At 37.5% G+C, this 72,089-nt stretch overlaps 2 protein-coding genes across 2 annotated transcripts; both read left to right on the forward strand.

Moving 5' to 3' along the window:
- The first annotated feature begins 39,247 nt into the window (after positions 1–39,247).
- On the forward strand, positions 39,248–43,235 carry LOC131856309 (TMV resistance protein N-like). Its single transcript, XM_059207924.1, has 3 exons — positions 39,248–40,118; positions 40,245–40,563; positions 42,243–43,235. Exons 1-3 carry the CDS (start codon positions 39,415–39,417, stop codon positions 43,020–43,022), a joined length of 1,803 nt encoding a protein of 600 aa, XP_059063907.1. The 5' UTR covers positions 39,248–39,414; the 3' UTR covers positions 43,023–43,235.
- Positions 42,970–45,532, forward strand: LOC131062403 (disease resistance protein RPV1). Its single transcript, XM_059207923.1, has 4 exons — positions 42,970–43,018; positions 43,152–43,490; positions 43,585–44,865; positions 44,949–45,532. Exons 2-4 carry the CDS (start codon positions 43,236–43,238, stop codon positions 45,384–45,386), a joined length of 1,974 nt encoding a protein of 657 aa, XP_059063906.1. The 5' UTR covers positions 42,970–43,018; positions 43,152–43,235; the 3' UTR covers positions 45,387–45,532.
- The last annotated feature ends 26,557 nt before the right edge of the window (positions 45,533–72,089 follow it).

Here is a 72,089-nt window from a genome sequence, read left to right on the forward strand (position 1 = left end):
TGGAGGTGTTATGTTATTGAAAGAAGGTAAAGAGTAAGGTGGCGGGACACTATGATAGTTAGTCATAGGAGATGATTGGACAGGAGGAACACTACAAGGAGGAATGGAATGATTGAATGAATTACCCCCTTGCGTCATGTTCATTTGTGGAGATGTAATAGGGACACTCATTGAAGGAATGAATGAAGAAGTCGGATTAAATGAAGGAAGAGGGTTAATTGAAGAAGAGGGATTGCCCCCATGACTAGTGATCATAGGAGGAATGTCTTGTATAGAAGTAGTCATTATGTTTGATGTAAAGGTAGGTATGCTAGCAATAGAAGTTGTCAAAGGAATAGAATGATTAACTTGTGTAGGAGGTTGTGTATAACCTAAAGTTTTGGCACAACTCTTCATAGGCATCACATTCGAATCCACAATGTGTGCAATACCACGCAGAATATCAATTCCATTCTTATCACTCTGAATCATACGTTTTAGATCCTCAATTAAAGGAAGAGCTTGACTATCGGGGTATTCTTGAGACATCCAATGTCGAAAATCGTCAAATTGATTATCCAATTTCGAAAGTTGTTCTACAGAAACCTCATGGAGAGCTTCTTCATCATTAGGAGGATTAGAGGAATTACCCATGTCCTCATTAAAAAGGCTATTCAAATTAGGTTCCATCTCCTCAGTAGTTAAACCTCAGAAAGACTTAATTCTACGACTTCGTCTAACGGGAATAGTGTAAGTAGGGCTTATTGTGGTAAAACTCATGCACTAGAAAGAGAGAGAAGATTTTGATTTTTAGAGGTAGCAATTTTCAGTAAAACCAGCCAATCTTCTAGATTTAAGCTGTTAAATGCAATCACGACAGTCTCCCGAAATTTCGGAAAAAATGTCCGGGACCGTGGCGCTCGGAGTGCACACGGTCCTTGCAACTTTTTTTGAAATTTGCAGGGATGAAAGTTATGATGATTTTAAAGCTAATTTGAAAAAATTGAGTGATTTTACGATTTGTAGATAGGCCAAATTAAAGTTGCAATCTCAAAATTGAACCCTATCAAGATTGTCGAAAAATGCAAAATTTGAATTTTGAAAAAGAGAGGGAAACTGAAATTTTGAATTTTATGATTTTAGAGGGAATGTCAAAAGCAATGCAAGTTTTGAAATTTAAAAATTTGACTCAATTTCACGCAAAATTCAATTTTGAAAGCGGAAATCAAAGTTGTTGTAATTAAGCACTTAATTTCAAAAGTCACAAATTGCAAGAATTTGAATGAAGCACTGAAATTTCGAATGAATGCAAACACACTTTTCAGATTTAGGACAGTAAGAACACAATCTTGACACAAAATTTCAATTTCAACAATTTTTGAATGATTAGAAGCCTTAATCCAAGCAATCACAAGACCAACTTTGACTGTAATTTTGAAAGTGTTATAATTGATAAAATCAGCCAAAATTCTGGATTTTAGCAGGAAAATACAGTAAGATCTTGCTCCTGAAATTTCAGAAAAAATGTCGGGGACGATGGCGCTCGGAGTGCACACGGTCCTCGCAACTTTTTTCCAAATTTTCAGGGATGAAAGATATTGTGATTTTATTGCGGAATCCAAAGTTACAGCTGATTTGGAGATGTTTTGATCAGTGAAATTGTCGGACAAAGGTTGAATCAAGAGGGTTTCAAAAATTAGGGTTTTGACACTTAACCACTTAATTTTCAAAATTAAAGCACAAATATGAATTGATAATTTGTAATAGAAGGGTAGATCTGAAACAAGCATTAACAATTAAATATTTCACAAGTTCAATTACTAAAAAGAAATTTTAGGGTTTTTATGCAATTAACCTCTAAAATTTGCAAAAGATCAAACATGGAAATGTAATCAAGGAATTCAATTTTCAAATCTAACCATGAATAATTAGAAAGGATGTTCACGTCGGGTTCACCAAAATGTAAAGCGGAAAATCGATCGAACCCTAGTTGCTCTCCCCTCTTCCAACTCCAAGGAGAGAGAAGGGAGGTCCCTAGGGTTGATGGTTTTCACTTGGGAGACTTTACATTCAAAAGAGGGGTTGAAACCCACAAGATCCAATCCCACACAATGCAAGATTGGATGCTAAATGAGTTTCAAGGGTTAAGACAACAAGGCTACCCTCTTTTGTAAAGAATGTTGATAGAAGAATTAAGCTAGGAATGCATAGAAAGTGAGAAAGATTCGCTTATAAACTGAGATAGGGATATAGGATGAAGCTGCGGACCTGGAATTAGCAGTAAAATGTCGATATGGCGCTGTCCTGCAAATTTGAGCAAAAGTTGACAGGACGATGGCGCCCGGCGTGCACACGGTCCTCCGAAAAATCCGTGAAACGAAGGGGGATCTGTTCGTCTCTGCACAAGGATTCCAGATCTTCAATTTCAGCAGCGTACCTGCAACCTACACACAGAAAAGCGAAGACGATTGGGGGGTTAGGGATTAGGGGTTTGCCTTTAGGTCAAACCCCAGTTTTGGAATTAACCAAGTAATGAGAAATGCTGTAAATGTAAATGTTTGTAATGTAAAACAAGTACTAATACCTTGTTGTAAGGATGTTTGTATCCTTATGTGCGAAGGTATAGATGTTGTTGTTTGTCGTATGTTGTATGTTGTAGTATGTGATCTCCTCTTCAATGGTTGAATCCTTGTCTTGAATGCAACACTTAGCCTTGAATGGAGACTTAGAATGATCAATTGCTTGAAGGAATGCTTGAATGCTTGAATGCTTGAATGTTTGAATGTTTGAATGTCGCTTTCCACCTTTTTCCCATTCATCCAAATGAGAGAGGAAAATGTAGTTTATATACTTGTCAATTAGGGCTGATAGACTGATTTTCCCGACCTTAGGCCGACTAGGAAAGATAATTTTCCAATTTGCAAACAAAAAGACCCGAAGTCCCATAGGAGACTGGGCCTAAAATAGGGTCAGGGACCAGGGCGCTGGGCGCTCTGGTCCCACCTCCCGGGGCAGCAGGGTGCAAAGGAGGTTCAGGCCAGGGTGCAAGAAAATGCAGTTTTTAGTGTCAAAAATAGGTTTCGGGGTCTCCATTCAGGTTCTGTGTTGCGTCGCCATCCTGAAGACCGAAATGCAGTCGAAATTGCAAGTGTCACAATTTTAGGACGCTACAATTAGTCAACAAATTCATAACTCAATATTCCTACAACATTCAACATGATATCACCATGCTAGATGTTTGTAACACCAAGCAGAAAACAATGAAACATTCATGGTATTCCTTCAATGCTGGTGACGTATGGTTTCGAGATATCCTCATGATGTGCCCGAAAAGGAAAAGATGGAAATTTTCATCGACAACTTGAATAGTGAGATGAGTTACATACTCAAACTTCAATGCATACCATCTTTTTCCAAATTGATTGAAAATGACATCCAAGCAAAGGAAGCATGTGTCAAGAAAGGAACATTGAAATTCTTCAAAGAAGGAACAAATTCATCCAACTACAACAACCAAAACAAAAACAACTTAGACAAATCAATATTCTAGACCAGAAACAAAAACACTGGAAATGAAGGAGGAAACGATCCTAATGATACAAAGTCCAAGCAACCATTGTTGGCTTTATCAGGAAATCCTCAAGCTACAAAGAATCCAAAAGGTGCTAACCAAGGTACTAACACTTATGCACCAACTACCGATTAAGATCGTCTCAACACAAACAACACCAACAATACCCAAAGTAATAACACCAATCGAGGACCTAATACAAACTCATGAGGTAACACCAACAACTTTACAAAACGTGTCTACACACCATTAGGATAATCATTGGAGTCAGCATTCAGAGAACTCCTGGCAAACAAAATTATCTCCTTACCAGCAATCAACAACTTTGAACCACAAATCAAACCACCCTGGTTGAATGACTCACACTTTTGTGATTTTCATCAAAACAAAGGTCATCAAACAAATGATTGCATGAGATTGAAAAACATTGTTCAAGACATGATTGATAGAGGTGATTTAACAGTCGGTGGTCTCAAGACAAATGGTGACCATGGGGCATTTAAGAATCTTCTTCCAAACTACAACAAGGATGGAGCTTCAACGTCAAACGATACATGTGGAGCTCGCATCAATCACATATACAATAACACCATCAATCATTTATCAGCTAAGGACAATAAAGTAAACATCATTACAATAAAAGACAAGTGTGAACATGAATCCATCAATGTAACCACTAGAGCTAAAAAATATGTCTTGAAGGGGCATACGTCAACAACAAACACCATACCCAAAATTCAATATGATCTAGTCAGTCAACTGCACAAAACTCTGACTCAAATATCTATACTGTAGTTGTTGAAACTTTTGCCGAAACACAAAGACATCTTGGAACAAGCCCTATTGGAAACGAATGTACCTCAAGATCTAGATGCTGAGAAATTCCAAGCCATGGTGGCTCACATGACAAGGCCTCATAACCTTACCTTTTTTGGGCATGATAATATCTCATTAAGCCATCCTCACAATACTCCACTCCACATTGAAGTCTTGGTCTACAAGCATCGAGTCAAAAGAGTATTAATAGATGGGGGACCTGGACTCAATATGTGTACCTTGAAACTTATCCGTGCATTAGGCTTCTCTGGGCAATCTATTGATCCACGCAAAAAGATCACTATCAAAGCATATGATGATGAAGAAAGATTATCCAAAGGAACAGTAATGTTGCCAATTCAAGTAGAACCAATACAAAAGGACACTATGTGCCAAGTCTTAGACATAGACCTCACATATAATATCTTATTGGGTCGACCTTGGATACATGAAATGCAAGCAATACCTTATACTTATCACCAATGTGTTAAGTTCCCCTCCAATGGACAGGAGATTTCTATATCAGTAGATCATAACCCTTTTCAACATTGTAATGCTATGGGGGCAGCCCAAGACAACTTGGTCCCACATAATAGAGAAAAACAAAGTTCTTCAACACCAAATGTTCAACAAGAAAAGTCTAAATCACTATCTATGGATTTCAAGTAGAAAAAGAAAATCAAAGAGAAAGCCATGGGAGAATACCCTTTGGAACCTTTGTGTTTAGCCAATTTACCAGCATCGCCTAAATCTCATGTATTACCTACAACATCAACACATCAAGCAACACAGGCCATCACCAAGTTTGATGGCAAATTTATTCAACTAGGCACTCTAGCACATGAATCAAAGGAAAAGGGCATCCTTAGTTGGCTAGACAAGGACGAGGAAGAAGACAGAGCAACTACTATGGAAGTAGCTATACCAACACACCTGTATGGAAAAGGCTACTTGATCATGAAACAAATGGGATACAATGGCAAAGGACCTATCGGCAAACGTCAGGAAGGCGTCACAAAACCATTAGATCCTCCTTCACAATTTTGTAAAGACAAAACAAGATTGGGCTATGAACACACTCTACCACCAAGGAAGACACCAAGCAAATACCAAAAACCTTAGTGGAAGGCAAAGAATAAATACAAGGAGGACTCATGGCTAGAGGCACTATTTGAATCAGCAGAGACAATACACAAGGAACGTGAATACCACGAAAGAAACTAACATCAAAAGAAGGAAGCACCTACTGCAGAAGTACATCATGTTCAAGAACCAATGTCCAACAAAGAAGAATCACCTCCTGATAACATCATTCCTCCCTGAGAAGAGACAGTCTATGAGAAAATGCAAAGAGTGGAAGCCGGATTGGACACAAAATCAGAGAAAAATATCAGACTCGTATCAATCATCAAGGACCTGTTTTCACCCTACAACATACCAGTCCACACCACTACAAGAATCTGGGATAATACCTCTGAGACTGATTCAAATGAATATGAATGGGGTAGCTGTTCTAATGTTACTGAAGATATTGCTACAAATGACAGTCATACACCAATTTCTCAAAAAGAACAAGGCACAAAACCTAGACTACTTGAATTTGGTCCATAAAATATCTATGACAGTAAGGAAAACGAGCAGCGATATTACGAGCAAGTCTACACAGAAGATGATACCATCGAAGACCTCGACAAAATCATTAACTTATTAAATTCTCAGTCAACCACGATGATACCTCCATCCTGACACTTACAGCAACTGAACTTGACCCACCCAATGACTCTTTACCACTTATCTTTCCTGACCTCATAGACTGGGACGAACCTAAAAATCATGACATACCAATTTTCCCAAATGATGAATCCATTATCCACTACTTATGTATTGTCAACCTAGAAATAGACTCTACCAATGAACAAAGTAACGACATTTGCAATCAGGGGAGTGCCAAGTCTCTCAGTCGCAAAAATGAACGAAATAAAGGATCTACTACTGAAAACCAGTCAATGGCAGCACTAGATCACAAAAAAGTAAAAATAAAGGATGCATCTGAGGGTGAAAACCTTTTTAAGGCACCTAAAGATGGGCGAATTGACACTCTTCCTGAATATTATTAGGAGCAATCACCTATATTGATTGAGCCCACTCAATCAATCAACATTGGTACAACAAAGGTAGCCAAAAACATACACCTTACAGAATCTTTGACAGAGGAAGAAAGATCAGAGTTTGTCCAATTTTTCAAGGAAAAGAAAATAAACTTTGCTTGGTCATATGCAAATATGCTCGGGATTGATCCATATCTAATCATGCATCACTTGTCCATTGCTCCAGGAGTTAATCCTGTCAAACAAAAATTGAGAAAGATGAATCCACATGTAGCACTCATGGTCAAAGCTGAGCTAAAGAAACTATTAGACGTCGGATTTATTCGACCTATCGACTATGCTGAATGGATTTCCAATATCGTGCCAGTTTCTAAACTAGATGGCAACATCAGGATATGCACCGATTTTAGAGATGTCAATAAAGCCTATCCAAAGGATGACTTTTCTTTATCCAGTATCGACATAATTGTAGACCTCACACCAAGCCATGCAATGCTATCACTAATGGACGGTTTTTCACGCTATAATCAAATCAAGATAGCCCCAGAGGATCAAGATCGAACAACGTTTACCTGTCCTTGGGGAATGTACTGTTGGAATGCCATGCCATTTGGCTTAAAGAATGCAGGGGCAACTTATCAATGAGCAATGACAACAATCTTTCATGACATGATGCATACCTTCATGGAGGACTATGTGGATGATTTACTAGCTAAATCATTTACCCGAGCAAAACATCTAAGCATCTTAGAAAAGATTTTTGACAGATTGGAAAAATTTCAGGTCAGGCTCAACCCTAAGAAGTGTGTCTTTGGGGTTACATCAGGTAAGTTACTAGGCCATATAGTCTCAGAAAAGGGCATTGAAGTGGATCCAGCAAAGGTACAAGCCATAATGGAGATGTCGCCACCTAAGAACATTAGCCAACTCAGACCTCTACAAGGATGGCTCCAGTCAATCAGGCGATTCATTGCCCAAATAGCAGATAAAAGTCTACCATTCAATCATTTGCTACATAAAAATGTACTATTCAGATGGGAAGCCAAATGTGTAGAATCATTCTATCAAATCAAGAAATACCTTATGAACCCACCAGTTCTGGTACCACCAATAACAGGGAAGCCACTCATTCTCTACATATCAATAACAGATATATCACTGGGGGCATTATTAGCACAAGAAGATCAACAAGGAAAGGAACGAGCTATCTATTACATCAGTAGGACATTAAACGAATATGAACTCAACTATACATTCACTGAGAAGGCTTGTCTAACAGTGGTATTTGCTTCTCAAAAGTTTCGACACTGCATGCTAGCTCACACAATTAAGCTAGTAGCAAAAATTGATCCTCAAAAATATTTGCTTAGCAAAGAAGCTCTTACAGGCAGATTGGCTGAATGGGTCATGATTCTCAATGAATTTGATATCCACTACACAGAGCAATGAGCTATCAAAGGACAAGGAATTGCACATCGACTAGCTGAAGCACCGCTACCTAGAAAACAACCAATGGAGATCGAATTTCCGGACAGGGATGTTCTTGCTAATTCCACCAAACAATGGACCCTATACTTTGATGGATCCTATACTCAACATGGCTTAGGTGCTAGCATTCTGTTCATCACTCCTGATAGAGACACCATACCAAGATCATATAGACTAATGTTTCCATGCACAAATAACATTGCTGAATATGAGGCATTGGTTAGCATCAAGATGGCTGTAGAATGGAGAATCATAGATTTAAAAGTCTATGAAGATTCATAACTAGTCATCAATCAGATCAACAATGACTATCAGATGAAGGATGACAAACTGCTACCATACAAACGAATGATGGATGATTTCCAACAATATTTTATACACATCACCTTTGAGAAAATACCAAGGTTGGACAATAGAGTAGCCGATGCAATGGCTACTATCACTTCACTACTACAAATTGCAGAGCAATAGAGTCTTTACGAGTTTCTGGTTGAGCAACTGTTCTCCCCAGCCTATGACCATTCCGAATCCCATGTTATCTATGCCTTGACCGGTTTTGACTCTCCATTATACGACTATCTTAAAAACAATATCCTACCCATTGACCTATCTTGAAACCAAAAACGCAAATTTATCGGGCAAGCCGCCCGTTATACTCTCACTGTTGATACTCTGTACCATCGAAGTCTAGATGGTACTCTTCTTCGTTGCCTTGATCGTCATGAATCTGACTCCGCTTTAAAAGAGCTTCACGAAGGTATCTATGGCACACATTCAAGTGGCCCTACTCTTGCTAAAAAAATTCTAAGAATGGGATATTACTGGCCGACAATGGAAAAGGACTCTTATCATTTTGCAAAGAAATGTCCTAAATGCCAAATAAAAAATAAAAAAAAAAATCCTCAAAAAAAAGTATCAAAAATCAAGAAAAAGCAAATAAAAAGGTACAATAAAAACAACTGGTGAAAACTTGTCATAAACGCTATTGTGAGAAGATAGCTCCCTTATCTATCTATACTCTCAAACTTTTATATCCATAGTCAAGCATTATCGGCCATTGCCCGACCTTTTATAGCATTATCCAAGACATACTTAGCGTAGTCACTGTCCTTACTTATCCACATATCCTTTCATCGTATCCAACCATAGCTTGGTAACCACTGTACATATCCACATTAAGAGGAAAACTCAACTAGGGGCAACATTGATCAAAATTTCATCTTCAATCAAAACTTGCAGCAAACTCAGAGCATCATATCCAGTAAACAAATCAACAAATCACAAGAACAAACATTGGTCACTTAAAACGGTTCACAACACATGATGGATGATTTTCTGAAGTATCAAATGTTAACATCTTGCATGAAGTTTTGACTATTTTTGCCCTTAAATTTTTTGAACTATTGGATCCTCTATATTTTCTCAACGATGCATCAAGCTAGAGAAAGTCATGGGGACTCCAATATTTTTTTAGTTTTCTGTCTATGAGGCGATCACTTGTACTGTGCAAATACTTGTCTCGAGACATGATTCAAAGCATATCACTGAAGACATGATTCCACTTTGCACATACATATGGTTTAATCTTGTCTGTTTATACACAAGCCGCACTCAGGTCGTCCTGGATCAATTATACCTTGATGCTTGTGCTATCTTGCAAAATAGAAAATCATGTAAATTTTTCTCAGGTCATTATGGTTCAAATATACCATTATGCTTGTATGAATTTTCAACATATCCCAACAAATCAATGCTCAATGATGATAACTACAAATAAAGAAAAACATGTGACTATACATGGATGACAAACACAGAATGAGGATGCTCAAATTAGTTGCATATCATTTTACAATTAGTTGCATATCATATCATACATCTCATTTTCAAGATACATCTCATAGCATATCATTATCATACATCTCATTTTCAAGATACATCTCACAACATATAATTATCATACATCCCATTTTTAAGATACATCTCACAACATCATGCATTAACACATCATATTCATCACATATCAAATCACATACGTATGAGCATTGCATCATCATCATAGAAACATCAAAATCATATAGAAAGCATCATCCATAACACATCACATGAAGATCAAGAAAAATGGTGTCCTATATATATCTCAAAAATGATCAAATGTACAAAATATGTCATGTATGTGCCAAATACAACAAAATAATCAAAATATAATGGAGACAACGTCTCTCGGGTATGACTATCTCTTGAGGGTGACGGTCTCGTAGCAGATGTCCCAGCACTGGGATCCCAAGGTGGATCCTAACGAGCAGGCCTTGTCACGCCTCTGTTCTCTGTCCTTGACCCAGTCTGCCTAGATCGACTGGATCTCGAAGCTGTGAAACTTGGAACTTGGTGCTCCCTGGGCACCGCATCCTTATAATGCCTCTGGTATCACTCCCCCTCCTTGACTCTCAAAGCCAACTCTCTCAGGGTGTCTCTCATCGAGCCACACGCCGCCGCTCTCTCCAAAGTCTCTGCTCGAGCCTCGGCTTGACCCAACCACTCCAAAACTGTATCTCGCTTAGTAGTCAGCTGAGTAATTTTCCGTTGATGTGCTAGTAACTGTGTCTACAAATGCTGCACTGATAACTACAAAGACTTAATCTGTGCGTCCTCCCGGTGCATCAGAATCTGCATCTGGATGGGTACCTATGAAGTGGTACTCCCTATCCCTCCCCCTGTCCTCAGTGCTGGTGGGGGTAAAACATCTGACCTCCTCCTCTGGGCTGGTTGTCTAAACCCATTTGTCCCTCCCACCGCTGCTATCACCTCTCCTACCCTCTCCTCACCCCTAGCTCCAATAGCTAAACCTCCCCTCCCTCTATCCACCACAGCTTGCCACACCGCTTTCTCCACCCGAATCCCTCTATCACCACCATCCCCACCCCTATCTCCTCTCCTCCCTCGATCTCCACCTCTGTCTCCTCTCCTCCCTCCATCTCCTCTCCCTCTATCCCCTCCTTGACCTCCATCTCCACCATCATCACCTTCACCATCCCCACCTCCCTCATCCATCTCCTCTCCATCCTCTCCCTATCTCCCTAGCCTCTCGGGCTGCTCATCCTCATCCTCATCAAAAGTGGGAATCATATCTGCTGGATCTAATATCCTAGGCACTGCATGTGTCGCAAACAGTGTGGCAAACTCATCGGTCATCCCTGCATCCACTACCCCATAGGCATAGTCCCATATTTGGCCAGCTAGATGAAAGAACTGCTCAACCACCACTGCGCTATCAATAGTAGGCCCCCACTGTGGTACATCCTACCTCCGTCGAGCATACAAACATGCTCCCTGTGGAACCCCCTGTTGTCGTCCATACTACCGCAACACTTGGTTGTGCATGAATCTCTCAATCACAAAGGGCATCCGCCCTATCAGAAATCGGGACATCTACACATAGGGCATCTCCATCCCATCCTCTAACCATACCTCACAATCCATATACGGTCTCTAGATGACCGTATCAATATCATCTAGCACTTACCTCTAATGCTCTAGTTTTCCTAACTTACGCTGGACAACCATCCCTCTATAACCATATGCATAAGCACACCCAACAGACCTATCTCTGTCTACAAGTGGCCTCCTCCCACGCCCATATCTATAGTAGTGTAACCCCAATTGATAGACTGTTGTATCCCAAGTAAACCACCTAATGCAGATCCCTGTATAAGTGGGCCAACATAGCAGACCCCCATGCGAATCGGCGACCCTCTGTCACCATGTCCTCCAAAACCAACCCCCATCCTACTGCTAGTCATCTAGTCCTACAAGGTTATGTTATGGAACTCTAAAAAATTCTCTCTCAGTTTAGGTAGACTCAGATCCAATTGCTTGTGGTGACACTTTCTCGGTTACGACAAAAAGCGTCAGATGAGTTCAATGAAAGTTGCACAATGCCCCATCTTTCAATCCGCTCATCATGACACTGAACCATCAGCTCGTACGCGTCAAGGTGGTCGGGTTTAGACTAGGAATTCCTTTGTTTTTCTCTCCAACTCGTCTGATCGTTGCAAGTCACACCCTAGTAGCGAAATTGCTTAAGTGCTCAAGTTGCTCAAAGTTGTCAATATTTGGCATCATGTTTCTCAATGCTCGTTAATCATAAGAATGAGTCATCTAATTCTATGGGGTCATGTTATGGCACTCTAAAAAAGCCTCTCTCGATTTAGGTAGACTCGGATCCGGTTGCTCGTGGCGACACTTTCTCAGTTGCGACAAAAAGCGTCAGATGAGTTCAATGAAAAGTTGCACAATGCCCCATCTTTCAATCCGCTCATCGCGGCACCAAACCATCAACTCATACACATTAGGGGGGTGGGTTTATGCTAGGAATGCCTTCGTTTTTCTCTCTAACTCGTCTGATCGTTGTGGGTCACACCCTAGCAGCAAAATCGCTTAAGTGCATGGATTAGATGAATAGAAGTGTATGGGCTATGCAATTTTTTTAGAATGGGTATTGATACAATGGTGTCTTACATTGTCTAATTTTGGTTCTTTCTATGTTTCCTTTATATAGTCTTATTTCGATTATAACTATTGAATTTGTGTTGATCTCCATAAGCTTGTGTCTTGGATTACAAACACATATTTAGGTTCAAAGCTTAAGTAACAATAAAGTTTGTGTAATTATTCATTTAATCATTTGTACTGCAATTATGGATAACCATGATAAATGATTTACATTAACCAAAAAGCTACAAATCCATACAACATTGTATACCATTAAAACTATCAAATATATCCAATACAGACAAATAGGCTTGCCAAAATCCATATGGGCATAGAATTTCACGTATTCATAAAAAAAACATATGTTCAAAATTTCTTTAAAGGCATACAACATAATATCCAATAAAGTAAAATAGGGGCTTGCCAAAAGCCATATCGACATAGAATGTCACATATTCGTAAGGGTAAGTGCACAAAGATGGTGGTCAAAAAAGTGGACACACCGAAAAAAAACATGAAAAACAACAAAATGCGCATGAGGTATTTCAAATTTAAAGAACCCCGTATGTGTTTAGGCTCATTTTGTCAAGCCTAAGTAAAGATAAACCGCGTATGTGGTTTAAAAACTAAAACCCCATACGGGGTTTAGAAACTCAAAACCCTGTACGCGGTTTTAGTTTGTAAAGCACGTACGCATTTGTCTGTCAATAAAATGCAATTCACTTAGCATTCCATTAGGTTTTTCGGTAGGATATATACATAAAATATAACATTTAAGTATAAGTGGAATTTAGGTATATTGTCAGGATGTTTAAGAGTGGTTCCAGATCTCTAAGAGTTATAATGCAGATTCTAGTGTTTTGAGTATTCTTATAAATTTCAAACTTAGTCAACTTTCAGTAATCAGCATGCTCATATCAACATTGCTCATATCAACATTATCTCTCTCGTCTCTTCCCTACATTCCCCCTCTCTCTTCCTTAACCCCTACCTTTTTGTCTCTTAGGCATCTCCCTCTCTACTTTCTTCCCTCTCTCAGGTATCTCTCTCTCTACTTTTTTCCCTCTCTCGAGTATCTCTGCCTCTCTTTCTCATCTCCCTCACCCTCTTTCTTTCTTTCATCTATCCCTCTCTTTCTCTCCCTCTCTCAAATATCTCTATCGCTCACTCTCTCCCCCTCTCTTCAATGTCTCTCTCTCATTCTCTCCCTCTCCCTCCCACTCCCTTTCTCTTCCTTTGTCAAGTATTTATTTCCCTCTAACTCTCTTTCTCTCTCCCCTCTCGCTCCATTTCTCTTTCTCTCGTCTCTCTCCTCTCTATCAAGTCTCTGGCTATCAACCTTTATCTATCTCTCTCTCTCTCCTCTTCTATCAAGTATCTCTCTCTCTCTCAAGTCTCTCTTCCTCTCTGCCACTATCTCTCTATCTCACTCTCCTCCTCTATCAAGTGTATCTCTTTCCCACTCTCTCCCTACCTCCCCCCCCCTCTCTCTCTATTTATCTCTGAAGTCTTTCCCTCTCATCCTCTATCTCTCTATCTCACTCTCCCCTTCTCTTAGTTGTATCTCTCTCTCATTCTCTCCCTCTCCCCTCGCCCTCCCTCTCTCCCTTTCTCATTACCTCTCTTTCTCACACACTCTCTCTCTCTCCCTCTCTTCGCACCTCTCTCTCTCTAATCTCTTGTACTCTCCTTCCATCCCTTCCTCCCTCTCACCCAAAATCTCTCTATCTCTCACCCTCTCTTTCTCTCTCTCTCACCTTCCCTCCCTCCACCTCTTAGGTCTCTCTTTCTCTCCCAATTCCTCTATCCACTTCTTAGATCTCTTTATATCTCCCCCTCTCTTAGTTCTCTCTCTCTCTCTCTCTCTGACTCCCCTTCTCTCTGTCACTCTCTATCTCTATCTCTCCCTCTATTTCCCTCTATTTCCCCCTCTCTCTCCATCTCTCTCTCCCCCTCCCTCTCTCTCTCTCCATGCATATGGTATCCTAGGGATCCATGCATGTGTCATAAGGCGTCATAGAACACCATATGACCCATAATGACACATAAGAGGTCATATGAAGTCCTAAGGGATCATAGGACACCATATGACCCCTTAGCACACCATATGACCCATAATGACACCAAATGGTGTCCTATGGGGTCATAGAACACTATATGACCTCTTAGGACACCATACGACCCATAACGACACCATGTGCAGTCCTAAGGGGTCAAATGGTGTCCTAAGGGGTCGTAGGAGACCATATGACCCCTTAGGACACCATATGATCCCTAACGACACCATATGGTGGCCTAAGGGGTTATAAGGTGTCCTAGGGGTCATAGGACACTATAAGACACATAACAACACCATATAGTGTCCTAAGGGGTCATAGGACACCATATGACCCTTAGAACCCAATATGACCCCTAACAACATCTAAGGGGTCATAGGACACTATATGATCCCTTAGCACACCATAGGACCTATAACGACACCAAATAGTGTCCTAAGGGGTCATAGAACACCATATGGTGTTTTTATGGGTTGTATGGTGTCCTAAGGGGTCATATGGCATCCTATGACCCCTAAAATATTGGTAAGACCAATGGTAGTTTTTTTCACAGAGAGAGAGAGAGAGAGAGAGAGAGAGAGAGAGAGAGAGACCTTGTACGTGCTTGAGAGGGGGAGAGAGGGAGACAATACACATACATACAAGACATATGTGTGTGTATATATATACTTAATATATTATATATTATTATATACATATATATACATATATATATATATATTATATATATTATATATGTATATACAATATCATATTATACGCACTCCCAAAATTTAAACAAACATAGCGCGTACGTGCATAATTTATAGTAAAAATAGCGCTTACACGCAATTTATAGTAAAAATAGCGCTTACACCCAATTTATAGTAAAAATAGCGCTTACACACAATTTATAGTAAAAATAGTGCGTACATGCAATTTATAGTAAAAATAGCGCGTACGCGCTTTTTATAGTTAAGATAGAGCATACATGCTTCTTACACCATAAGTACCCCATACGCACTTTTTATACCATCAGTACCCCATACGCGCTTTTAACTATTTAGGCTTGGAAATAGGCCTAGATGACAAAGTTACAGTTTGGAAGTTTGATTTCCCTCCATTTCCCTCCTTTTTGATGTGTTTTATTTTATCAACTTGGTTTCTCGACTTTGTCATCATCAGGTTTACACTTCATCAAGTGGGTATTTCTAAAATTTCCACCATGTTTTCACCCATCTTCTGAGCTTTCTAACCATATAATTTTTTAAAAATTTGAACAACAATAACATATTATTATTGAATTTATTTTACCAGTGTCTCCATAGTTCTCACAAACATATGTGCACCATTATTTTAATAACTTTTGATATACTTATCCAAATTTTTAAAAATATATATTATTGTAGTGCACTTGATTCTTTACAATTTAAAAAAAAAAATTATATTTTCAATTTTTTAGTGCAACTTATGCTTCACGCACGAACATGTACCTTATTTTCAGGATGTGCTCAATTGGAAAAATCATTAAAAAAAAATATTCAACAAAAAATTACAAAAAAATACACATCTTCTAGTGTTCACTCTTCACTACCTTTCTACTAAAGGATTTGTACAAATACTAAATCTAACTATGACTTTTTTGATGCGCACGTTAGACACTATGTTATGTTTTTCTAAAAAAATCAGGGTCTATTTTTTATGCACGAAGGATCTGACCCCCTTAATCTTATCCAATTTTGAAAAAGTTTAGTAGTTTGAAAACTAGATTCAAGGCACTACAATATTTGTTCTTTGATTATCTTCATATCTTGAGTGGATGAATTTCAAATTTTGCCTCCAAGTTCAGGTTCACCTGATTTAAGAAAAAAAAAGTGTCCACTTATGCCCCTCTTTTTGACCACCATCTTTGTGCACTTACCCGTAATACAAAACATATGTTCAAAATTGTCATATAGGCATACAACATGGTATCCAATAAAGTCAAATAGGAGCTTGTCAAGATCCATAGGGACATGGAATGTCACATATTCGTAATACAAAACATATGTTCAAAATTGACATATAGGCATACAACATAGGACCCTATTCTACTCATTTCCCTCTAGGCGAAGGAAATAGATCACGAGATATCTTTGCCTATTGAGGGGATGGAGATGTATGTGATGCAGGTGTCTTTCGAGTACGTCCACTCAACCTCCTCTCCAGACTTTTTTGTAACTCAGCCTGATACAATGAAAATAATGATGTTAGCATATACAAAAATTGAATTTTAGAATGAAATATAATAGTGTATATGGTGAAAATGGATAACAATAATAACAGAATTGAAAGGCTAAATGAATTCAACCACCAAACCCTAGCCTAACAACAACAAAGATCCACCATAACATATGAAGATTACCTAAGACAATGCAAATCAAATGAAATCACAAAGATTATACCATCACATGTCCAATAGGGTTTTGATCTCCATTCTTCCTATCTCCATTGATCTTGCTTGATATATTTGCTCTCAGATTTTTATGTGCACAAGAGCTCAACAAAGAACAAAATGTGGTTGCAAGTAGGATCGTAGTGTAGCCAAGTCCTCAAGATTGTCGATTAGGGTTTGATAATGAAGAAAGCATCTCCTTATATAGAAGACACTATAAGAAATGGAGGGATAAGATTGAGAGGTGTAAAAAGGAGGTCGGCTAGGATTAGAGGGTAGGTAGAAGAAATAATAAAATAATGAAAGAGGTAGGTAGTGTAGGAATTAAGAGATGAATGACATGTGTCATAGGTAGAAAAGGTTAATGAATTAATTAAATAAATAAATATTTATTTAATTAATAGAAGAATTAAGCTTAGATAATTAAATAAATAAAATATTTATTTAATTAGACATGACAATTTTGGGTGTCTACATTTTGCCCCTCTTTGAGACAATGCGGCTTGTCGCGTTGTTTCAAAGAAGATAAGATGAATTGATACAGAGTTGCCCCAAGATGGGAATGATATGCTCCCTCGAGAGATTGGATGAAAATGTCTGAAAAGATTGCAGACAATCTCTCGATAAGAAAGACGGGATAGAATGGACTGACTGAATAAAGTGACAAAGTCATGGGATAATGAAGACTGACTCGGGAAACGAGGGCAAGGGCTAGGGTTGGCTATAAGATAGACCACGGGCAAAAGAAATCCTCATTTTCATCCACACATCCACGAGAGCAGAGTGCAAAGCAAGAAAAGAGCAGCAGCAGTCAGCAGCGATGGCAATGGCTCATAGATTCGACCGTGTTCGCCGATTCCAGAGACCAGCAGAGGCAGGAGAGCCGGTAAGTACCACAAAACCTTCTCGTACTTCAATGCATTTATTGTTGTCATTAATGCATACTAGGTAATGTAATAAATGCATGTTTATGTTAGGAAAAAACATTTGTGTCCAAAAAATGTGAATTTGTGTCTTCTAGGTCAAATCGGCAGTTCTGTGATAAACATACGCTGTCGATTGGATAAGCTGCTGAAGGATACACTCAAACAGGTCCTCTAGGGAAGACTAGGATAGATCAAGGCACTGTGTGGTGAATAGTGAGTATCGAGATAGAGTACTTTGTGATGAACAGGGAGTACTTAAAGTATAAGCAGCACTTTGTGATAAACAGTGAGTGCAAATGTGAGGAGCACTTTGTGATGAACAGGAAGTGCAAAACACGTAGTACTTTGTGATGAACAGGGAGTACCACTAGGATAGAAGCAACACTTTGTGATGAACAGTGAGTGTCACTGGGATAGATAGCAACACTTTGTGATGAACAGGGAATGTCACTAGGATAGAATGCCATATGCATTTAGATAAAAAGTAGCATGTTGTGATAAACAGTGAATGCCACTATGACTAACATGATTGATTTGCTTGACTGCAGGAGTATGTGCCTATGCTGGAGTCACGGGAGAGATTCCCATCGACTCAGAGATTGTGACCTGAGCTGACAGCCAAGGAGCGAGTTGCTATTGAGGAGATGGGCTTGAGACATGTGCTATATGTGCCTGAGTTTCGGGCAAACATGGGATTACTGACTGCACTGGCTGAGAGATGGCACTCAGAGACGTGTACGTTTCATTTGCCGATGGGTGAGATGATCGTCACCTTGGAGGATGTATACAAGATTCTACGGATACCGATCGTTGGGGATGTAATCCCATACGATCGAGATGGAGATAGGGAGGCACTAACACAAGTATTTCAGGACCCAGGACTAGAGATGAGGGCAGGACACGTGGCGTGGGACACTATGACAACCATAGGGCTAGAACTGCCGGCAGTCGCAGGAGGAGCGATTAGTGGGTTCTTGTGTCCAGATAGGGCGACACGGGGGTTAGCTGTGGGTTGGGGAGGAGCACTGGAGACACTGGTGACACAACACACCAGATATGCCTAGGGACCGTGTGCTGGCACACCTCTACTACGAGCTGCATCAGTTCGTATATCATGGATCAGTAGGACTGGGCTGCGGGTTGACACTACTACAGGTATGGGCTTATGAGCATCTGCCGGTGATGAAGTCGATACACTTCAGAGGGAGGGGACATGGACGCAGTTTTGTGCACCTATATGATATGATCACGTTGCAGCCACAGATTGGCAGGTTGGAGCACTGGCGGCGAGTGATAGACGAGATTGATGTAGTCATCTGGAGGCCATATCTAGGATGCGAGGAGTGGGAGGATGATGCAGTTGAGCTTCCATACACCTTCCGTAGTAGGTATCTGATTGAGCGGATGCCCTATGTGCTGGAGAGGCAGCTAGTGGATAGGGTTTGCAGGCAGTATGGCAGGATCTAGAGGATGCCACGGGGCTCGAGCATGTATGCACAGACAGTGAGAGATCAGGTACAGTTTGGGCCTCTATTGTCATATGATCAAGCAGTGACACAGCTAGAAGAGATGGTGCCCCTACCCTGGGACATGTGGCCAGAGGTTGACGATGCCGGCATGGATGCCGATTATACAACATACTGGGCAGAGCATCCCTTCCCACGCTTGACAGATCCGAGGGAGTAATTTGAGGGAGATGATGGTGGGGATGATGATGATGGTGGAGGTGATGGGGGCAGAGGCCGACAGAGGCAGAGGGGAGTAGTTAGAGAGAGGAGGGTTGCACCTCAGAGGGAGGGAGCAAAGGAGAGACAGGCTCGGGTGGTGAGGGGTCACGGTGGATTGCCGCTACAGGTACCAGCAGCACAGGGTCCCAGACAGGTACAAAGATAGGTATAGGGACATGGATAGGTATAGGGATAGGTGCAGGCACCCGTACAGGGGGAGCCACAGGCAGAGGCGGAGGGGGCTGACGCAGAGGAGGATGAGCTGATTGAGCTCAGAGAGATCTGCCAGGGTCAGGCAGATGAGATTCAGGACCTGGAGAGGGAGAGGGATCGGCTTAGGAGACAGCTCCGAGATACTGAGTGGGAGAGAGACCAGGCTATTCAGCGCTATACAGAGGCTGAGACAACACTAAGGGCTGGGAGACAGGCAGCAGAGGACACAGGGGCAGGATATGCTTATGTCCTGCAAGCAGGGGAGGAGATTGCCTACTGGCGGGACCTCTATTATGGTGCAGTGCCAGCAGATCAACGGGCGAGGAGCTTCCATAGACCATCGCGGACAACGACAGCTACGGGAGGGAGTCGGAGGAGGTAGGCATCTAGTGGTGGGGTCATGGGTCCTCCACCACCACCAGATAGAGGAGACAGGAGGGATGATTCTGGGGCGGGTCCTTCAGGGGCTCAAATTCCGTCGAGGCCAGGTGGCTCCGAGGGAGGGAGTTCATCATAGCCTTAGAGGGCTCCCTATGTATCAGTTTTTGTACCATTTTTGTATGATGATGTAGACACCTATGGGTGATTGTAGCCATATGATTTTGACATCATTGTATCATGACACTTTATATATATATATATATATGAGATGATTCATCTTTGTGGCAGCTATATGCATGTGTTCCTATGTGATGAGATGTTCTTATGTGATGCTTATGATATGGATGCAAATATGTATATGATGCAATGCAATATATTTTTGTTCTTTTATGTTTTATATGTGTATGCATGAGGCAAAGGTGAATGTATGTAATACAGATGAATATGATAATGCAAATGTAAATTGTGCTAACATGTGTTATGTGCAGGATGTGATGCAATTGTGGTATCTATATGTATGTATGAAATGCTTATATGTGGTAATGCAAGTGCAAACTACATGAAATGCAAATATTTTTGGTGTGTCATTATACTCAGTCATTTGATAGTAGGCTACATGGACTCAAGAAGGACGATGGAAGTCAATCAAGAAAGGGGATGGAAGATAGAAGATATGAACGTGAAAGAGCTTCTTGTGCGTTATCATCATTGAGCTTTATTATGGCAAGTAGGTTATGACAATCGAGGCATATGTTCAACCCAGAAAGTCATTGTACCTGTTTGCATGGAGATAAGATAGTCACAAACAAGGAATGCCCCAGTTCATACTAGACTCATAGTGTCCTCATATCCTTGGACAAGTCATAGCATTACTAAGAGACAATCCACAGAGAGAAAATATGAATAGGTGACGATACCCCATCCTCGCCTTTCTAGTCAAAGACATCCTGAAGATAGAATCTCTAGTTAGAGACATCCTGGAAAAGCTAAAAGACATGTCACCAAAAGATAAAATCAAAAGAAAACCAAGACTCGACACCAACATCCACTGTAGTCCTTAAGTTTAGTGTCTCTTGTCACTTGTATAAGTCTTATTTGATTGTGGTCACAATGTTTACTTTCACAGAAAGGATAGATAGCACTGAACCATATGTTGTCTGAGTCTGTTGAAAGATTTGATTTGTTGAAGCCCATTGTTGCTACTGTCTCATCTGAAACTGACTGAATCCATGAAGCTGATACTTTATTGCGGAGAAGATGAAACTTTATTGTGGCTGGCGATGCAGATGTTGCTTTATTGTGGATTGTGCGTGGATAGACTAAAGGAAGCTGGAAGAAACTGTACTCCTCGAAACATGTGATGTTCTTAGTTCCACACCCATCACTAGACATAGGATTTGCCGTAGCCACAGATAGGATCTGATTTATTATGGATGGAAAGGGAGGTTTATTATGAATGGCTAACCAATCTTGGGTAGATCAATAACAAGCCATGATGGGAATGGGTAAGTTTATTATGGATGAATAGGTTGTGAGTGTGTGCAAAGTGAAGTGATGAAAGTGGATCCTGAAGGAGGGAGGAGCAATGTCTCTACGCATGGCGCTGGTGACCCAGTTTTCACCATGGTACTTGCCTAGGGCACCACCAAAGTGGTTTTCACCATTGGACGAAATTATTTCTCTTTACTTTTTTCGATTTTTCAATTTTTTTTGTGTCACAAGGCGCCTGTTTGCCAAGTTTTCACCAAGTAACGATTTTTTTTGTTTTTAAAATTTTTTTTGTATTTTTGTATTTTTGTATTTTTTTGTATTTATTTTTGAAATTTTTGATTTGTTTTGTATTTTTGAATTAGGATATTCCGAAGAGCTATGTGTAGAACCTGCAAAGGTGCATGTTGTTGATAGGATCCTCCAAAGGTTCACCTTCTGTAGTTGAGAGCTGATATGCCTCAAATCCATATACCGTTGTAATGATGTAAGGACCAAGCCAATTTGGTTCGAACTTGCCCTTCTTCTCTCTATCTTGTTGATTTTTGGGGTTTTCTCTGAGAACCAAATCACCTACCTCAAATGTGCGAGGCTTGACTTTATGATTGTAACTGCAACGTTCTTTGACTGAATGATGTGTATCTTGAGTGATTGTCTTCCTTGATGAAAGAACTGAGATAGAATTACTAGTGTGTGGACTACACATGCCCGTATGCATGTCACCTAAAGAAATTTGGGCATCCCTGATAACAAAGTCCTTCGAGGAAGCTCCATTAAAGGTCCATGATGTATCGCCAAAAGGGGATGAATGTGTGAAACAAGTGGATGAATGATGAAGGCTTATGATTGCGAAAAGAAGTGAGAGTAGGATAGCATGATGGAGACTTAGGATCAACAAGTATGCTTTTTGACTTGAAATTGTAGAACTTTTGCCCCCAGTTATTTCGGTATTAGGGGAGATCAACTCTTTCTCTTTTTGATTGATAGGATTTTTATCCTTGACTTTGATTTTTGCAGAGTCCAATAGCTTTTGATTTTGATTTGGACTAAAGCACTTTTCTTCAGTTTTGACTTTTAGATTTTTCTTTTCAAAGCTTGATTTTTGATCCCCAATAAGTAAGGGCTTTTGTGATTCTTGTTGATCCAAGTCTGGAAGTGGAGTGGAAATGGAATGAGTGGGTGATATGGTAAAGTTATGTGAGTTCTCAAGAGGGTTGGCTATACGCTCAATAGATTCTTTGTTGGAACCACTCTTAGGACTATTGATATCATGAGATGCTTGCACCACTAGAGGAGATTTGCATTCAAACTTAGTAGCCACAACACTAAGTGGTTCACACCCAATTCCTTGGTCTTGCATATTGCTTGTAGATTGTTCCTATCGACAAAATGTGTTAGGAGATAGTGGGAGTTGATCAACATGAAAGATATACTCACCACATCCCATGTCTTTAAACTTGAACTTTTCTTTGAGCTCTGATTGTTTGGATGTAGAAGCTTTTAATGATTCTGGATCCACATATGTTGATGATGGAATAGCCTCTCGATTAGCTGGAATTGTTATTTCTGATTTAGGTCGCAGATTATTACAATATATGAATGGATTTGGGTCAGCTTTGATGCTCACTTCAACTCCATTGTGTGGAAACTTGATGCATCGATGATATGTTGATGGTATTGCCCTCATTTCATGAATCCAAGGACGTCCTAGCAATATATTGTATGTGAGATCCAGGTCTAGGACTTGACAAACCACATCCTTTGTAACTGGACCAACTCTGAGAGGTAAGGTGACCGTGCCCTTGGACGAGCGCTCTTCATCATCATATGCCTTGATGGTGATTTGATTTGTAGAATTCACAGCTTTATCAGAATATCCCAATTGTTTAATGGTGCTCAATGTACAAATGTTTAGACCAGCTCCTCCATCTATCGGGACTCGCTTTATTCTATGTTTGTGTATGAAGGATTCAACATGTAGTGGTGCATTATGTGGCTGACTTACGGAGGCGTTGTCAGCTTCTGTGAAGGTAAGGGAATGTGGAATGGAAAGGTATCCCACCATGGCTTGAAACTGGTCCACGTTCAGATTAGTAGGAACGACGGTGTCTCTCAAGATTTTGTCAAGGATAGCTTTATGAGCGGGGGATATGCGTAAGAGATAAAGTATGGAGATGAGCGCGGGTGTCTTCCCTAACTGTTCTACAAGGTCATAATCAGGTTTGGTTGATGAAGAAGCAGTGTTTTTAGTTGAAGCACCTGGCAAAGTGATTTTACCTCGATGGGTTGTGACATGACATTCAGAGGTAGGTTCAGAAGAAGATGCAACACCTTTTAGGACAATCTTGGGTCGCTGGGTAGTACTCTCAAGAGTTTTGTCCTTGATGATAATAGTAGAGACATGATTGTCCATCGAGATGTGATTGATAGTTGAATCATAGTTGTAAGGTGCTCTAGTATAGTTGGCTTGATCATCTGTGACTTTAGCTTTTCCCTTGTCATGCTTTGGGAACGGTTCCTTAAACATCTCATGTTCTTGATTGGATGAGTGTCCCTCAATCTCAATGTCACCTCTATCAATGAGATCTTGTACGATATTCTTCAGTCGATGACAATTTTCTGTCTTGTGACCCTTGCTCTTATGAAATTCACAATACTCATCATCGTTCCACCAATTTGGTTTAACCTTTGGTTCATATGGAGGAAAATCTGGAACTGTGATTACCTTGTTTGCCACTAGCTTCTTGAAGACTGACTCAAGTGGTTCTCCCAATGGGGTGTACTTCCTTCGTGATCTAGAAGTTGTTTGAGTATTCACTTGATTGTTTGTAGAACTTGATCCCGAAAAGATGAATTTGGGTCGCACTGTGTTGGCATCAACAACACTATCATTGACTGTGTTCTTGTTTTTATTCCAAAATCTTGGCTTGTCTTTTCCTTTAAAGTCATCTTTGTTTTCCTTGAATATCTTAATGACTCCTTGCTCAATTAGGTCCTTTTCTGTTGCTAAGCCTTTTTCAATAACGTCCCTGAAGGTGGACAAACAAGCTTTCCTTAATAGCCAATGTCTTTGTTAACATTCTGGGTGAACATCTCTACCATTTGTTTTTGTGGAATTTCACAAGAACATCTGCTAGCTAGATTTCTCCATCTTTGTAAAAATGATGCAAAAGACTCTCCCTCTTTTTGCTTGGTGTTGCAAAAAGTAGTGACTGATATGTCTGTCTCTATATTGTAGGAGAAATGTTGAATAAATGCCTTTGCTAAGTCACCCCATGACTTAATACCGGGTGGGAGTTGGGAGAACCATTCCATAGCTTGATCACCTAAGCTTTGTGGGAATAATCTCATCAAATATTTCTCTTCTGAAGCTACTTCAATGCAAGCTGTGAAAAACTATCTTATGTGTGCCTTAGGATCCCCTTTTCCTCTATACTTATCAAATTTAGGCATCACAAAGTGTGTAGGAAATGGAGGCATTGGAATGCTCTTGTCAAATGGATAAGGACATATGTCTCTCATTGTGTATGTTGGCTTCGGTGTATTTATGTCCTCCACTTTCTTTTGTAAGTCCCTGATTTGTTGTTCCAAATTGCTCTTAGGTGGAGATCGACTTCTTGGACCATACCCCATGTTTGAGGCACCCATTGGAGGAGGAGCATGTTGCATATATGGATGATATTGATCATACACATGTTCATATGGAGGGGGTCTATAGTGATGCTGCATAAATGGAGCACTTGGTATAGATTCATTTTGAGGAGCACCATATCTATTTTGTGCATGTATACCATACTCTATAGGCATGTCATGTTCTATTGTGTTGCCCTCAAATTTGACACGGGGTTTCCTTGTGTCCAAATTTTGAGCATGCCTTTGAATATCCAATTGCTTTGGTTGATCCGTAGCTTGAGTATGTGATTGAGCATATTTGTCTGCATAAGACTTCCATAATGGTCTGCGAAGGTGAGTATCATATACTGGACCATGTGTATGTGGGACTTCTGGTTTTTGAAGCAAAGATGATGGTGATTCAGGCACCATATGTGGTCCTTTATGTCCTCCACTATTAGGTCTTCTTTGATCCATGTTGGAGTGAGTTTGTTGCAAAGGTTGATTTTCCATTATTTGAGACATGTCAAAATCATGAGGTATCTTGGCTCCACTTTGTGCCATCATTTGTAGGAAGTATTGCCTATCTCTCCTCATTATTTCTTCAACCAATCAATTGAAATGGGGATTCATAATGGATTTTTCCACATCTGCTGAATGTATTGAAAAGTTGTCCACATTGTCATTGTGTGTATCATTGTTGTTTGTAGTGCCCATGTTCTCAACATTTGGAATGTTTCTATAGACATCCATGTCAGGTAATGTAGTGTGCTCAGGATTGAAAAAGATATCATTGTCATACTCATAAGAACTCATGTTTGCAGACTCTTGAGCCTCTTTAGTTTCTCTCCTAGATTTTTGAAGACGAGTTTCAACCATGAACTAGGTATTGACCAAGATGTGTAAGACTAGATGAAAATGGAAAAAGTATGGAAGACCAAGAGTTGGATGGAGTGTAAATGAATCTGAGATGTACTTGCAATGTCCAAAGTGTAAGACCAAGTATGTATGTAGTAGAGTAGGTGTTACTTCCAAAGAGAGGATAGTTTCTCTTGATGAGGTAAGTTGACCTTGACTCTAAGTAAGACCAAATGAGACCCAAAGGTAAGAAACCTTGATGAGGGACCACTTAGCAAAGTGTTGTTGTATGTAGTGTGTTGACAAAGTATGATGAGGACAAGCAAGTGACCTTTTGACTCAAGTTTAGACAAGTGTGAATGTAAAGCAAGATGTAAAGCAATGATGGACTTTGTGAGACCCAAAGACAGGTTGAATGCTAGATGAAACCTGGAGAAACAACCTAGGAAGCTCAAGAATTCCGAAACTGATTCCTTTTGTTTGCTGGGTTGTAAAATTTTTTGTGCAATTCTGAACACAGACGCGCCTGTATACTTCACAGACGCAGTTCCCCGACACAGACGTGTCTCTATTCAACATAGACGCTGTTATACACACAGACGCGATTCTACCCTTCACAGATGCGCTTAGAAAACACAGACACGATTAAAACAGACACAAATGCGTTTCTGTAAAATTTGTACAATTTTTTCCAATCTATGAAGTCGTTTTTGTTGTGACCAAATCTGACTGTTTGACTGTTTTTCGTGACAAGAGGACACAATGTTGATGAAAACCCAATGTTTGTAAGTGTCTAGACTCAAAAATGACTCCAAGAAAAATTGTGTTGTTTGATGTAAAATTGTTTTGCATACACTTGAAGACACAAAAGACACAATGTTTTGATGTTTGGTCTTGAATGTTTGAATGTTTAAAATAAGTCAAGCACAATTCTTATGGCTGGCCAAGACGATAGTTGTTGATCCCACATAGGGTTTTACCCCCGAGGCTACGCTATTCAGAGCAGATACTTAGATGCTTGACCTCACTGGCTCCACCCTCGGCACTCACTTCTCGGGTCCGCCAAGCATCAGTCCCCACGAAAACTCCCCATGGCGAACTTTGTATCTCTACTAAGAACCGTATGTGTGTGGGCCGCTACTAGAGGTGCGACCTCCTGCCCCAACAACTAGAAGGATTTGGGCTTCTAAAACAAAAAGGTGCTAGTAAGGGCATCCGCTCATGTGGCCATACATGCACACTTTCAGCTCTATAAATACAGAAGGCTCCCAGCCAGTAGGGGTTACGCCCTACAACCGATCAAATAAATTTGATCAAACGGGTTTATGGGGAGACATAGTGTCGGTATGAACTAATCAGCACACGTTATCCATAGTTTTCACCATGAATACATTTGGTTATAGTGGTTTGGAAGAGGTGGGTTTTCCTCGCTACCACTTGGGTCGTTCTCTTCTCACTAGTAGTCCTAATGACCACATGGGAAGACAGGCCCTCTAAAGATTAAACAAAAAGAGCCTATTGCTCAAGACACAAAAGACAATGATTCAATTTTAGTGCACCAATGGAAGTGTTTGCTAGTCTATGAAAACAAGGCACACAATAAAAATCCAAAACCCTTGCCAAGGACCTGCAACAAAAAGTTGTTAGTAGTTTGGGTTGTTTGAAATAATCACCCCTTCCTGCAAACACATAAGTTAGGTAAATTTTAAAACCCAAAAGACTTTGTGAAATAGGGGCCTTCAACCAAGCGATTTTGCCAAAAACATCCGATCTGCAACTTCAAAAACACAAAATCTGCAACAAGGAGGTTAAATACAAAGGGACAAGAGTCCCACCGGGCGTGCCAAAATGTATATGGTGAAAATGGATAACAATAATAACAGAATTGAAAGGCTAAATGAATTCAACCACGAAACCCTAGCCTAACAACAACAAAGATCTACCATAACATATGAAGATTACTTAAGACAATGCAAATCAAATGAAATCACAAAGATTATACCATCACATGTCCAATAGGGTTTTGATCTCCATTCTTCCTATCTCCATTAATCTTGCTTGATATATTTGCTCTCAGATTTTTATGTGCACAAGAGCTCAACAAAGAACGAAATGTGGTTGCAAGTAGGATCGTAGTGTAGCCAAGTCCTCAAGATTGTCGATTAGGATTTGATAATGAAGAAAGCATCTCCTTATATAGAAGACACTATAAGAAATGGAGGGATAAGATTGAGAGGTGTAAAAAGGAGGTCGGCTAGGATTAGAGGGTAGGTAGAAGAAATAATAAAATAATGAAAGAGGTAGGTAGTGTAGGAATTAAGAGATGAATGACATGTGTCATGGGTAGAAAAGGTTAATGAATTAATTAAATAAATAAAGATTTATTTAATTAATAGAGGAAATGGGATAATTAAATAAATAAATATTTATTTAATTTAAGAAAAGGATAATTTAAATAAATAAATGTATTTATTTAAATGAGAAATAAGGCTAGAAGAGGATAAATGAATTAATTAAATAAATAAAGATTTATTTAATTAATAGAAGAATTAAGCTTAGATAATTAAATAAATAAAATATTTATTTAATTAGACATGACAATTTTGGGTGTCTACAAATAGAATAGTCACTTACCACATAGAAATAATCATGATGCTCATCCACAATAGGTGCAAGTTCATGATCTGGAGTGACAAGCCCCTCCTGTAAGCATCACACTATAAATTAAACTAAATACAAGTGTCGTTAAAATTTTCAATAACATATTATTAAAATAACAAATGTAATGCTAAATTTACTAAATTTACAAATATGTCTCATACTTTTGTCAAAGTAGTTGAACTTGCTACTGCTACAACAACACTGCGCTCCATTGACGCGCGGATAGCAGGAGGAGTCTCTGATGTCAACATCTGAAAATTAAACAAAATATATTGATTAATCACCAAAACTATCTATATTATTTAATAACAACATTAAAGATAAATTGCTTACCTGGGTGAAAGATTGTCAATGAAATACACTTCGAGGTGTTGATGTTGAAGCTCTAGCTCATCAAACTATTTGACATCCAAAATGAGTAATTAGAAAATCATTCACCTAAGGTTCAACTATCTACATATAACAATTATATTTCTTCACTCGTTGTATACCTATGGAGTCGACGAAGTCGTGAAAAAGGGTGCTACAGGAATGTTGCTAGTATTGTAACACTTTGACCCTCATTTTTTATCATAATAATTTACTAATTTAGATATATTCTCAAATTTCCAAATAAGATTTAATAAAACGAATGAAATGAACTTGTAATGAAATTCACCTGGGTATCAATTCCAAATGTTTTGATCAGCAAGGATTTTGTCATGACAATGTTCTATGTAGCCAACTCCGCTTGTGCATTTGCATTCTTAGACCTATTAGGATCATAAGTGCAAAGAGAACCACACGATCGACAAAAATGAGCTAGAGCTCGATGCCTAGATGAATCACCATCATCACTCACATCACCCTCTACTAGAGGCCTAGCATACTGTATAAGGGTCTGAGTGAGTGAGCTAATGATGTCTAGAGTTTCGACCTCAATACTCTCCTTCACGATGGAAGGAATAATAACATGCTCCACCATAGGTCTGGCCAAGGGTCTTGGTGGGAGATTTGGGTCATGTTGTGCACCCTCTCTATCATGTGAGGAACCCCCACCTCTACCTTGAAATCTAGAAAATCAAAATAGTTTGGGATCTCATTAAGGACAAACTCACAGTATAGTTTTCTCAAAAATTATTGGGGTACTTCATGATTATTGCATGGGGGCTGATCAAATACCATCCGCTACCTATCCCAAAAATTGTTCTTAATCCCTTCATGATGACACCAATGAATAGGAAATATCCTACATCCAGGGAGTAAAGGTTGATTCATTTGTGGGTCCGTAAAAAGAGCACACAAGTCAAATTTATTAATTTTCTTTTTCTTCACTGCCACGTATGATAATTTTTCAGCATAAAATTGCTTTTTTTTTCTTCCTTCTTACTGGACAAAAAATTTATTTGCCCACTCACCGATTGTATGTGAGATACAATAGATTGCAAAAAACTGGCAAGGTTTGTCCTATGGGAGTTTGTTCTAGTGGTATCTTTTAGCCTTGTGATTAAACCTTCAAGCTCTTTTTGGCTATTTTTTATTTGAGCTAATAGGTTTTCTTGTGTACCTATGGGATGTCTAGGGATTGTAGGAAGTTCTTGATGTGCTTCTTCTTCAATGTGGTCTTCATGAGGAGGTGATTGAGTGTTTTCAACATTTTCTTATCTAATCTCATTTCCTGATAATGAAAATAAATTTAAATCAATAAACCTAGTTTAATCTTCAAATTAATAAAAAAATGACAATAAGAAAACAAAAATGCATACCTCTTTGAGCTCTTCGATGGTGTGGCGACATAATGATGAGAGATGGACAACTTAGTGCCCAATATAAAGCTTCTACCAAGGGCAAGCGCAAGAAAATGGCACCCCAAATCACCAAAACGCGGGTTTGGGAATGCAGTATGCATCCAAAATGTGGACTTGGGTTTTTTTAAAGTTTGCAAAGTCATAAGACGTGCTCCTTATAAGGCACACGCCTTATGACCATTTTTTATTTTTTTGGAAGTGTGACACCTTTTTGGTACCACAACTTCGTGCATATACCCGATTGAGATATGTTTACTTCGTGTGATTGAATTTGAGGTTGGGAACTTTGTATTAGTTTTTCAGCATACCGATTCACACACCCACAGGACTTCTTAGTGCAAGCTATGGAGTCATGAAGGATGACTCAACTTCCCAAGGTTGGTTCCATGGTTCTCTATCTCACAAGGTCCCTCAAACCAATGCCTTTGCTCTCATATCACTGAGCAAAGTGGTTTAGGGATGACAAATGCAAGAATGAGGGATGCTTTTGATTGATTTTACCATGAGAATGCATCCTATCTATGCATGATTCTACAAATGCAATAAACTAGATTATAAGATGACAAGATTAGTAGTAATACTATCCTAACATGATATACTAGTCTAACATGAATTTTCTATGATAATGGAAATGTTTCTTAAAATGCTTATTAAGATAATTCCTATCCAAAGAGAGGTTAAATGCTAGATGAAAATGACTATAGATTAGATGCATGAAACTTGGATCCTTAAAATGGAGGAAGGAGAGCTATATTTATAGAAAAAATAGGGCAATGGATGGCCAGGATTGAAAGAGTTAATCAAAGGTCAAGATTGAAAGCTGTCAATCCATGTTTTCAATTTTCACCAATGAAATGGTGACAATTGTCAACAAGAGGTTGGCTGGGAGGAGAGGTAGGAGGCATTAAATGCTTGAGAAGACCTCATGGTTACCTTAGGAGGTAAGAGTTAAGGTTAGGTTAAGGTTATCCATTGGATAAAGCTTTTACCCAAGGGGTAAACTCTTGTGCAAAGGATAAAGGAATAACTATGGTCAGAGCAATAAATGCTTGAAGAGACCCTTGGGTTAGATGGAGGTTAATTTAGTCAAAAAGTCTCTAACCATGCCACTAAGGGTTAGTTAACCATTAATGGTTTAAAGACTTTGGGGACAAACTTGTAAGAGTCCTTCCAAGTTTGGGGGATTCAACAAGTTGGCTTGTTGAATGGATAAAAGCTTTAATGCCTTTTGGAGACTTTACTCCAAATTTGAGAAGTGACCTTCTCAAATTTAGGGAAAAGGGATAGTATTTGGGCTTAGAGTTAATTGATTAGGATTAGATGAATTCTAGAAGAAATTAGGAATAGGGTTTAGTATGCAAGTGGGAGATGTAGGAAAATGCAAGTGAGTGAGGGAAAATAGAATTTAATCAAAATAAAATTTATTTATTTCAATTTGGTTGGAATTTGGGAATTTGAATAAATTAGATTTATTCAATTTGGGGTGAATTATTTAATTAAATGTAAATTTAATTAAAAGTAGAGAGAAAGGGATTTAATTAAATATAATGATTTATTCAATTAAATAATGCAAAAGGTTTTAGTGAATTTAACTAAATAAATTGAATAATTTACTTAATTAAATAGAGGAATGTGGCTGATTTAATTAAATAGATGAATGAACATAAAATGTTTATTTGGGAATATGGTCATTTTTATACATCTACAGTAACTAGCCTAGTACAAAAAATATGTAAGCATTGACAAAAATTTAAGGAGTTCAACAAAATGCTTCAAAGAAGTGTGATCTAGATGTTGAAAAGTCATTAGAAATATTCAATAAAATGCAATTGGAAAGTGTAAAGACAAAATCTACAACCTTTGCCAACATCCTCCTTGCTTGTGTCGAAATAGGGTATGGACATCTATCAAATCATAAAGGATAGAGGATTTTTATTAGATGTTGTAGTTGCCACTGCCTTTGTTGACATGTATGCAAAATGTGAAAGCATAGACAAGGCATTTGAATTGTTTGATAGAATGCCTAAAAGAAATGTGGTTTCATGCATTGCAATGATTACAAGGTACACACAATTCGGATTTGTTGAAAAGGCTTTAGAAACTTTCAAGAAAATGAAATTGGCAGGTGTAAAGACAAATTCCAAAACATTTCACAACATCCTTTATGCTTGTGCCAAAATGGGAGCTTTGGAACAGGGGTTGCATATCCATAAAAGCATAATGGTTGGGGGATTTTATTTAGATATCATAGAACTACACATTCTCTAGTAGACATATATGTAAAATGTGAAAGCATATAAAAGGCATGCAAACTGTTTGAAAAAATGCCTTAAAGAGATTCCATCTCAATTAAGGCAATGATTGCAAGATATGCTCAAAGGGATATTTCAAGAATGCTCTCAAAATATTTGAATTAACAAAGAATTCTAGAGCATATTTTAACATATCTTTGTGTATATAATGCCATTAAAAAAAAAGGAAATTCAAAATATGATTCATCAATTTTTAGATATGATTGTAAAAAAGGGGGGAATTTTAATTTTGAGATATGATTGAAATGAGAGAATTGCAATAATAGCTCCAACACAAGACGAAAGGAATAACAACCCACACATATTAATCATTCAAAATAATATATTTCCATAGACACAAGTTATCTATAGGGAAGTATAATTTGTTGCAAAAACATCTTGGGGCCAAAAGAACGCTAATACCTTGAAACAACTCAAAGTTGAGTGGCTTGTGCGAAAAGAAAGATATTTTCCTTGTCTATATAGGTAAGAGATCTTTTTTTGTTTTCATTATTTTTCATATTGCTTGTCTGAATGTCCATGAAATACAAGTACACTTAGAACATATATATAAGAGGACCATGTCCAATCTAGATACAAGAAAATAGATACTTGGGAGAGAAAAGTATCATGAAACATAGATTCATGTGACATTAAGGTATGATGCCATAATTACTAAATTGAGTTATCTATTTATAATAATGAGGCTAAAACAAGAAACTAAAAATAATCACACCTTCTTGACCAAGAAAATGTTACAACTTATGTTCTTCTCAAAATAATCTATGTAGAAGTGGGTAGATGGGGTGAGGTTGAAATGATAAGAAGATTGATAAAAGATAGAGGAATTAAAAAAGATCCCTTGGAAGTAGTTGGATTGAAATCCATAAAATCCATAAAATAGTATATGCATTTTTTGTAGGAGATAGACCATATCCATAGAAATAGGATATTTATGTAAAGTTGGAGAAATTGACTTGGGAGATGAAGGCGAATGGATATTTTCTAGATTCTAGAAATTTACTTGTTGATGTGGAAGAGGAATAAAAAGAACTATCTCTATGTAATCTAATTTATAAATTAATTTTGTTTCAATGTATATTTTACTATCGGCATAACCATTGCACCTTCTTTTTGTGCAAGTGCTAGTAATAATGAAATTTGAGTCAAAAGAGGATTGTTGGTTTATCTTTTGGGGGTGCTTCAAGATAATGATATAATTTTTAAATTTACACACTTTGTGAGACCAAAATTTGACTCTTGTAAAATAAGGATACTCGATTTAAGTTGCCCATAACACTAGGAGACATATGGAAAGGCTTCATTCTAATGTCTTTTAGTACATTTGACAATTACCATGTTAAGGAATCTAATACTTGTTGCCCAAGCTTACCCAAGACCCCATAAAAGCTAAGTTGGCGAATTGGGAATAGGAATAGGAATAGATACATAGGTACGAAATACCGATACAAAAGTTTTTGGGGGGCTTGAGTACATTTTTTCAATACGTTCATACAAAAATGATCTCTTGATCTCTCTCTCTCTCTCTCTCTCTCTCTCTCTCTCTCTCTCTCTCTCCCTCTGTGTGTGTGTATACATACATAGTATTAAGTTTAGAATGGGCTTGGGTACATTTTCAATACTCTCTCTCTCTCTCTCTCTCTCTCTCTCTCTCTCTCTGTATATAGATATACATACATGGTATTAAATTTAGAATGTCCTAAACTAATACATATGCTAAACAAAACCATTGCAAATTTCGAATTTTGACATATAAAATACTAATTTTAATTATGTTTTTCAATATTTTCAATATAAAAAATATCAAACTAGAATCTCATGATAGATAAGTTTTGAATTCACTAATCACCACTGTAGATCTTAAGAATGTCAAAATTTTCAAACTAGAATCACTGAAGATTTCAGAATCTGATTCCAATACATTCTGGAATTGCCCGATAAATCCTACAATTCAACAACTTAGCATAAAAGGTGTTCACTTGTGTCCTTCAAAGCTTGAAGAAATGGTATGCAATCCCCTACCTCTTCCAGGATTTATAAATAGAAGATTACTTGAGGAAATTGGCCATAATGGATTACTTAGTCGACAAACTGTCTATAAAAATCTGGGTTCTGAACGAATTCATTGTTAGAATAAGTCATTAAATTAACAGCAGGTGTACAGTTTCGTTATGACTTATTCTAACATTCATAGCATTAACCGATTGGGTTTACGTCATCGTGATAGTATTGTGGATTATTGATGCTGTTCATGCAGCTTCGAGCTTAGCCACTATTTTTGGCTTCCACCGTCAAACACAAAGTCATTGTCATGCATCGCTAAACTGCTAGTTCCACTGTTTGTTCCAAGCTGCACCGAAAGCCATCCACCGATCATGCACAGCCATCCATAGCTTCATATATTTAGGAAAATAAATAGTTTATAATCTCTTAGTTCTAAATTTGACTCAATAATGCATGTCCATGCAAGTTATTTTGTTTGGGAAACTTAATTTAGTTTTCAATGTATAATCTATTTTTAATATAGAAATATAGCTAACTCGTTCTTTCGAATAATGCATCCTGTGCATGCTCTTTCAGGATCTTTTGAACTCTGATTTTAGAAGCACAGCAAAACTATTTATTTAATAGCATTGTAATTTCTGAGTATTCTGGAATAAAGAATTTCTTCTTGAAGAATAGGTGTCTGCCTTAAAAGCAGAGTAGTTTATTTCTGAGATTAATTGTGTTTGGCTGCAATTGTTTTTACCTATGTTATATTTATTGTTGTTATTACCTCTACTATATTTATTGTTGTTATTGTTTCTTGCTCCCTGTTATTATATTTTCTTGATCAGCTGACTATAAGAACAAGAACAGGATCGATTAAGATTCTACAGTATGTGCTCCAACTTACTGCTATACACAATAAGCGGGCTTCCATTGTAGCTATATTATTTTGCGATTGCTTTTTCATCATTCCTTTTATAGCCTTGCTCTGTTGTATAGGACCTATGTTATTAATGACTTTTCAATTCAGTAAGATTATCAATCGCAACTGATCTCTTCATCTCAGGAGTCTTAGCCTTCAGCATGGAAAACTAAAATAGCAATTACACATATAAATGAACTATATGCAGCTTATTTAAGATAATACATATTTAATGAAATAACAACAGTAAGGCGGAATCACGAAAAATTTATTGGAGTCAATGCATTACTGTCATATATACACGACCGTAGAGACATCATAAAACATACTGTGAGAGTGCCACGCAAGTAAAATTTAACTTCTGGAAATAGAGTTTTTAATTAACCAATGAGAGTGATTAGATACGGACTTCTAAGCTTCATTACTTCTTCCGAGAGTTTTAGTAAAGATCAACTACCCTAACTCAAAATCAATCAACAAAGATTTGTGGTGTTTCTTTCAATCCACTAAATTCCCTCTGTATCCCTTGATGCCCCTACATACAATGTTGCAGCTATATTTATATAAAAGAGGTTATAATCATTATCATAATCCCAAAGGATCTGATTAGCCTTCTGTCCCAGATTAATTGGATCAACTGTCCATTCTGAGTTGTGATTGGTCGGGAAATCTGATGAAAACCAAATTGTTTTTCTCAAAATCTTGGTTATGGATTGGTTCTTCCAGATTCCATCCTAGGTTCTGCATTCTTAAGCATTTAATACTGGTGACCTTGTTATGTTTTCTCCCTTGTTTGACCGTTGATTGGTCCAGCTAGGCTTATGTAGTGTCAAATCCAATCACTCGCTAATGGTGTGTACAGTTGGTTAAACTCCCTTTCAAATCCATGTTAACCAGGAAAATAGGGCCCAGCGACAAACATATGTGCATTGTGGCTTCAGTTTCCCATTCGTATTAGCCGCATGAAGGTTTGATCCTGCACTGCTTGTAAATCTCGGCCACATGACAATATCTCTCTCATTTGTGGATCAAGGATGGTTGGTAACCAGCTAAGGGTGAATGCTTGTTCAAAACAGTTGGAACCAAACTTCAAATACTTTCCATGGCCTCGAGGAATAACTGGCTGTAGGGCCAAACAACAGTAAAAATTATCCAGACTGTCAAATCCAACCTTGAAAAGTTTAATTGCTTAGCTCTGTGTGGTTGTGCCTGACTCCCACAAAACATATTTGGCATAGATTGGTAATGCAAGGCTTTCTGGAGTCTCACGTAGGCAAAATCAGTCTCATACCAAGGGAGTTTTGTACAGCAATGATGTCTTATACAATCATGTTTGTGTTACTACGGAGCATCACTTGGACACCTAAAACACCTCGAGGAGAAATTGCACCTAGAACTTCAAACTGCACACTTTAAAATTTCAAATGTACTCTCTGAAACCTTTAAAAAATGGCAAAAACACCAAGCAGCATGAAAATGTGCTTAGCCTCTGAGATGCTCCTTCACCACTGACTTGCAAATATTACACATGCAGATGTGTGTTACACTCCACCCACTTGTTTTCGTTCCTACCTTCTTCCCTCTACTTCAAAGCAGCTAGACATCTAATAAAGACATCTATTATGATATTGCTATCAGGATTCAATTGTGTAGTTTTTGAGTCAAACTCATTGACCCATGTGTTCATGAGTAGTGCTTCACAAGAACCCATCTCTCATGAGAATGAATGGTCCACTTAGCACTCATTGCATCCAATTGATGCCCACAGAGGTGAAGCATTGGGCCTTCCCAAGAGGTCACCCATCCCAATACTACTCCAACTCAAGCACGCTTAACCATGGAGTTTCCTCCAAGGTTAAACCCATTTGCAAAACCTTCAACAAGTGTTGTGCCTTATGAACCATTCATTGTAGAGCCCCTTTAGCTCATCAATTGATAACTAGGAGATATTTTCTACCACAATTCAAATTATGGTATTGCTACTAAGATTCAATCGTGTAGTTTTCAAGTAAAACTCAATGACCCATGTGTTCATGAGTAGTGATCCACAAGAACCCATCTCTCATGAGAATGAATGGTCCACTTAGCACTCATTACATCTAGGTGATGCTCATAGAGGTGAAGCATTGAACCTTCCTTGGAGGTCACCCATATAATCTCATGAGAGATGGATTCTTGTGAACCATACTCATGAACACTTGGGTCAATGAGTCTGACTCGAAAACTACATAGTTGAATCCTGATAGCAATATCATAATTTGATTTGTTGGAGAAAATATTTCCTACTTATCAAAAGACATGGATGTTTTGTTTTGGCTTGCCCACTACTTGCAATAACATGGTAAGGGCTAGTATATTTGGAATTTTGGACATACTGACAAAATATAAAATTGGCTATACGAGTTGGCATAAAATTTATAAATTCAATTGCAGAAAGATGACTCTATAATCAAGGCTTGAGCTGCTTATATGATGCCAATTCTCTTTTAGTTTTGATATCACATTCACTTCATCTAACACATCAATTAGTCTAGCTCCATTTTCTTTTCTTTTTCTCCAATATATATTGTTTCTATCCAATAATTTATGCTAGTACAATTCCATGGAATGAGCTAATCTTGTTACACTGGGTAAAATGTTTAGAAGTATATCCTTCATGTGTGACATGAGAGGATTTCTAATGGTCTTGCATTGTTTACCATTCTGGTTGCGCCATCTTGCCTTTCATCTCAACATTGCTTTGCAAAGGTCCAATCTAGGGGTTGTGATTCACAAGTTCCAGTTCTTTTTGTTCATAGGCTTTTTCAAGCATGCCCTTAAGGCATCTTGCACTGTTAAAAAGATTTTTAAGGACACAAAAAGGATAAATAAGTCTACATATTCTTGAAATTCATAATACAAAATTTTGTACATTTTTTTTGATACATGAAAATTGTATACAAAGTAACTCAGCAAATAGTTACAAATGGGTTTGATGTAATAGTTATCATGTGTTTATTGTAATTATTACAGTAAAAGCATTTCAAATAACAAAAATATTTTGTACAATTTATTAGTTTAAATTAAGTTGCCTATGTTCCTATTCAATTTCTTTTGCATATCAAGGCTAAATCACTTATATTGTAAACAATTATTCTTAACAATACCAATATCCATTTTTGCAATTCTTTAACCCTTTAATATACAACTCAAAATATATCTCCCTATCGACATAAATATTGCCTCAATTGATAAAATGCTAGGTCATATATCTAACTGCAATTTTACTTGGCACCTATTTCAAATGCATGTGTAAATGAGCAAATGAAAGTAGGAAATATGAGAAATAGACGAAGAACTTTACGTAACAACTTCAGGAGCCAAGCGGATGACAAGAAAAACCAGAAAACTTTTGACCAGGTCAGAGCTTAGTGTGCTCTTTGGATTCCCAAAGAAAACCACGTGCATGATTCTGCTTTTCTTACACCCGGTTTCCTATGCAAACCCAGGGTCATTCACTGACTCAATGAAAGCGTTACAAAGACTTATGCGATCTGGTTCCTCAACAAGAACCCTGCTTGCATTGGTTTATTGGTTTATCTTTCGTTCTCCCTTTCTGTCGAAGGTCAAACGAATTCCATGGCATCTACTTCAGGTTTTAACAATGGGCGTCAGCCAGAGAATGAGAATACAGATGCTTCTCAAGCAGCTCCATCTACTCCTCCTACTTTTTCAGTGGTAAGCCTATTTTCATCCTGCTTTGGTTGGTTTTCTCGCTTCTTTCCTACACGTTTAGATCAGTCCAGTTATGCGGCACCTACGTCCACCACTATTAGCCAATCACAGAATGAGGTTACAAATGCTTTACAAGGCATGGCACCAAATTCTTCTACCTCTGCCATGAAAAATCTGCCCTATGTATATATTAATCATCATAGCCCCGATGTCAAAGAGACGTTTGCAACCACTCTCTCAAATACCCTAAATGGAATGGGTTTAAGAGTTTTTCTTGGTTCAAAAGAGTTTAAATTGGAGGATTCCTGGCCTAAAGAAATAGAAGAAGCAATCCGCAGTGCTTCGCTTCATCTAGCTATTTTTTCCGAGAATTATGCCCAATCTCCTCGGTGTTTGGCAGAGCTTTCACTTATGCTGGAAACTGACACCCAAATTGTACCTGTTTTCTACCATATTCTACCTGAGGAAGTCCGATATGCAAAAGGAGTCTTTGAAAAAGCATTTTCCCTGCACGAAAAGGAGCCTAGATACACACAAAAGCTTCAGGAGTGGAAGAATGCTCTCAATACTGTTTCCTTTAATATCGGTCAGATTGTTAATACCGAATAGTGAGTAACAAGTATCTTTACCCTTTTGTGATCAATTTCCTTCCGAATTCTTTCAATAATTTAATCTTTAGTTTTCTGTAAATATTAAAGTCGGTGTTTGGTTTCGCTGCTGTTGTATATGTCTAGTGACGAGGTGGAGCTGCTCAAGAAGATTGTTAATTCTGTTTCTAAAGTAAAGAAAAAATTGCCATTTGCGGTTGCCGAACATCCAATCGGCTTGGATGAAGCTGTAAATGACTTCGAAATGACGATTCAATCTGCTGAACACCATCACCCTTTGCATATTGTGGGATTATGGGGTATGGGTGGCTCTGGCAAGACCACTCTTGCTGGACAATATTATAACAACAAATACAAAACTATGGAAAAATCTAGTTTTGTATTTGATGTAAGAGATGCTGCTAATAAAAGTGTATTGCATGCTAAGCAGAAAGAACTACTGGAGGCCCTGTTGGAAGTGGAAACACTCTGAGAGGGGGGGGTGAATCAGAGTGTGACAAATTTTTAACAAGTTATACTTTTATGAACCTGACAATTTTAATTCACAGTATGCACAAATGACTGAGACTTAACATCTTGATGAAATACATTAATGAAGCATGAAATATACCATTGAACCAACTAAAACACTTGATTCAGACCTTTAAAAAAATGGTATTAAATTTTTACACAAACTTGAAACATCTAAATGAGTACTTCAAATATTGCATTACATAAACCCAACAAAACAGAGTATGAAATAAAGAGAGCTAAAATATGATGTATCAGAGCATAAACTAGTAAAACAGAATGAAACACGACAATGCACATAACACCATATTTTTCATGAGTGGAAAACCCTCTTGGGGTAGAAAAACCACTCGGACGATCCCTTATATTAATTCAAAAAGAGCACCAACTTAGTTCACAAGTTTTAGAAACCACAAGGCCTCAAGGAGCACCAACCCCTCTTCTTATCAATGAATATTTCAACTCGAGCTACAGCCATTGGTGATTTTATGCATGCAATTAAATCTTGCAGTCACAAAACCATCAGGGATTGGAGCGAGAATATTTTACCAGTCTGTACATATGAAAAATTTTGCAACAATATTCTTCAAGGATAAAATCAACACTATCCAATCTCTGAACAATATAGTTTCAAATGAATAAAGCCTCATATACTCTATACAATATAGTTTCAAATCAATAAAGCCTCATATACTCTGTAACAAAAAACAGAGTATTGATTCTCAAGAAACCCCTCGGCTATCTCTGGGAAACTACGGCACTTTTTAAATGCTTATCACTTTGTTCACACTCTTCTCACTGTATTTCTCTGTTTTTCCTCACCTTGACTGTTCTGAAAACAAACTGTTTTATACCCAAACAAAACACCACAATTTCTTTTCGAATAACCCTCGTACAGGATTTGAAAACTGAAAAATCAAATAACTGTTTTTAACTGTGCAACCGAAAGAGAAGAAACTGAAGATGTTTTATTTCCCAGACATGAAAAACAAAAATAATGCATGAACATTTCCTTATTTTCATTTTGCATAACTGAAAAAAAAACTCTTTCGAACAAAAAATCTGAATCTTTTAAATCATGTGATTCAAGAAACATACCTGTTAAACGCAAACTAATCAAACAAACTAACCAGTCAACCGTTAATCTCTTGATTAAAATCATTGTTTGCTTCATTCTCTGTAACTGAACAAACTGATTCGAGCTCTGTAGCTCCAGCGGCGCTGCGACTCTCATGGCGTTAGGGTTTGACGGACTCCAAGCAGGTTCAAAAACCAAATGAAACACAAAAACATCTTCCAAAAAAAACTTTTAACTTGTCCGATACAAAGAGTATCCTGAGGAATATGCCCTTTAGACCGTAGACATATTAAACCAAAGATGTCATTAAAATTAATGCAAAATCAGAGCTATTCATTTATCCGTGTCACCAGCATGGCTCGAAAGAAGATGTTTTAAACACATAACACGTCAGCCAAGTCAATATGTCCGTGTCACTAAACTGGCCCACGAGAAGGATATAACCACATGCTTAAAAAATATGTAACTTAACCAACACAACATCTTCTTTTTTTTTCTTTCTTGTCATCGAGGACAAAAGTACCAAAGAGCAACAGGCCCTTGGTCTCAAAGATGTACGAGTGGAAACTATAGAAGCGGGAAAGGGTATGATTGCTAGCCGATTGAAATCTGTTCGAGTATTGCTTGTATTGGATGATGTGGATGATGTAGAACAATTGGATGCACTATTGCCTAACAAGGAGAGTCTTGGGCGAGGTAGTTTGATCATAGTCACTACAAGGGATTTTGAAGTGCTTAGATCTTGGGGCATTTCCACAGTTTATAAGATGAAAATACTGGATCCACATCATGCTGAACAACTTTTCTGTTGGTATGCTTTCTCACAGCCCTCACCACTTCAAAGGTTTCAGTCTTTAGTTAAAGATTTCTTAAATGTTTGCGGTGGATTACCGTTGTCTCTGAAAGCTTTTGGAAAACAATTAAATGGCAACACCAGCAAAGATTATTGGAAGCAACAATTGGAGATCTCCAGATTACTTCCTAGAGATATCAGAGAAAGTTTGAAACTAAGCTTTGATGCTTTAGATGATGAAGAGAAGGAAATATTTTTAGATATTGCATGTTTCTTTATTGGAGAAGAAAAAAGCACGGTTCTTGATGTTTGGGATGGATTAAGATGGAATGGTCTGCACAGTTGGGAAAAACTTTTCAATAAATGTCTTGTTGAACTAGATGATGGTGAGCGCATAAAAATGCATAATCATTTAAGAGATTTAGGAAGAGAAATTGCAAATCAACAGTCACCATACCGCATTACCGCATTTTGTTTCCATATCAAGTTATTGAAGTCAATGCCTATAATGAAACACAGGTAAGATTATTACTTTATTTGATTCTCATTAATCAATGGCATGGCAGAAGTTTGGTGTGCTTGTTTAAATTTTTGTTTCGAGAAATTATAGGTGTTTCTATTAGGTTTTGATTATTTACTTTTAATTGAAAAGAGCATTCCCATTCGGGGAATAGCATCTACAACAACTGGATCCAGAATTGGGTTTGAGGAGTCTCCACAATGCTCGTCAGGCGGGATGATCATGGTTAACACAAACAGAGGACCTCGTGGGCTCACCCCATCTTTGCTTGGATTAAAGATTTTGCAGGTGAAAGGAAGGTTCTATAATGAAATAATTGGTGATATATCAAGAGAGTTGTTATGGCTTCGGTGCATTGACGTTGGTCAGAGAAATCTTCTCTCGTTTAGTTCATTGGAAAATTTGAGGGTATTAGAACTCCATGAAAGAGGTGATAGTCAATTAGAAGAACTATGGAGGACTGACAGTGATGTGAGCATCTTCCTTTTTCCTTTTAAGTTGTTTAACTATTGCAATAATTTTAAAATTGTATGTTTCTGACAATCTCATTGACAATTTTTGGCAGGCTCCTGTGCAGTTAAGAGGGTTAATTATTTCTGGTTGTCCTAATTTCCAGAGATTTCCAAATTCAATAGGTCGTCTGAGTCATTTGAAAAAAGTAGTGGTTAGTAATGCAAGTTCTCTGAGGGATCTGCCAACAGAATTTTGCCTTCTACGATCGTTGGAGCACCTGGGATTAATTTGGTGTGTTGAGCTATCATCACTACCCAGCAGTTTCGGCAATTTGAGAAACCTGCGGCATCTAAGTTTAGAGGGTTGTGAGAAATTGAGGTCGTTGCCAGACTCTTTTAAGGAGTTGATATTCCTGCAACATTTGAACCTAAAGGAGTGTGAAAAACTTGCCTTAGGTTTAGACATTCTGGAAGAAATCACAAAGCTCGAGTATGTGAACCTTTCTGGGTGTAAGCAATTGGAAGTGTTGCCGTCCGACATCACAAATCAGGAATCGTTGAAAGAGCTCGATTTACGTGGTTGCAGGAGGTTAAGGGAGGTGCCAATGAACATTGGTCAACTGAGGAAGTTGCGAATAATGAACATAGGGAGTCAGCTGTTGACAAGATTACCGAACTCTCTTGGAGATTTGTCATCTTTGACTGATCTTCGGATAGAAACCTGCCCCAAGCTGGAGAGTTTACCGGACTCTGTAGGTCGTCTTAATCTATTAAAGCATTTCTCCATAACCTCTTCAGGAGTGAAATCATTACCAAAATCAATTAGGCAACTGAATAATCTTCAGACACTGGCTATAGACAAATGCCCAACGAGTATATTGAATCTCAGGACGGGGTTGTTTGCATTTTCGTTGTGCAACCTTATGTGGATGTCGCTACCGGCAATAGAAGTTTCCAACATTTCTATATCTCCAGATTGTTGTCCCGTTCTTGAGACTCTTCGAATCAGAAATATTGACAATCTCAGGGAGATAAAAGTTCTACCAACTACAGTGAAGGACTTAGAATTGATGGGGTGTAAAAAATTGAGGAACATTAGGGGTATAGTTGATCTGGTAAACATTCGAAAATTGAAAATAGAAAGATGCCCTGAGTTGGACGCGCTTCCCAATTTCGCACAATCAGCTTCTCTCCAAGAATTTGTTCTCGTAGGTTGCTACGGAGTTAAGAAAATAAAAGGTCTAGAATATTGCAAAGCATTAGAGGAGTTGAGAGCAGATACCAGGTGGGAGATACAGGGTATAGAGAGTTTAGAGAGGCTGGAAAGATTGAGAAGTGTCAAATTCAGAGCAAACAGGAGGTCGGGTGTTGAAGGCTGCATTCAAAGTATTCAGGTAATGGTTTTTAGGAATTTAGAATTTGAATTATCGTCATCTTATTGTAGTGTGGCTAATGTTGTTATGCAAAGGATTTGCAGAAATGGCCTGGAGAAATATTAGTATGTACGCGGGCAGTCGGTGATGCTGCCTCACTTGTAAGCTCCTTCGACTTTTCAACTCTCTCTCTTGTTGATTCCTTCGCTAACCAGGAAATTTCCTCCAAACCAAAACTGGAGCAGAAACAATTGCCCAATGTTGACGCCGTTATTGTATGTTTTATTATAAATTGTATGACTCCACGTATGCAATTGCGAATATCTTCAATGAATGATGAAGTATTTGCAACCGAAGTGGAGGAGGGTACATGGTTCTGGACAGGTCTCTTCACACAGTGTTCCAGGTCTCAGGCAGCAGGGGAGTACACGATAGAGAGATATTCAGGAGAAGGGGAAGTGAAAAAGGGATTGCTTGTGATTGGAGAAGAGCAGAGACTTGTGGAGACTTTTTGGAGTTTATGGGCACTTTTAGCATATTGATATTGTTGGAAGTGAAAACACTCTGAGAGGGGGAGCTGAATCAGAGTGTATGAATTTTAACTTAAAAACATCTTTTAAACTTTGACAACTCTGTTTAACAATTAGAACAGGTGAATAACAGTGAACTTGCAAGTTTTGAGTTTGAACATGTGACTTGAAATCCTGAAAACAAAACTGTTATCAAAGCATAAAATGTAATCATTCAATTATCAAGACGACTAATCTTTGTTTTATGCTTTCAGACAAAACAAGATGACTTTGCCTAAGAAATCAGCTAGATATGTATTGCAGGGATTACTAAACATAAAATGAATTCGAAGACAACAGAGTATAATGTAAAACAACAAAAGATCTAAAGTATCATTGACTAGTGAAAAAAATGAGACAAGATTGGACACATAACATCATGATTTTTATGAGTAGAAAACCTTCTTGGTGTAGAAAAAACATTCGGTAAAAGATTCTTTTTATTATCTCAAAGAGCACCAATTCAGTACACTGAATTTAGAAGTCACAGAACTTCAAAGAGCACCAACCTCTATGCCCTATGCAATGTCAAAATACCAACTCAAGTTACAATCACTGGTAACCTTGTGATTACACTTTGTTCTGCAGTCACAAAATTATCAAAGGTTGGAACGAGTGCAAGTGATTCCAACTATAAAAGGTTTTTCAAAATGCCCTTGAAATCTCTGTATGACAGACAGAGAGTTACAATTTTTTTCTTCTCAAACACTCTGTATAAAGCTAGAGTGTGACAAACTGATCAAAATACAGCAGATAAAACCTTTTTACAAAACACTCTACATTGATATTAGAGTAAATACAAAATTTTCAATAATGTGCAAAAACATAAATCCAATGCCTCTGTATATTTCTCAATGCTTTGTATATTCACAGTAATTTCTCAACATTTTGCCAGAGTGTCATGAATCATATATCAGTCATTATGTCTTCTGAAGTAACCCTCGAATAGGGTTCCCAACCCTAGGTTAAGGTTTGATCAATAACTAAAAGTGGTTGTAGAAAAATAAACCATGTATTGAAAAATAATGCCATTATGCAACTAAAACAAAACCGTGTTCTTATTCTTTGTTTTTGAATTTTTTAAATAAAGAGAAAATAAACCATTTTCAATTTTGACAAAGGTGAAATCCCAAATCTTTAACTTCGTTAACTCCTTTTATGAGTTTTGAAGAAAACTGAAATATAATAAGCAAAACATCCTTACTTTTGTTTTTCCATCAAGAATTGACCAGTAAAATAGATTTATTCTTTTTTGCAATGGATTTTACCTTTCAATAAAAACTTCATAATGATGATACCTGTGAAATCCCTGAATATCTGTAGCAAAATCCCATTTAAATGGGAAACCAAGAACACCATTCAAATCGTTTGTCCCTGAAGATTGACATACCATAAACCCACAACCAGATTCTGACCACATTATGCCCTGTAACTGCTAGAACGGAACTCATGGCGGCGGTTGGTTAGGGTTCGACAACCTTGAAATAAGAATGCTTTTGAAAGAGTGTTACTTTTGCCTTAAACAAAATACATTGTGATATTAAAACCTTATTTGAAGTCCGCAAGGTGATCATCGAAAAAAGCCAACCAAACAGTCACTTACAATATACCAACTCACCTCCAAGTCATCGGTGTAAAGGGACCCACATCTCATATTGCCGACAACACTATACAAAGTGCTTTAAAAACAATACCAAGTATAAATGTCGATAGTGTAGTTCTTTAGTGCTTAGAAATAAATAAGCATTTTATACTCAACATATAACATAATAAAAACCATAAGCACTTAGGCATTAAGTGAAAGGTATACACCATGTCAACTTCCACTAAACAGTGATGAGTCTCATAATGACACCATTTTTGTCATCAAGGACAACTAAGGGGCAACAGATATATCAGAAAAGAAAATTGAATATATTTTATTCATCATTCCTATTCTGCTTTTGTAGTTTATTTAAACTGTTGTATGTCTTCCACTCTCATGAGTGTGACCATCTCTATATGATAAATTCCGCCACAACAAGCATTAAAGAGTTTTGTATTATGAACTCGACGTTTTGTATTTTTGGTATAATTGAAGATATCTATGTTGGAAATAGGTTATATTTGAATTAAGAATGGTTTGACCTTAAAAAGAGTTGTAGTTCAGTAATAGAGCATTCAATCAGTAAATGAAATGATTTAGATTAGATTCTTATCTAATTTATAAAGTAACTCAATCTAGTATCAAAGTGGGGTTTGACTAAGAGCTCCAAACATTCTCTAGAGTGATTTAAAGAAGATTGTTTAAAAATATGTCAAACCGAAATTAAAGATGGATTGATTTTAAAGGGGCAAGTAGTTTGGTAAAGTACTCCAACAGAAAATGAAAATTTTTGGATTCAAACCTTAATTAACTCATATAAAATTCAACAAGAGATCAAAGTCAGACTAGACTAGGTTAGGAGCCCCAAACATTCTATAAAATGACTTAAGGGGATGTTGGAAACAAGCCATCCTGATCAAAGATACCTAGTCTTAAAAGGCCAATAATTCAATATTAGTGCACTCTAACAATAAATAAAAGGTCTTAAATTTGAATTCTAACTTATCCATGAAAAATTTAATAATTTCATAATCGCTTATGAATAAAATTTTCAGACCTTTCTTCAAATTGCTTTTCAAAACAAGATGAATTTACAGAAATAATAATTCAATAATTTTAAAAGTTTGAAGGAAATATTTATATAGCAGATTTGAAACTACAATCCATTTGGTAAGGGCAAAATTTTTGTTTAAAGGGAGTAATTTTTAAATTTATTATTTATGCCTGGAAATTGTATAAAATGTGATCATTTTTATTAGAGTTCAAATCAAAGTTCTAATACAAGCATTTAATGTGAAGAGACAATTTGAGGTGCCAGTAAAAACTATTATTTTCTAAGTGGCCTAAAATTTGTGAAGCTATTTGTTTGTTTGTTGACTTAATGATGTCCGACTGATTCTATGGATCTCTGTGGATTGACAACATGTTAAGATCTTTCCAGATTGTGATTTATTTAATTAATGGATCTCTACGGATTGATAGTATGCTAAGGTATTCACACACACACACACACACACACACACACACACACACACACACACACACACAACAATCTTTGTGTAGCATTAAAAAACTCATTCACTTGTGAGATTTACAAAAATTAAGGAGCTCGTTGGATTTCACCTTGCACCAACATTTAACAACACATTTCTAAAAGGTTTAGACAAATCTCATAGTTCTTAATAAACTGAAACAAGAATCTATATACTCAGATAAAATTTGGAGAAGTGAAATTGCAAATTTGTATCTTAAAACAAGGTTTTTTGAAGTAATATTTTGCATGCCTTTTTAATCAACATAGGTCTTAAGCCATTTGTAATATTTGAAAATATTAATTTCTAGTTGCAAAAAATATACATAAACAAATAACTCTCAAGTCTAATAATAGATAGAGGTTGTTTGTTCATGTTAGGTGTGGAAAAATGAATTTTTTCATTAATTAAATGATTGTAATATTACAATAAAAATTGTAGGTAGATTTTGATAGGACAAATCCATAGAAATATGATGTATTGTGATCTCCAAACTATCTCATAGAAAATACTGAAAACTAAAATAGAATTTGAACTCAAAACAAATTTACAAAATCTTCCTCTTGGCTGTCCAATGTGTATAAGGGACTTCAAGAGATATTTTATATCTATCAGCTTACAATAACATGTGAAGAGTAAAGGGTATATGCACCAAGTTGTGGTACCAAAAGGGGGTCTTAAGATGCCACTTTTTTTTCTTTTTTATTTATGAAATCAGCAAAGTCTGAATTTCAACGACAAATTGAACATAATTACACTACAACTTTGAAGATGCAACAAGAACAAGAGTCAGAGTGCTTCGAGTCTACTTTCTAAACTACTAATTTATTTTGAAAATGGTGGAGATTAAGGGCTTCAATAAGGGGGGCCACAAAAAGTGGTCCTATTTTTATGCAAAAAATATAACATAGCGTCTGTTTTGCTCCACCCCCCCCCCAATGTTAACTTTTTTTTTGAATTTTTAAAATTGCTTTGGTGAAAAATTAGGCAACACCTTGTAGTTTATGCTAGATTTTTCAGCTAATTTTTTAATGAGTATATGAATTTTTACTAATTTTCGAAGTGGACACATCTTGAAAATAGAAATTTGAGCGTGCTTCCCCCTAAAATCATTGAAAACTAATCAAAAATCAATTTTTTCTTTTTAAATTGTGTAGAATGGAGTCTAGTTTCTAAAAATGTAAGTTTTTTCAAAATCTGATGAACGTGTAAAAATCTATACCCAAAATAGTGCATGTTGGTTTTTGACAAAAATCAGAGACACTGACAAAAGAAATTATAGATGAAAGACTTAATAAAATCTAAATTTTAAATAAATTACATTGTTGGATAGCTAAGAGGGGGCTCAAGTTTACCACAGTATTTTTTTTTAACTTCATTGGACATGTGCAAACCTGACGAAGAGAATGACCAAAAATATGTCAAAATTTTCAATGTTCTGATAAAAACACGTCTCTAGTCTAAAATGATCATCCAAACCTTTGGGTTGGATGCCCGAGGCAAATCCAACCCATAGGTTTGGTGTTTCTCAAAGCGGTCTATTTGGCGAGTGTCAAATATGACGCTCTCCCTATTTGGCATACCCCAAATGTGATCAATGGGTTTTCCCATTTGGCGCACGCCAAATGTGGTCCATATTCCACAATTAGCGTGTGCCAAATTGAGGGAGAGCACAAAATGTGGTCCATATTCCACATTTGGCGTTCGCCAAATAGGGAGAGCACCGAATGTGGTCCACATTCCACATTTGGCATGCGCCAAATAGGGAGAGCACCAAATGTGTACATAGAAACAATGTTTGGTTGAAACAATGTCCCATTAGCTATCTCTCTCTCCTTCGCGCCAAATAGGGAGAGCACCAAATGTGTACATAGAAACAATGTTTAGTTGAAACAATGTCCCATTAGCTATCTCTCTCTCCTTTTATATCTATCTGTACCTATTGTGTCTCTTATCAATCCCTCCTTAGGCTCTAAGTAAATCACCTATATTTCCCTTCTGTATATTTCTCTCTCCCTCTCCAATTCTCACCCTACAGGTACTTGCCCCTCTTTCTTGCTTTGTGAACTCTCCCCCTCACCTATATCTACCTTTACCATCTCTAAGTATCTCAAAAAATCATCATCTACCCCTCCTTCCCTCTTTCTCTTTGTTCCTTTGTCTCTCATTTTATATCACTCCCCTCTCTCAATTATGCCCTCTCTCTCCTCACTCTCCACCTATCGAGGTATCCACCTCTATCCATCTCACATTGAGCTCTCAAGGTATCCATATTCATCCATGTCCCATTACCCTCCTCTATGAGATAGATATCCCATTACCCACCTTTATCTCCCTTCACTCATAGTTTCATATCTCTTTGTGAACTAGATCTCTTATTATCTCTCCCCTTACCTCTTATCTCCCTTCATTCTTATATCCCTACTCTTCTTTGTCCCTCCCCTCTCTAGCTCTCACAATTCCCTTATTCCCCTATCCCTCTGTATCTCCCTCTCCATCCTTACACCAATCTCATTCCCTCTCTCACCTCTTTCCCTTGGTCTCTCCCCCACTTTCTTCATGTTTACCTCTCTATCCCCCCCACCCTCCTTAAACCCCCATCTCACCTCTCTCTCCCCTTTGAGCTTCTCACCTCCCTTCCCCTCTATTTCCTTTATCCCTAAATATCTCATTCCATTCATGTTTATCTCTCTATCACCCTCACCCTCCTTAAACCCCCATCTCTCCTCTCCCTCCCCTCTAGGCCTCCCACCTCCCTTCCCTTCTATGTCCTTTATCCCTAAGTCTCCCACCTCTCTCTCCCCTCTAGCCTCTCACCTCCCTTCCCCTTTATGTCCTTTATCCCCAAGTATCTTATTCCCTTCATGTTTACCTCTGTATCCCCCCCATCCTCCTTAATCTCTCATCTATGCCTCTCACCTCTCTTCTTTTCTATATTCTTCACCCACAAATATGTCTTTTCCTTCATGTTTACATCTCCATCCCCTCACCCTCCTCAAACCCCTATCTCACCTCTCCCTTCTTTATCTCCCTTCCCTCGTAGTTCCATCTCTCTCTATGAACTAGATCTCATATTCTCTCTCTCCACTTACCTCTTCTCAAGCTCTTCATTCTTATAGATACATACTCTTCTTTGTCCCTCCCCTCTCTAGCTCTCACAATTCCCTTATTTCCCTATCCCTCGAGCTATCTCCCTCTCCATCCTTACACCCATCTAATTCCCTCTCTCACCTTTTTCCCTCAGTTTCTTCCTCACTCCCTCCTCTCTCTAGGTCTCTCCCACACTTTCTTCATGCTTACCTCTCTATCACCCCCAACCTTCCTTAAACCCCCATCTCATATCTCTCTCCCCTTTGTGCCTCTCACCTCCCTTGCCCTCTACATTTCCTTTATCCCCCCCCCCCCCCCCTCTCTCTCTCTCTCTCTCTCTCTCTCTCTCTCTCTTCTAAGCCTCTTAGGTCTCCCTTCCCCTCTATATCCTTTATGTCCAAGTATCTCGTTCCCTTCATGTATACCTTTTTATCCCCCTCATTCTGCTTATGGCCTTTTACCTCCCTTTCCCTCTATTTCCTTTATACCCAACTCTCTCGTTCCCTTCATTTTTACCTCTCTATCCCCTCCACCCTCCTTAAACCTCAGTACCTACCTCTCCTCTCTAGACCTCTCAGCTCCCTTGGACCTTCTATGCCCTTTATCACCAAATCTCTTAGTCCCTTTGAATGTTTACCTCTATATCCCCCCCCACCATCCTTAAACCCCTCTCCCCTCTATGTCCTTTATACACAAATTTGTCGACCTCACTTTCTTACTCACACCCTTCCCTCTCTAGGTTTGTCCCTCACTTTCTTCCTCACTCTCTCCTCTCTCTAGGTATCTCCCTCGATTTCTTCCTCATTCCTTCCCCTCTCTAGGTATCTCCATTCCCTCCTTACCCCTATCTCTAACTCTCCCTCAATCCCCCATTTTCTCTCTCTTTATTCTTGTATCCCTCCTCTTCTTTCTCCCTCCTTTTATAAGTGGCGCACCCCCTTTATTCCCCCTCTCCCTCCATATCTCACCCTCCATCCTTACCTCATATGGTTTAGCATATCGAGTTATAGGGTCTATGGTTATTGTGTAGGGTCGAGGATTTAGCATATTGGGTCATATGATCTAGGGTATTTGTTATAGGTTTTAAATGGTTTACTTTTTATGGTTGTGGCTATCAAACTATAGGGTATAGAGTATAGATTATTGGGTATAGAGTATAAATTTATCAAAGGTTAAATTCTTTTAATGGAAGTCATTTGGCTAGCACCATATTAGGCCCTAGCCAAATGAGATGCACTAAAAAATGGATATGTGACCCTTGACCCATGATCCAAGCCTACATTCTCTCATTTTGTTTGCTTTTTGCGCATGATCAGACAAAAAAAACGCTTTTTGCATGGTGTTGACATTTTATGCAAGATTATTTTATACATTCCATCAGCTCTCCACCACCTTTTTTTACATTTGACAACGTCGAAGAGGAAGAACATAGTTTTTTTTATCAAATTTGAATAATTGAGGTAATATTTTCTTGTTTTTAGAATTCAAATACTTATTAAGTGTTATTTTGTTTAAATGTTAGAATAAAAGTGTTTTGTCAAAATTGATTATAATCCTATTAGATTTACATTAGATTTAACAATGCATTTGAAGGAAGTTGCATAAGAAAATTATTTATTTAGTGGCTTAAAACAAAATTTGCAATTTCATACATCCTTTTTAAGATCTTATGAAATAATTTAAAAAAGGAATACATGAAATAATTTCAATTTCATATATCCATTTTAACATATGCATAATTAGGACAGTCATAGATGCATTAGGATTGTCCTAACATAATTAGGATAGTCATAGATGCATTAGGATTGCCCCTTACGCCTCTTGAAATCTCTTTATAAATTAACTTTATTCTCTTTTATGTGCATGTACATGTAGAAATCATCATCATGCTGAGGAAACGACCAAAAAATGTAACACCGGAAGAGTGTGAAGCTATGAATGCAAAAAAAAGAGAAGGAATGAAGCAACTTCGTGAAGCAAGGTAATTGAATACCATAGAAGAAGAGGTGCCAATTGAAGGGGAACATGAAATATCCATCCAATCTAAGAGAGACAAAATTGGCCACACAAAGGCAACGGATGCAAAACCTTCGTGCAATGAGACAATTGAATCCCGAGGTTGAGAGCATGTCTACCACAATTGAAGTTAAAGGCACCCTATCTCTTACATATCACGTTGAAGGCACACCATCTCTTTTTGGCACACTGTTGGCATCTACAACATCTCATATTGAATGCACTCCCTCTATGACATTTGACGTTGCAAGTACTTCACGATTGGCATCAAGTATTGGAGCTACACCATCTTGTACACCTCAATTTCAAGGTATGTCATCATTTTCATCCCCGTTTGAAGGTATGCCACCTATCCCTAATGTTGTTGACATTCCTAATCTTGAGGTAACTCAAAGTTTGAGAACACCTCCTAGAGTTTTGCATAGAAATCCTAAGTATTTGATTGATATTGATGTTAATATTTTGAAACCAATGGTTGACAAGATTCCGAAGCGTAGTTGTCAAAGACGTGCTAACTGGATATGGAAAATATTTTTTGAGCCTTTAAATGAGACGAGAAGATGTCAACTATTTGTTGAAATGATGAGAAATCTGAAATTTAGGCCCATAATGAAGATTCTTGGGCTAAGAACATCGATTGAATCAAGCGACAAATCTATTGTGAACAATCTGATGAATGCATATGATACTGTTGGTTCTAACTCATGCACAAAAGATGGTAATGCCACACGACATGTCATTACATCAACAATTGTAAGCACTCAAACTAAGAAAGCTTGCCTCATTAGAAAGACAAGTAAACAATTGAAGATAAGTAGACATGCTCTAATGAGAGCTATTGGAAGGCGACAAAGAGTGGAGGATCCATATAACAATGAGTTATGGGCATTTTCCAGTAGATTACCACGGAAAGATAAAGCAATTGTTGAAGCCTTGAGATCCCTAATTGAATATTTTTGGAAGACTAACACAAGGGTCTCTCCAAATCAAAGAGATTTTGTAAGATGGAGGATTGGTAGTAAAATCCGTGATCCACATCCAAAACATTTTTTGGATATGACTCAAACACAATTTTTTGCCAAGTTTCAACGTATGTATCCTCAAATTAAAATTAGTCAAAGATTCTTTGAAATGGTAAAGCCTTTTTATGTCAAAATAAATCACACACGCACAACTTGTTGTTGTAGAGTACATATCGAATTTTCTAACCATTATGGTGTTTGTCAACACATATGTATAGATTTGCATGCTAACAATGTTTTGTAGGAATGCAACATAAATGGTCCATCGACATCTTCAAGGGAATTCATATCTAGCATCTTATGTGAAAGAGTAGATGGTCAACTATATTACAATAAGTGTTGCTTGGATGGCACATGTGTTCGTTGTGGTGGATTGTGACATTTACAAATTTGTGAACATATGGATATTGTATAAGAAATTGGTAATGAATTAGTGGAATTTACAAAATATAAGACAATGGCCTACATGCTAATAGATGGAAAAGAAGCAAAAAGGTGTGAATTGGTTAGTGAGAAGATTCCACTGTATCAGTTTATGGGCATCTTTCATGAGAATATAGTGTATGAGTATGCAAGGCATAACCATTGAGCTCGTTGGTTGGACTCACAATTTAAGTTATGCAAGGACACATTTCCACTTCATACAATCATTTCAATTGTTGACTTTGCAGAGAACTACACGCTACAACCATAGAACGAGGTGCAATCACAATATTACAACTCCACATAAGTTGCTATATTTGTGCATATAGAATTCATTCATGCACATGATAGTATGGAAGAGGATAGGATGATATTGAGGGAGTGTCATTTTTACATCAGTGATGATCGCTCACACTCTACAGAGTTTGTGCAAGGTTGTTTTCAGATATTGTACAATGATTTGGCTAGCCGAGGCATATCATTCCGTCAACATATTGTATGGTCAGATAATTGTGCATCACAATTTAAGAACTCTTGGATGTTTTATTGGTTGAGTAGGATGCATAAGTTGACTGCTATTCAACATATATGGAATTTCTCTGAGGCTGGGCATGGAAAAGGGGAGAATGATGGTGCAAGAGCATCTATTAAAAAAGTTTTAGCATGAGAAGAGTTAAAGTACAAAGGGAATGTAAACTTGAAAGATACAAAATCAATTGTTTAGTGGTGCAATGGTACAATTGGTCCAGGTAATCAAGGTAAGTCTTCAGTTCACAGATTTTTTTGGTTGGTAGATGATACTAACATTGCAAAATTCGAAGATTGTTGTACATTGAGAAGATCGAGTGAGCTACACTCTTTCAAAAGCTCTAATGCAAGTTCATGGACTATCCATACACGACGGATGGCATGTTATTATTCTTTATGTAGAGATGGTGCCTATAATGAGTGTGAGTCAAAGGAGTGGGTGAACGAATGGTGTATGAGGCCTCTAATCCCACTTGAGACATATCAACCTCCAAGTGCACTACAACTCACATAGATGGAAGCATCAATTTACTTTGACCATGTGTCAGATTTAGTCCAACCAAGTAAATTATCCACATGCAAATTTTTGTACTTTAATATTTTACCTTAGTTGTTTGCTAAATTATTCTCACTTTATCATTGCAGGGCATGTTTATGCAGTTATTGCAGCTGAAGACAATGAAGAAGGAATAGATTATTACCTGTGTCGTTGTGTGGACGCAAAAAATAAATTGGATGGCCCTGTGGTAGATGGAGAAAATATTGAGTACCCCACAGGATCAGTAGTTGTTACTGGTGCATGGTTTAGAAAGTACCCATTGAAGAAGTCTAACTTGTGGTTGTTTGAGGACTTCGAGACACATAGGAAGATTCTTCATTATTCTAACCTTGTTGTAGCTTCAAATGTTCATTTGATCAGATATGGGGGTAGACCACTAAACAAGAACCTATGGAAGGTTCATGATTCTAGCCATGAGGCCATACTAGACACGATAAAGAGTAGAGCAGATTCAGATGGTTCATTGGATTAAATGTAAATGCAAAAAATTATAAATTCAATCATATTTGGATATATGTACATGACTTGTATTTTTCGACTACTCGAGGTATTGTAATATTAAAATTTGTGTTTTTGTCTTGTTTTGTGTGATTTTATGTAAATAATGTCTTTTGGACCATTAGAGATCACATGGGATCATTTTGTGAAATTTTAGGCCAATATGGTAAAAGATGTAAAAATTGCTCATTTGTTGTCAATCACTCAAAGTGTGAAAAATTATCAAAATTCGACATCATTTTTCTCGATGTTAGTGACACATAAGAATGAGTCATTTGATCCTATGGGTTCGTGAGATGGCAGTCTAAAAAATCCTCTCTCGATTTAGGTAGACTCCGATCCAATTGCTCGTGGCGACACTTTCTCGGTTGCGAAAAAAAGTGTCACATGAGTTCAATGAAAAGTTGCACAATGCCCCATCTTTCAATCCGCTCATCACGGCACCAAACCATAAGTGTGTACATGTTTGGGTGCTCAATTTTAAGCTAGGAATCCTTCATTCCTTTTATCAAACTCACCCGATCGATGTGGGCCACACCCTAGCAGCAAAATCCCTAAAGTGCTCAAAGTGTGAAAAATTGCCAAAATTCGGCATCGCATTTCTCAACCTTGGTGACACATAAGAATGAGCCGTCTAATCCTACGAGGTCATCTTACGACACTCTAAAAAAACCTCTCTCAGTTTAGGTAGACTCCGATCCAATTTCTCATGGCAACACTTTCTCAGTTGCAACAAAAAGCATCAGATGAGTTCAATGAAAAGTTGCACAATGCCTCATCCTTGAATCCAATCATCGCGGCACCGAACCATCAGCTCGTATGCATCCAGGTAGCCGAGTTTATGCTAGTTATGTCTTCATTCCTCTATCAAACTCACCCGATCGATGCGGGCCACACCCTAGCAGCAAAACCCCTAAAGTGCTCAAAGTGTGAAAAATTGTCAAAATTCGACATCGCATTTCTCGACCTTGGTGGCACGTAAGAATTATTCGTCTGATTCTATGGGGTCATGTTATGGCACTCTAAAAAAGCCTCTCTCGGTTTAGGTAGACTCGGATCCAATTGCTCGTGGTGACACTTTCTCGATTGCGAGAAAAAGCATCAGATGAGTTCAATGAAAAGTTGCACAATGCCCCATCTTTCAATTTGCTCGTTGAGGCACCAAACTGTTAGCTTGTACACATGGGGGTTGCTGGGTTTACGCTAGGGAATGCCTTTGCTTTTCTCTCCAACTTGTCCGATCGATGCGGGCCACACCCTAGCAATGAAATCACTTAAGTGCTCAAGTTGCTCAAAGTTGTCATTTTTTGTATCGCATTTCTCGGTGGCTGTTAATAATAAGAACGATCCATCTGATCCTACAAGGTCATGTTATGGCACTCTAAAAAATCCTCTCTCAGTTCAGGTAGACTCGGATCCAATTGGTCGTGACGACCCTTTCTCGGTTGCGAGCGTCACATGAGTTCAATGAAAAGTTGCACAATGCCCCATCTTTCAATCCACTGATCGCGGTACCGAACCGTCAGCTGGTATATGTTGAGGTGGCTAGGTTTACACTAGGAATGGCTTCTTTTTTCTCTCCAACTCGTCCGATCGATGCGGGCCACAAACTAGCAACGAAATTGCTTAAGTGCTCAAGCTGCTCAAAGTTGTCAATATTCAGAATCACGTTTCTCGATGCATGTTAATCATAAGAACAAGTCATCTGATCCTACGGGCTCATGTTATGGCACTCTAAAAAATCCTCTCTCTATTTAGATAGACTCGGATCCAATTTGTCGTGGCAACACTTTCTCGGTTGCGACAAAAAGGGTCAAATGAGTTCAATGAAAAGTTGCACAATGCCCCATCTTTCAATCCGCTCGTCGCGGAACCAAACCATCAACTAGTACACATCAGGGTGGTCGTTTTTATACTAAGAATGCTTTCATTTTTCTCTCCAACTCGTCTGATCGATGTGGGCCACATCCTAGTAGCGAAATCACTTAAGTGCTCAAGTTGCTCAAAGTTATCAATATTGGCCATCGCATTTCTCAGTGTCTGTTAATCATAAAAATGATCCATCTAATCCTACAGGGTTGTGTTATGACACTCTAAAAAAGCCTCTCTTAGTTTAGGTAGACTCGAATCCAATTGCTCATGGCGACACTTTCTCGGTTGCGACAAAAAACATCAGATGAGTTCAATGAAATGTTGCATAATGCCCCATCTTTCAATATGCTCATTGCAACACCGAACCGTCAACTCGTACGCATCAAGGTGGTTGGGTTTACGCTAGGAATGACTTTTTTTTTTCTCTCCAACTCGTCTGATCGATGCGGGCCACATCCTAGCAGCGAAATCGCTTAAGTGTTGAAGTTGCTCAAAGTTGTCAATATTTGGCATCACATTTATAGCTACCCGTTAATCATAAGAACAAGCCATCTGATCCTACAGGGTCCTGTTATGGCACTCTCAAAAATCCTCTCTCAGTTTAGGTAGACTCAGATCCAATTGCTCATGGCGACACTTTCTCGGTTGCGATAAAAAGCGTCACATGAGTTCAATGAAAAGTTGCACAATGCCCCATCTTTCAATCTGCTCATCGCAACATCGAACCGTCATCTCATATGCATCGGGGTGGTTAGGTTTACACTAGGAATGTCTTTTTTTTTCTCTCCAACTCATTCAAACGATGTGGGCCATACCCTAGCAGTGAAATCCCTGAAGTGCTCAATTTGCTCAAAGTTGTCAATATTCGGCATCGTGTTTGTCGGTGCTCGTTAATTATAAGAACAAGCCATCTGATCCTATGGGGTCATTTTATGGCACTCTAAAATCCTCTCTTAGTTTAGGTAGGCTCAGATCCAATTTCTCATGGCGACACTTTCTCGGTTACGACAAAAAGGGTCAAATGAGTTCAATGAAAAGTTGCACAATGCCCCATCTTTCAATCTACTCGTTGCAGCACCGAACCGTCTGCTTGTATGCGTTGGGGTGACCCAATTTACTCTAGGAATGCCTTTTTTTTCCATCCAACTCATCTGATCGATGCAGGCCACACCCTAGCAGCGAAATCACTTAAGTGCTCAAGTTGCTCAAAGTTGTCAATATTCGGCATCATTTTTCTCGGTGCCCGTTAATCATAAGAACAAGTTGTCTTATCCTATGGGGTCGTGTTATGGAACTATAAAAAGCCTCTCTCAGTTTAGGTAGACTTGGATCCAATTGCTCATAGCGACACTTTCTCGATTGCGACAAAAAGGGTCAGATGAGTTCAATGAAAAGTTGCACAATACCCCATCTTTCAATCTGCTCGTTGCAGAATTGAACCATCAGATCGTACGCATTGGGGTGGTTGGTTTTATGCTAGGAATTCCTTTGTTTTTCTCTCCAACTTGTCTGATCAATACAGGCCATGCCCTAGTAGCGAAATCACTTAAGTGCTCAAGTTGCTCAAAGTTGTCAATATTTGGCATCGCTTTTGTCGGCGACCATTAATCATAAGAACAATTCATCTAATCCTACGGGGTCATGTTATGGCACTCTAAAAACCCTCTCTCTATTTAGTTATACTCGAATCCAATTTCTCATGGCGACACTTTCTTGGTTGCGACAAAAAGGATCAGATGAGTTCATTGAAAAGTTGCACAATGCCCCATCTTTCAATCCACTCGTCGTGGCACCAAACCGTCAGCTCATATGCGTTGAGATGGTCGGGATTACATTAGGAATGCCTTCATTCTTCTCTCCAACTCGTCTGATCGATGCAGGCCACACCCTAGTAGCGAAATCACTTAAGTGCTCAAGTTGTTCAAAGTTGTCAATATTCGGCATCGCATTTCTTGACGCCCGTTAATCATAAGAATTTTTCGTTTGATCCTACAAGGTTGTGTTATGGCACTCTAAAAATCCTCTCTTGGTTTAGGTAGACTTGGATCCAATTGCTCATGGTGACACTTTCTTGGTTGTGACAAAAAGTTTTAGATGAGTTCAATGAAAAGTTGCACAATGCCCCATCTTTCAATCTGCTCGTCACGACACCGAACCGTCAGCTCGTGTGCATTGGGGTGGTTGGGTTTACGCTAGGAATGCCTTTTTTTTTCTCTACAACTCATCTGATTGATACAGGCCACACCCTACCGGCCATCCCATTTAAGTGCTCAAACCATGAAAAGTTGTCAAACTTCGGCGACGCATTTCTCGACGCCCGTGAGACATATGAATGAGTCATCTGATCCTATGGGGTCATGCTATGACACTCTATTAGGCTATGCATTAGATTAATAGACCTAAATACTCTTTAAGTATTATTAATTGTTGGGAGTCATTTAAAGTACCTATATTAGGGTATGCATTAGATGAATAGAAGTGTATGGGTATTTGTACAATGGTGTCTTACATTATCTAATTTTGGTTCTTTCCATGTTTCCCTTATATAGTCTTATTTCAACTATAACTATTGAATTTGTGTTGATCCCTATAATATTGTGTCTTGGATTACAAACACATATTTAGGTTCAAAGCTTAAGTAGCAATAAACTTTGTGCAATTATTCATTTAATCGTTTGTACTGCAATTATGGATAACCATGATAAATGATTTGCATTAACCAAAAAGCTACAAATCCATAAAATATTTTATACCATTAAAACTATTAAATATATCCAATACAGACAAATAGGCTTGCCAAAAGCCATATGGACATAGAATGTCATGTATTCATAAAACAAAATAGAGGTTCAAAATTGCTATATAAGGCATACAACATGATATCCAATAAAATCAAATAGGAGCTTGCCAAAATCCATATGGACATAGAATGTCACATATTCATAATACAAAATATATATTCAAAATTGCCATATAGGCATACAACATGGTATCTAATAAGGTCAAATAGGAGCTTGCCAAAAGCCATATGGACATAGAATGTCACATATTCGTAATACAAAACATGAGTTCAAAATTTCCATATAGGCATACAACATAAGACCCTATTCTATTCATTTCCCTCTACGGGAAGGAAACAGATCACGAGATATCTTTGCCTGTTGAGGGGATGGATATGTATATGATGCAGGTGTCTTTCGAGTACGCCCACTTGACCTCCTCTCCAAAAACTTTTGTAACTCCACCTAATACAATGAAAAGAATGATGTTAGAATATATAAAAATTGAATTTTAGAATGGCATATAATAGAATAGTCACTTACCGCATACAAATAATCATGATGTTCATCCACAACAAGTGCACGTCCATGATCTGGAGTGACAAGCCCCTCCTGTAAGCATCACAATATAAATTAAACTAAATACAAGTGTCATTAAAATTTTCAATAACATATTATTAAGATAACAAATGTACAATGCTAAATTTACTAAATTTACAAATATGTCTCATACTTTTGTCAAAGCAGTTGAACTTGCTACTATTGTAGCAACACCACGCTCCATTGATGTGTGAACAACAGGAGGAGTCTCTGATGTAAATATCTGAAAATTAAACAAAGTATATTGATTAATCGCCAAAACTATCTATATTATTTAATAACAAAATTAAAGATAAATTGCTTACCTGGGTGAAAGATTGTCGATGAAATACATTGCAAGGTGTTGATGTTGAAGCTCTAGCATCAAACTATTTGACACCCAAAATGAGTAATTAGAAAATAATTCACATAAGGTTCAACTATCTACATATAATAATTATATTTCTTCACTCGTTGTATACATGTGGAGTCGACAAAGTTGTGAAAAAGGGTGCTACAGGAATGTTGCTAGTATTGTGAACACTTTGACCTTGATTTTTTATCATAATAATTTACTAATTTAGATATATTCTTAAATTTTCATATAAGATTTAATTAAAAGAATGAAATGAGCTTGTAATGAAATTCACCTGGGTATCAATGCCAAATGTTTTGTTCAGCAAGGATTTTGTCATGACAATGTTCTCTGTAGAAAACTCTGCTTGTGCACGTGCATTCTCAAAACTATTAGGATCATAAGTGCAAAGAGAACCACACAATCGACAAAAATGAGTTGGAACTAGATGCTTAGAAGAATCACCATCATCACTCGCATCACCCTCTACTAGAGGCCTAGCATACTGTATAAGGGTCTGAGTGAATGAGCTAATGGAGTCTAGAGTTTTGACCTCAATACTCTCCTTCACAATGGAAGGAATAATAACATGCTCCACCATAGGTCTGGCCAAGGGTCTTGGTGGGAGATTTGGGTCACAATGTGCACCCTCTCTATCATGTGAGAAACCCCCACCTCTACCTTGGAAATCTAGAAAATCAAAATAGTTTGGGATCTCATTAAGGACAAACTCACAGTATAGTTTTCTCAAAAAGTATTGGGGTACCTCATGATTATTGCATGGGGGCTGATCAAATGCCATCCACCACCTATCCCAAAAATTGTTCTTAGTCCCTTCATGATGACACCAATGAATAGGTAATCTCCTACATCCAAGGTGTAAAGGTTGATTCGTTCGGGTGTCCGTAAAAGAGCACACAAGTCCAATTTATTAAAAAAATATTTCTTCACTGCCGCATATGATAATTTGTTAGCATAAAATTGCTTTTGTTCTTCCTTCTTACTGGACCAAAAATTTATTTGCCCACTCACAGATTGTATGTGACATACAATAGATTGCAAAGAACTGGCAAGGTTTGTCCTATGGGAGTTTGTTCCAGTGGGATCTTTTAGCCTTGTGATTAAACCTTCAAGCTCTTTTTGGCTATTTTCTATTTGATCTAATAGGTTTTCTTATGTACCTATGGGATGTCTAGGGATTGTAGGAGGTTCTTGATGTGGTTCTTCTTCAATATGGTCTTCATGAGTAGGTGATTGAGTGTTTTCAACATTTTATTGTCTAATCGCATTTCGTGATAATGAAAATAAATTTCAATCAAGAAACCTAGTTTAATCTTCAAATTAATTAAAAAAAGACAATAAGAAAACAAAAATACATACCTCTTCGAGCTCTTCAATGGCGTGGCGGCATTTTGATGAGAGATGAACAACTTAGTGCCTAATATCAAGCTTCTACAAAGGGCGAGCGCAAGAAAATGGCACCCCAAATCGCCAAAATGTGGGTTTGGGAGTGCAAAATACATCCAAAATGCGGACTTGTGTTTTTTTAAGGTTTGAAAAGGTAATATGGCACGCGCCTTGTGACAAATTTTTTCTTTTTGAAGTGTGGCACCTTTTTGGTACCACAACTTCATGCATACACCCTAAATATTGATTCAATCCTCTTGCACCTTTTATATTTTCTTCTTTAAAATGAAGCCCAAATTAGATCCTAGCCAAGATTGGTAAAGAGTTATTATGAAAAGTCTCTTTCTTCATGTGGTGTCCATCACTTGAAGGATCTCATAGGATAAGATACCTATTGTATGGCATAAATGCTTCTTATATGATATTATAACCTCTCATAGCTTATTATATTTCTTTTATGATTTGTCAAATATAACCTCTTGAAGATGTTATCATAAAATGCAATATGTTAGCTATCATATATTCTCTAATATGTCATATGTAAGCCTCAATTGAATATGTTATCATTACATGTCCTAAATCTACACATCCATAGATTATTTCTATGCAATAAAATATTATCCCTCCTAAAAAAAATCAAAACGGGCTAGAACATTATTGAAATAATCTTTGAGTTCTTGACTCTCCAATATCTTAGAAGCTTCTAAACTAAACACTAGACGCACACTCTTACTTATATGATGACTTGCAATGTATTAGTGCATAACTAATATAATATTATCTCTATTGGCTTACCATTAAGCATCAAATTTTATTCTATTCTTATATTTAACAAATATTTACTATACATGTTACCTCTAGTCTTCATGATCAGTCTTTGCTATAACACTTTCCCAATTTCTTCTTTGGAACTATTCTAGGATATGTTTTTTTGCAATCGTGATTATGTTCCTTAATAGATCCTTATAGTATCCCATATGGTAAATTAATACATCAAGAAGATTAAAAATATGAGAAATACCATGCCCTCAAGTATCTATACCTCACATGGATTCACTAGATATATTGCACTACTCTAAAGGCTATGAGATTTGTTTTACAAAAGGAATGTTACCAGTTTCAAGTTATAGAACCTTTCTTTCCTAATATTATCTATATTTAACATTCCTTCATGGAACTTCTCTATTAATGTTCTTTTTTTTTCAACAAAATTGTTGTAATACAGGTTACTCTACTATAATTGTTTCTTGCTTGTGTACTTCTTGTATATTTTCAACCATAATTTTTTATCTAAGTTTTTTCTTCTAAAATATTAATCCTCTCAACTCTACCTGACCTCTAGGGTTGCACTTATGGACCACCTAAAATTTGGTATCTCCAATATTCTATAGCAAATTTAATATACAAAAAATCCACTTGGGAAAATACCAAATATCACTACTTATACTTCTATACATCAAACATATCAGTAGACTTCTAAAATTACATTCAAACTTCTATGTTTCCATTCATATGCTTCAATAGTTGAACCAAAAGTTCAAAAAAAATACCCCAAAAAGTTTAGCAATATGAAACCATGTTTTCAATGTACATAGCAAAACATTGGCTTCAAAACTTGAACCACAACTACAAAACAAAATAGACCACAAAGTTGAGAAATCTAACATGTCTAGAAAGCACATACATCACTTTCATCTTCATCAAATAATACTTCATGTTCAAGAATCACTTAATTCTCTTCTATTAAAGCATTATTGTCAACAAACACTAAATTGAGTGGCATTAAATATCAAAATAGTTAACATTTATAGTGTGAAAATGGTCCTCATATTTTTTTAAATGTTGCTTTCACTGGTAAGACTTATCATTATACTTATTCTCTGTAGATGAGGAAGGTAAATCAAATGCAAGAGAAGAGGAAAAAGGAAATTTCTCAGAGATCAAAGTCCAAAAGAAACAATAGGTTGAGGAAAATAAAATGACACAGTTGATGGCAAGGGAACTGAAGGAGTATACCAAAATAGACAAGGAAATTATGTGTAAAGACAAAGAAAATCTCAGAGAATAACATAAGAACAATAAAGAGGAAGGCAAAGAGAAACAATTTAGGAAGTGAAGGAGCACAAGAGACATCCAAAATCTATTGAGAATGCACATAGGGAATTGACATGAATAAGGTATTTAGCCCATCTTAGTAATCCCATTCTTGAAAGTCATACAATACTAAGGGATCTTATGCACATATACCTCCCCAACTTTCCAACTATAATGACCTACTCAAATGCTTCAACATCTCCTATTACGTGCAGTCAACTTCTAAGTCAAGTTACTAGTAGTTTAGAGGTTCCCCCAAATGTTACATGCACTCAATTTTCGAGCCCATGTCCAAGTCAACTTTCTAGCAACCTAGAAGCACCACCAAGGGTTGAGAACATCACTCCCATTGGTGCATCAACCAACCAACCAACATCACTTGCTAATACCCATCCTACCTAGTTTGTCTAATATTGGGATTGATCCATAATAGAATCAACTTTTTGAATAATTTTTCTTTTCCATGTTCTTGAATTGAATTATATGTTCAATTCATCGCATATATACAATGTAGAAAATATTTTTTAAGACCAAAACTTTACAAAGATCCATGTTCTTTTGTTTAGTTTTTAAATATTAATATGTTATGTTTTGCATTTGTTTAAATGATATACATGGTGTCTATAATTTAAGTTTTTTATTTAATTAAACTTCTATAAACACATACCAATACATGTTAGGGTGGTCATGTTGAACTAAGAAATTGTGGTATACGGATTTGATGGGTAGATAGGCTTCATGGCATAAATATTTTTATTAGGACTTTAAAGTGGCACTTTAATTTTGTTGTGCTGGATTTTTACTAGGGTACTCAACCTTATATGAAGTGTATGTTTTTTTGTATATAATAAAAACATGGGTTCTTATTTTTGGCTTATATGAAGTATTATTTTTTGTCAATTTCCACATCATCTGACTTTTGTATGATAGTCATTGGTTCAAGGTGTCCATTTTTTGCCGAATTGGTGTGGTGACTAAAATGTACATGTGGGAAGTGGGTATCCAACCCTTAAGATGCATCAATATATAGGTGATGATGTATAATGGTAACTTCTATATTGGTACATGCTAAAGTTAGGATAGGCATTTCCCACTAGGTGCATGGTGTAGCATCTGAAGTGGTCAATGTGGCTGCGTGGCATACCTCCACCTGGTCACACTATACATTCAGCATGCTCACAATTAACTCCTACATTTAAATATAGACATACATATGTATGTATATGTACACACACACACATATACATACACTTACATATTGACATATGCATAACTATATGTATACACACACAATTGTACTTCATGATACTCCTAAGAATGGTGATGGTTTGTTCATTTCAATATTGACAAAACCTTGCCAGTCATGATTCTCCTTGAAATATTAAGTATGTTATGAATGGACAGCATGCCATTTAGACTAGAGGTCAACTTATTGCATATTGTGGACCTTAGAACATAGGGTGCACTCATATAAGGCCCTCCCCCCCACAAAGTTACATAACTATTACAATCTTAATAAAATAATCTAGCTTTACATAACTAAATTTGCATTGTGCTTTCAGTTTATGGTTTAAAAAAGTTTAGTTTAATTTTATTCTTGAATCAACTATAAGAGAGAGTAAAATAATAATAATATATATGGTCTACAACTTAGTACCAAATATTAGCAATGAGATAAATTCATGTGAATGTTGAATGACTATGTGTGTGTGCCCAAATTGGCAAATTGCTATCACCTAAATTTGCATTGTGTTTCAATTATTTGGTTTGAAATAGTTTTATAGCTACATATTTACTTCCCATCTCACTGGTTTGTAAGTATATATATATATATATATATATATATATATATATATATATATATATATATATATATATATATATATATATATTGATGCTCTGCAAAAAGGATTAGAAAATCTATTTGATGGCAACACACACAAGAGCACAAGAAACAAACGTTAGTGTTAGCAACAAAAGATTATCCTAAACAGGCATATCAAGAGAGATATTAAGCATGAAATAGAAAGCTTATAAACATAGAATAAAATAGCTAATCAAGATGCTCATAGTTGCTCCTCCCTTGTTCCTCTCCTCTCCAAGTCCCAAATGAGTGTAGCTCTCAGCTTTTAGCACTAGCCATGGATGCCATATGGAGATTCAAGATGGTTGAATATGATAAGCAAATGCTATGCAAGTGTAGATAGTGATGCTATGAGAAAGCTCTATGCTAATGCCAGTATAACAACAATACTCTAAATGCTTCTTTCTTTTTCTTGAGGAGAAGGGTTCTATTTATAGAAGAAATGGGGAAATGAAGGGTTAAGATTGAATGGTTTAATCATGGGCCAAGTTTGAAAGTTGGGGATCCATGTGCACAATTGGCACCAATAAAATGGTGACAAGTGTCAACATATGATTGGGTTGAGAGAAGAGGTTGGAGGCATTAAAGGCCTGAGAAGACCTCATGGTTATCTAGAGGCTAAGGGTCAAGTCCAAATTAAGATTACCCACTGGATTAAGAGTTAATCCAAGTATAAACCTTTGTGCAAATGTTTAAGAGATAATCATGGTCAAAGCATTAATGGCCTGATGAGACCTTTGGGTTGGGTAGAAGTTGAGTCAAAACAAATGTTTTAACCATGTGGGAGGTTTTGAGGTAACCATTAATGGTTATTGGAGACTTTGGGGATTAAGTGGTTGAAGGTTGAAAGCCTTCAATGGTTATCAAAGACTTTGAGCCATTTAGTGGTTGAAGGTTGAAAGCCTTTAATGGTTATCAAAGACTTTGAGGGTTTGAGAAGTGACTTCCCTTTTGCTTAGGAATGTGACAAAGTTTAGAGAAGGGGTTAGGTTATTTAGAAGTGATTAGAAAATTCTAGAAGGGGTTTAGGCATGCAAGTGGATTTTGTAGGAAAATGCAAGTGGGAGAAATTTTGGTATTTTCAATTAAAATAAAATTATTTATTTCAATTAAATGGTGTAATTTGCATTTGGATAAATATTCAAATAAATATTAATTTATTTAAATGAGAAAAATGAAGATAAAGCATTAAAATGCTTGAAGACTTTGAGGGAAACCATTAAAGGCTTGAAGACTTTAAGGAAAACCATTAAAGTCTTAAGAAGACTATAGAAGGAAGCCATCAAGTTTGAAGACTTTAAAGCCATCAAGTTTGAATACTTTAAGGGAAACCATTAAAGGTTTCAAGTGGGTGAGGATAAATAGGATTTTAAATAAATAATTTATTTAAAATAGTTGGTGCAACTTGCTTTTGTAGGAAAATACAAGTGGGTGGAGGATAAAGGTGATTTAAATAAATTATTTATTTAAAATAATTGTGCAACTTGCATTTGTAGGAAAAGGCAAGTGGGTAGAAGATAAAGGTGATTTAAATAAATGTTAATTTATTTAAATGTGAGAGGTGGGATTTTGGGGGATTTAAATAAATATTAATTTATTTAAATGTGAGAGAATATTTAATTAAATAAATATGATTTATTTATTTAATTAATGGTCTGAATTTAGTTAAGTGAATTAAATCAAATAAATTGAATAATTTATTTAATTAATAGGAGAAGAGGGTTAAGATGAATTAATTAAATATATTAATTTAATTAATTATTAATTGATGGTTAAATAATCAAATAAATACTAAGTATTCATTTAATTAAGTGGACAGATTTATGTGACTACATTTGCCCCTCTTTGAGACGGTGCAGTTTATCGCGTTGTTTCAAAGAAAGAAAAATAGTTGTGAAGAAATGCCCCATAAAATGTAAATTTAATGGGTGGTATGCCCCCTCGAGAGATGGGCCGAATTTTTTTTGAAAAATCGGGCGATCTCTCGAAAAAGAATGAAAAGTGGAGGGGAGGTAGAATAGAAGAAATTAGAACTAATGATGAAAGAATGGGAGAAAATGGAGTGAATATGAAGAAACAACAAGCCAGTGGGTACCCTGAGGTCATGCAAGAGATACATAGCAGATGTAGTGTGGGGTTTGGATTGATGCTATACAATTGATCAAAATTGGTTGGACAATCTGGTGCAATCGGTTTAATTGCCCCGGTCATGTCAAAGCGTGACAGTTGATGTCAGTTGGTCACTTGGACAGGATAAAGTTTGAGTAAGTGAATCAAAGTGACCTGATGTGACTTAGACAATTGATGTAATTGCCTGATGAAGTCAAGGTATATGAAGCAAAATACTCGTTGAGATGTAGACAATTGATGTAATTGTCCATTGGATTGTGTTTGATTGGTTGATCAATTGATAGTGTGTGCATGTGATGGATGGTTGTGGGGAATCATGGCAGCCCCGTTGAGACTAGGTCATTATGATAAATGCCTGATGTAGTCTATGATTACCATGATCGATTACCTGTTGAGACCCGAAGATACTTGATCAGAGTATCTATTGATAGTCTAGGTGTGTGGGAGTCGATGTATCTATGTAGACAGAGTAACTGGCTTAATTTTGTGGATGAGTGAGGATGGGAAGCGATGAAGGGATTAGGATGATGTTGATGATCAAGATAGGGAGGGTGAGGGGGGATTTGATTTTAGATAGAAGATATGGAGGACTAGGACCGAGTCCTATGGAAGAAGATGAGTAAAATAGAGTATGCATTATTATGACTATGTATGCATGATATGCAGCTATTATGAATGTAGGGATGGGTGGAATGCAACGAAATGCAATATATACAGATGAGATGGAATGACGATCCATGGTGCTTTATTTTTCATCATTGAGCTTTAAAATGTTGTAAGAAAATACAAGCAACTTGACATAAAGATTCAAGATGACCAGAGTATTTCTTACATGGATTTTGATATAGCAAGTTAATACAAGCAACTTGATATAATGGATAAAGTTGACCAGAGTATTGCTTGCGGAACAGACAAGGATTATCTCCTTTCATGCATGACTTGGATCGTCCTCCTTGATCTTAGACTAATCATATCCTGAGACAAGTGCATACCGTAATAAGAGATAAAACCTTTATCTAGTTTGGATGAGGAGGAACCAAAGAAGGAGCATTGTACCTGCGAACAAACAATATATACATAAAGAATAAAGAATAAGGATCCTTGGTAATGGTTCATGCTCATATGGTCGAGGTATACGCTGTAGTCAACAAGCCATAGTGATCTATGATTGTATTTTTTCCTATGATCACGTAGCTTAGTGAACTTCCCACGTAGACACCATTAGTACATGCCCCAAAACTTCATCGGAAATAATGCGCAAATGATACAAAATAATGCTGAAAGATCCTGATACAGATAAATGAATGATTGTACTCACAAATCAACCAAGTATTTGATAGCTTAACACAATTTTCTTGTCAAAGAAAACATCATCTTGTCTTTGTTTTGGTAAGGAAGGATGCATCCTTGTTGAAGACAGTTTTTGATTGTTGATGTGGATTGTGTGGTCGATTGGTAAATGGTCATCGTGTGAGTATTTTGTCAATGCTTGTTTGGTATCTGCATGGATGAGTATGTACAAAGTGTTGCCATGTTTTTGTGTGATTTTCGATGTTTTCTGATGTTTTTGGTTTTTTTTGTGAAACAATTTTGAATGTTTTTGGATTTTGTGAAACAGTTTTGAATGTTTTTGGATTTTTGCGAGATATTTTTGAATGTTTTTGGATTTTTGATGATTGCTTGAATGAAGAACTTAATGAATCATAAGACAATGTAGAATCCACTTCCATCAATAGGTTAAAGGCATTGCCCCCATTTTTAGACATGACTATGAAAAAGCGGGATGCAAGATGTATGGAGTACTATCATAATTACGGAGGAATAACAAGCCATGGTTTTGGATGGATGGATGTATGTATGAAGTAGATGTGATCGCAACAAGTCTGAAAGACAATGGAGCCATAGCCTTTACGAGTGGCACCTGTTTGCCAGGTTTTCACCATCGTACTTACCCAAGGTGCCACCGGAGTGGTTGTTCACCGTTTAGATGCATGATTTTTCTTTACTTTTTTGAATGTTTTTGTATTTTCTTCAGGACATTTTTTTTTTTTGAAATGTTTTTGGTATTTTCTGGTATGTAGGGGAGCCTGATGCTCTATACAACTTAGGTATAAAACCGTTTTAGGTGCATGCTATTGATTGGATCTGCGAGCGGTTCTCCTTCTGATGTAGCCAACTGATATGCCCCGGACCCGAACACAACAGTGAGAACATATGGGCCTAGCCAGATTGATTCAAACTTTCCTTGATGTTCTCTGTTTGGTTGGTTGCGAGGGTTCTCTCGTAGAACAAGATCACCTACCTCAAATGTACTCTGCTCATGCGCTGCTGATAGGCTTTGA

Source organism: Cryptomeria japonica, chromosome 7 (genome assembly GCF_030272615.1).
Source record: "Cryptomeria japonica chromosome 7, Sugi_1.0, whole genome shotgun sequence".
Lineage (NCBI taxonomy): Eukaryota > Viridiplantae > Streptophyta > Pinopsida > Cupressales > Cupressaceae > Cryptomeria > Cryptomeria japonica.

Bases quoted from the DNA above. Each gene is read 5' to 3' on its own strand.
- LOC131856309 (XM_059207924.1), top strand. From the start codon at position 39,415: ATGGCATCTACTTCAGGTTTTAACAATGGGCGTCAGCCAGAGAATGAG. The intron at 40,119-40,244 runs GTGAGTAACAAG...GTATATGTCTAG, and splicing joins CAGATTGTTAATACCGAATA to TGACGAGGTGGAGCTGCTCA. The intron at 40,564-42,242 runs GCCCTGTTGGAA...AAAGAGCAACAG, and splicing joins AGCAGAAAGAACTACTGGAG to GCCCTTGGTCTCAAAGATGT.
- LOC131062403 (XM_059207923.1), top strand. From the start codon at position 43,236: ATGATCATGGTTAACACAAACAGAGGACCTCGTGGGCTCACCCCATCT. The intron at 43,491-43,584 runs GTGAGCATCTTC...AATTTTTGGCAG, and splicing joins TATGGAGGACTGACAGTGAT to GCTCCTGTGCAGTTAAGAGG. The intron at 44,866-44,948 runs GTAATGGTTTTT...AAGGATTTGCAG, and splicing joins GCTGCATTCAAAGTATTCAG to AAATGGCCTGGAGAAATATT.